This window comes from Littorina saxatilis, linkage group LG14 (genome assembly GCF_037325665.1).
Source record: "Littorina saxatilis isolate snail1 linkage group LG14, US_GU_Lsax_2.0, whole genome shotgun sequence".
In the NCBI taxonomy this organism is placed as follows: domain Eukaryota; kingdom Metazoa; phylum Mollusca; class Gastropoda; order Littorinimorpha; family Littorinidae; genus Littorina; species Littorina saxatilis.
The window spans coordinates 44,129,909-44,199,666 of record NC_090258.1 but is presented as its reverse complement, the minus strand read 5'-3'; the positions used below and the strand labels follow the sequence as shown (position 1 = coordinate 44,199,666).

The window sequence follows — 69,758 nt, the reverse complement described above, 5'->3', positions numbered from 1 at the left end:
TCCAGTTCTGTCAGATAGTGTTTTTGCAGTGAGATTCATGTTCAAAATTTTAGACAAGATAAAAAGAATGATCCTGTTTCTTAAATGCCTTCGTGTTCATTGGTTTGTAGACTATGTGCCACTTGCTGTCTACTTTTTCAGTGAAATTGTTTTGCTAACTAGCTGCAGTATCACACTTTGGTTTATGAGGATATGAAAAAGCTACATTTAAACCATTTCTTCCTCTCTGTGACTGAGAGACATCACATGACTGGTGACATAAGGTGTGCATGATTTGAGGACACTGAGCTGTGAAAGTAAAGTTACAGCTGTGGACTATCTGAATGTGTTTTTTAAACCTTTGTCCTCATACCCATCCTTATGTAAAAGCAAAAGATAATGGTTCTTTTGGTTTTGGTGCTATTAGCATTTGAAGTTGAGAAATTGCAACATGTCGGATGTTAGACCTTTCAAAAACCAAACACCAGAAAGGGCTGTTAGCATGAAAGCAAGTGCTTGATTTTTGGTGTACTGCATGAGATAGTGATGAACAACATGCCAAACAAGAGCAGTAACTGAATAGATGATATTTTAGGTGTTTTACACGGGTACATTTTTGAAAGGTCTAACATCCGACACAGATCAGTTTTTAAAGTTTGCACCAAGTGTGTTGCAGTTAGGGAAATAAAAGCATCATGGCCCAGTATCACATACAACCACATTATGTATCCATTGTATTTGTCATTTTCATAAAGATTTCTATTTTGTAGGCCACAGGACACCTTAAAAAAAGTGTCGGATGTTAGGATTTCAAAATGTGGAATTGCAGTGTCTGCGTGTATGGTAGTTTTTCATGCCAAATTCACTAAACAAACCTAAACAAACAAGAAATGTTTATAAGCAATATGTACTCCAAATATACCTAGCAAGCAAGTTATGCCTAGGTAAATGTTGAACGTGAAGATTTCAAAATGCTCATTATGAAAGGCTAACGTTCAACTTCACGAAACTGAGAAAGTTACCATCAGACAAAAAAATACATTACCGGTAAGAAATGTTCAAATGAAAACGCCAGAATAATTAATTTCCAAATCATACGATCATGATGAATCAGTCAAGAACGCCACAAATGGACCAACTCAAATAGAAAAGACTCTGTGACCGGTTGAACGTGAGACTTACCTGAACTTTTATGTTGAAAGAAAATGGCAAAAACTCTACAGAAGCAACAATTGCAAATTACTTTTCTCTCAAAAGTATGCGAACTCCAAAGACTTTTTGATCTGAATTATATTACCGATGGATTTTAATACAACAAAACAATGCATGCTAGAAAAAACACTCCGTGCAAAACACTCCACATGTATACCTTCAGATCTTCTGTCGAACGTGAGTTTTCGGAATTCGAAGTCGGACGTGACAAATGTGAAAAGCCTTTCAACAAACAAACGCAGATGTTTTTGTCTGAAAACACACGATTTCGGCGGGAAAGGAAGTAACCGGTCGCAAAAAATGTACGCATCCGGTTGCATTGATATTTTGGATTTGCAATAAATTATTAATTCACACTGCTTTTAGATCGTTTGAAAAGCGCACAGGTCGAACGTTATAGCTTTCATCAAATTTTACTATCGCAATTTTACCCCATAAAAACATTTAGTTGCCAAACATAACTCGGTTGGTCCGATCCAGTTTTTTGCAACGTCGTGTATACGTCACAACCGGATGTGTTTTTTCGAAGCTGAATGTTCGTCTGCTGCTTTGAAGATTCAATCTACCCCTTACAATCCGTCTCACGTTCGAATAGGAAAGTTTACCCCTCAATAATTTCGGCCAGTTAACGCTTTCATCGCTAATGATGCACTGGGCAACTAAAACGATCATCGGACTGCATGATAACACCAAAAATCCGGATTGTGAATGTGCTGCCGAGCTTTGCCGGCGATTTACTCGGACCGTTCTGAAAGTGTCCATTTTTCATGGTGGCTTTTCGCGTGAGCTAGTGGCATCAGAGGCTTGCCTCTTGAACATCGTTCAGCAGAGGTGCGTGGAATTATTTCAGTTATTAGAATACACATTCATCCACACATTTCACGCAAACTCAAACTCATTGTTTTGATCAGATCAATTTATTGAGCATCAGAACAAAGCACACATCATGCACACCTTTTGTCACCAAGTCACATAACTGTACAAGCTCACAAGAACTATTGGTTGTAATCATGAGTACGACTAGACTAAAATGATAAATAATGTGCATCACCGTACTATTGAAGCACTAAAAAGTGGCTCCCACTAGCTTGTCACCAAATAAACAAAGTAGGTTGTACCAAATTGCAGATAAATAAAAAAAATAGTTCAATCAATAGTATATTGTCACACCTGACATTAAACTTGTAATTTCCATCACTATCCTTTTCAGGCATTAAAAATAGTTCAAAGCAGCTAGCCCCACATAGAAGTAAGAGGGTCATTCTCAAGCTAGTTAAAAGCTTTTCATTTTGTTTTTCTCAAAAGAAAATTCATAGTATCACAACAGTATTCACAGCAGGCAGTTTTAAATCACGCAAGGGCATTCTCCAGGTGTGTTCACGAAATACATTGTAATTTTAAACAGAGACCAAGGACTACTACAAGAAAGGACATGCATTGCCTATGTTCAGCCTCTGCTAGCAAAGGCGATTGCCTACACTATGAAAGTGCTGTTGTTTTAGTGGAATCAACAAATGATATGCCCATAATTGTTTCATACAATAGTATTACAATGTAAAAAGTCATATTAAGGGAGTAAATATGTGATACCATGCCCACAGAGCAACCTGTGGGTGTTGTGCCTGTAATAACTAATATGCTATATAACATGACTAATAGTAATAACAATATGGGAGGAGCAGTTAACTAACCCAGAGGGGGGGGGGGGGGTTACAACCTGGGGTCCAGGGGGGTCTGGGGGGCAAAGCCCCCCTGAAGCTGAAGAATTTTAGCTATTTTACAAACAATTTGTGGCTTATCCTTGATTTTAAACATGATGAACTGGTGTCAGCAGCCACTTAATAATTCTATTAAAGTTAGTATTGAATAATGGCAATACAAAATTCAGACAGAATTTTTGTTGACAGCCAGTGGGGGGGGGGTCCGGAACGCCCCTGTAAACCCCCACCGCCCCTGAACAATTTCAACAAATACATGAATTTGTTGAAATATATATACCATCTTTTTTAAAGTTGATTTGGAATGCTTTCTGACAAGTTTTTGTGAGAAAAAAACAACAGAAACAAAACATAAGAAGTAAGAAAAGCATAGGCCTACCGAATACAGGTTAATCCGACAAGCGCGCCTTCTTGATCGACGTCTGAAGGAGTACCGCATTTTTTTGCTGATCCCTCTCCAAGTTATGCAAACCACTCAGCAGCACATTTGCCAGGTGTTTTCGAAGCTTGTCGCAGGTGTTCAGGTTTTTGTAGTCCTCCATCACTTGCAGAACCTTCATCAGTCTCCTGCTGCAGCAGGCTCTGTGCCTGGCCTTGGTGACGAAGGCCAGCCCACACCGCACAAGGTCAAAGGTGGTTTGATGGGGGATTTTGAGAGAGCCTCGTGAAACTTCCTTGATGAAGGCGCTTATTTCTGTGGGCACCTGTTCATCCTCCTCGTTGAAGTTTAGCTGTTCCGCGCACTTCATCTCCAACCACCCTGCCACATAGGCTGCACTGCTCTCCTCGTGTATAGAGAGTGAAGGCTCGGTGCAGTCCTCAATGAAGGCAGCGTCCTCAGCATCGATGGCGTTGGCAACACAGGTGTGGGGGGTGGTCTCCACAGTCACTTCCATGGCCTCCAGGTAGGATGCTGCATGCCTAGCCAGGCGTTTTTTGCAGGCAGTCAGGACATCCCCAGAAGTCATGAAAGCGTTCGCACCAGTCGATTGCCTGTACACTGAAAATTCACCCTCAATCCGGTCACTCTGAAGCTCCCGAAGCAGAACATACTGGAAGCCAGCATGGGTCAGCAGGTGTGCACAAATGGAGGCCAGGCCTTGCATAGTCTGCACAAGGGCTTTTTTGGTGTCATGGGTCACACACTGCTCTCTGCCTTTCCCATGCCCTGAAGGGGCTCGCTGGAAGATCTGGTGATCTGATCAGACCCACTGACAAGCCAAAAGGCAGACAGGAGACCCAGATGCAGAGTTGCGAGAGGATTGTTAACTGTGTGCATACCAGATAGTTGTAGGAACTGTGTGTACGATTGTGCGTTATGGTCGACATTGGGACCGATAAGCTGTTTGTGTTTTGGACTTGTAGATGGCAGCCACGTGCCATAGTTTTCATCTGATCCAGAGTCTGAATAGCAGTCATCTTCAGCTGCGTTGTAATCCGTAGTTCTAGTCATGGCGGACGCTTTAGAAATTCGCTCCTGATATCAAATTCAAGGGGGAAGGCAACAGTTGGGATGCACTACAGACGTCAATGCATGGTGAAGAAAAGTAATTAAGTCTGAAACTCTTTGAAGGCTTCATCGGTTAATGCTTGTTTCTTTGTGATGATGACCATGCATAAGGTGCAAGCATCAAGTGATCCTGGGGTGTAATATTGTGTTTCAGACATGGCCACTGATCAGGATTTCACTGCCAGTGTGAAGGAAGAGACATACTGATGGTGACGGCTACACATGTCGTTCACCTCAAACTGTGGCTGTGAAGGAAGAGACATACTGATGGTGATGGCAACTCTACCAGTTTCACCTGTGCCAGTGTTCCAGATACATTGTGCCCTTGTCACACACAAAAAAAAGGACGATTTTTTGGGTGTGCTTCCCCTTCAAGTTCGATTTCAGTGATGACAGCATAGTTCACGTGGGCATCTTTGAGGCTTCCCCTTTAGATTCTAGCTAGCTAGCCCTCCAACTTCACGATTGTGCGTTATTTTACTTGGATATTGTGCTGTGGTTGTACTTGAATCATTACATTTGGTGACCAGTACTTTCTGTACTCTTCGATCTGGAGCATCTCTTCGATTTGTTTAAGTTTGCTCATGATAAAACTGATTGGCAAACCAACAGTGGTAAATCGCGGAAATGCATAAAGCGATCTAGCAACGGCGCGTAGTCTACGCGCATGAACATCGGAATAGCCAGTTTTTTCTTCTAGCCATTGAGCCCACGTTTTTGTCATCTTTCCTTCTTTTCTTTGCTTCTCCTGCCATTGTTTGCACATAATCAAAAACTGTCCAAACTGAATGTAAATTAAGATTTGTTGTGCGTCCTGTCTTTTGAGATTTCTCATCCCTTTTTGCAGTCTTTCTACAATATCTTTTTCATTTACTGCTTGAGCAAAATAAGCATTTGTGAAAGCTTCTGTGGATATAGCATGGCTAACATCTGCTTGGTTTGAAACGAGATAGTGATGTAAATCACTTGGCGTTGTTGGTTCTACTCTCTTTTTCTTTCCGTCTTTTTCTTTGAACAAATCTTCTATCTTCCTTTTTGGTTTTTTGGGTAGTCTCATTAATCCTTCTGTTTTAGCCTTAACTGCTATTAAGGCCATCTGCTCAAAATATTTTCTATTCTCTTCTAGTACATGCTGTTCTTCTTCTGTCCAAAATTCTCTCTTTTCTGGTGTTGGCGCTGGTAGTGGGACATTACAAGCTTGTTCCATGTCAGGTAGAATTAAAGTTGTTGGCCGCCTAGAATAATCTAACAATTCTTGATGAACATTTTGCGATTCAAGAAGCTCTTTCTCTAATTCTGCAGAAATACTATCTTGCGACATTCACCTTGTTAAATTAAGCACTTTTTTCACTGAAACACATACACGTCTTCACAGAACAGCACCTCAATACGAAATGGCGAGACAGGTCTGCCTGGTTGCTAACAACACAAACTAGATCGGGTTGTTATCAACACACAGTGGTGGGCGGAAGTGACGTGAATGGTTACTATCACATGATTTAATCTTGTCTTGCCATTGGAGGAATATAGAAGACAAGCTTGCAGGCCTGGCTTGGATCAAAACACACGCTGGCTGTTTGTCTTTACCAGATCAATACGGTAGTGTTGGCCGGCTTGGCTACGACGGGCAGATTGGATTAATATTTCAATGGAAACTAAATTTAGCGTTGTATAAGAGAAAGGGGGAATGTACGTTCTGGGTTACTGATTCCGACAGACCCGGAATTGGTTCAAAACAACCTTACTTTACTGTATTTTTTTTTGTATGGATTTATGCAGTATTTTGTAACCTTAACAATACTACAAGAGTCGTATTGCCAGATCTCTGAGAGAATGGGTGAGGTAATGCGTTTACGAGTATTTAAAAACTTCAAAAAATAACAAACAAATCGTTCACAACTCACACAATATTGTAAAGCAAAAGAAAAGTGTTCCAATTTTATTTATCGGCGAAATCAAAAATAATATTCATCAATCCAAATCAATGTAAAGTACAAAACTCAAAAAATAGTCTTTCACAACTTCAATTTTAAACTTCTCTTTTACAGTCTACTAAAATCCATTTTTTAACCTCAAAACAAATTACGCAAACAGAGATGAAACCAAAGCTTTTTCAGTCAATGCCAGTTCAAGCATAATAAAAAAACGTTACCCCTCAGTGATTTTTCAGCAGTCAGTCAGTTACTCATCCGTAGGTCGCGACACAAACTGCGGACGCGCCTCAGTTCTATTGTCCGGTGAGTTGCTGGTGGGGGGAAAACATGTTTTCGGGAGCTAAATGACTCAATCGTTGAGGTACTGAATTCTGGCATGCCAGGAGGCTGAGTCATACTCAACAGAGTGGGAAACACAAACTTGACAAAATGTTATGATTATAATATGAAGTTACCACCCCAAGGTAAGATGTTATTCTTGCAACTAGTTTTCAATGTAAACTTTGTTCATGATCTCATCACAATCAAAGGCTTATTCCTTCCTGTCTTCAACTAACTTCTGCAAGTCATTTCCTGCAGTTCCTGTCCATCCCACATGGTAGTTCCTCATCTAATTTTTATATTTGGTTCAAATCAGACTCATCTTTGGTCCATATTAAACATTTCCTCAAATACATTTTACAAACCAACACACCCATCATTTATAAAACAATTGCATTAAATATTAAAACATTTCCATACCTAAATTAGGAATAACAGCTTGAAAAGGTCAGAGACTAAAAGTTGGCACGTCTGGAACCAGCTGAGTTCAGAGGGAGAGACCGGTTCCAGCCATGGGAACTCAAAAAGTTGGAAGGTGGTTTCATTATAAATAATATATCTTCATAGTTAAAAATATAATTTCAACATCTAAATATTCCTTAAATGTAACCAATGACTTTCAAATACTTCTGATAATTTTCTCATCGCTACTTCTATTTTATAACCTAATAATTGCAATTACCAGAACATGACAAAACGTAGTGTATTTAAATCAAGGGAAGTAACCAACTGAAATGCATGTCAAAATAATAAGCGCAGTTGTGTCCCTTTTACTTTAGTCACCTCTTAAATGGTAAGACAAATGCCTCCACAGACAGTCTGTGTAAAATAAGAAATAATCCTTGTTAGGAATTATTTCACATGTTTACAATTTTTCTGATTTTGTCGCATGTTTCATTTTAGTAAAAGTTTAGTCCAGAAGCCTATTTTTGGTTAATATTTAGGGTCTGTCGGAATCAGTGAGCCAGAACGTACATTCCCCCTTTCTCTCCTGTGGTGCTGTATCAACATAGCCTGTGGTGCTGTATCAACATAGCCTGTGGTGCTGTATCAACATAGCCTGTGGTGCTGTATCAACATAGCCTGTGGTGCTGTATCAACATAGCCTGTGGTGCTGTATCAACATAGCCTGTGGTGCTGTATCAACATAGCCTGTGGTGCTGTATCAACATAGCCTGTGGTGCTGTCGTTCCAGAGAGCAAGACCTCCGACGCCCTAGCAGCATACGCACGAATTTTGTTTTATCTGCGTCCGAAAAGGTCGTATATTTTGATTTTCTTTGCAGTCAGAGTGAAATAAAAACCGGCATGGTGGCCTAATGGTAAGGCATCCGCCCTGTGATCGGGAGGTCGTGGGTTCGAACCCCGGCCGGGTCATACCTAAGACTTTAAAATTGGCAATCAAGTGGCTGCTCCGCCTGGCGTCTGGCATTATGGGGTTAGTGCTAGGACTGGTTGGTCCGGTGTCAGAATAATGTGACTGGGTGAGACATGAAGCCTGTGCTGCGACTTCTGTCTTGTGTGTGGCGCACGTTATTATGTCAAAGCAGCACCGCCCTGATATGGCCCTTCGTGGTCGGCTGGGCGTTAAGCAAACACACAAACAAACACAACACTTTACGAGACGATAAGAAAACACTGCAAGCAAACTCTCACTGCCGCACGACACCCGCGTCACATCCGTACAATAGTTGATATGACAAAGTTTTTTTGTTTTTTAAACAAACATAAAACATAGTGCACAAAATAGACACATATTGCCTGGCGCGTGTGTGTTTATATGTATGTATAGCACGGTGGTTTTTTTTGTGTGTGCTGATATGTCACGCGCGTTGTGGTGCGTATCGCCATGGCTGATCCGCTGTGTCGTTGAGTTAGTGTGTGAATGTATGGTACATGAGTTGGTAGGTGTGGCGCCCCGGTCTAACAACACGAAGGGTTATTTCTGGAAGGGTGGGTGGGTGTAAATATTGATATTACGGCCCTTTAAAAAAAACCTACCCATTTAAGAATTAGACCCTTGACATCCCGCAGTAGGAGTAATCTGCCCCTTTTTTTTTTAGCTCTGCACTATAACAGGACTGACGGATCATAACGGAGCTAACCACGGAGATTTTGAAGTATCTAACGCATTCATGAGTAAAAAGGTATTCATGTGGGGAGTGTGATGCTAACGACACACGTTTATTCCCAGTCTGTTGATCCCCCAACCGAATTTGACTCTGTTCTCAAACAAACCCTCCACCTCGTACAACGAATGCTGAGGACCGTCAGCTAGCCTTCTGGAAGGGAAACAGGGTACTATCAAAGATTTTTCAAGTTTCAGGTCAGAGTCAGAATGGAAAAAAAAAGTACACAAATGTGAACTCCACTGTGATTCTGTGACCAGAAAATTTGTAGATATTTTGCTGTCCCAGTCCAACAACACGAAGGGTTATTTCTGGGCCGTGCTGCTCTGACATTTTAACGTGCGCTACACACGACAGAAGTCGCAGCACAAAAGGCTTCGAAACTGGAAGAGAATGTTCTGCACTGACGAGAGCAATTCCGATTTAGGCATTTACACTGAGCCGTCGCGATATAACCTTGAATGGTTGAAAACGACGTTAAACACCAAATAAAGAAAGAAAACTTACACTGAGGACGAGCGCTCCGACTTCATCGACCTCCAACTTTGTTATGGAAAAAATGATATAATATATGATAATGCCGCTCAGCAAAGAAAGAACGACAAACATTACAGGAGAGGAAGATGATGATACAAAAAAAGCAGAAGGTATGTGGTGGGTCTATTTGATAATAGTGCACAAAATAGACACATATTGCTAAACGGCGCCCCCACCCTGGTCCAACAACACGAAGGGTTATATCCGGAACGGGGACGGGCGTAAATATTGATATTATGAACTTTACATTAAAATTTGAAAATGTTTGTCCTACAGGACCTAGAGCCTATTAAGGATGAGGTGTTTATATGCTCGCTTAACGCCCAGTCCAACAACACGAAGGGTTATTTCTGGGCGGTGCTGCTATGTTACATACATGTTGTGTACGCTTTTCACTAATATGCAGCCTCCAAAACTGCAATGTGGATTCTGTGGCCATGGAAAGGAAGCAGAGTTGGTGTGTGGAAAACTTTACTCTACTATATTCAACAAAGAAAACCTTATTGCAAATCACAAATGCATGGTAAGACCTTTTCTTTATCTTGAAATAGAAGTGGACTCTGTGTGTGAGTGCATGCGTGTGCACCATGCAGTCGGTTGCTGGTTGTGTGTGTCTGTGTTATACTTGTAATAATAATAATAATAATAATAATAATAATGGCTGAATTGGGCAGATTTCCGATCAGCACAGAAATATTGGGACAGATCATAACATTTTGGTTACACATCATGAAATCTGACCAACATGGGCTTCTTTGGCAAACTTACTCAAGCCTTCTCTCACAAGAACATAAAGAGGAAAATAAATGGCTCTTGTAAATATTTGTACGCGAGTTCCTGACTTCCTCAGGCTTCAAACACAAGTGGCAAAAACCAAAGCACAATACACCCGGCAAGACTGAAACACGTGCTAACAAAACATGTAGAAACTCGATTTGTCAGGCCTGTGGTGCTGTATCAACATAGCCTGTGGTGCTGTATCAACATAGCCTGTGGTGCTGTATCAACATAGCCCGTGGTGCTGTATCAACATAGCCTGTGGTGCTGTATCAACATAGCCTGTGGTGCTGTATCAACATAGCCTGTGGTGCTGTATCAACATAGCCTGTGGTGCTGTATCAACATAGCCTGTGTTGCTGTATCAACATAGCCTGTGGTGCTGTATCAACATAGCCTGTGGTGCTGTATCAACATAGCCTGTGGTGCTGTATCAACATAGCCTGTGGTGCTGTATCAACATAGCCTGTGGTGCTGTATCAACATAGCCTGTGGTGCTGTATCAACATAGCCTGTGGTGCTGTCGTTCGAGAGAGCAAGACCTCCGACGCCCTAGCAGCATACGCACGAATTTTCTTTTAGCTGCGTCCGAAAAGGTCGACGTATATTTTGATTTTCTTTGCAGTCAGAGTGAAATAAAAACCGGCACGGTGGCCTAGTGGTAAGGCGTCCGCCCCGTGATCGGGAGGTCGTGGGTTCGAACCCCGGCCGGGTCATACCTAAGACTTTAAAATTGGCAATCTAGTGGCTGCTCCGCCTGGCGTCTGGCATTATGGGGTTAGTGCTAGGACTGGTTGGTCCGGTGTCAGAATAATGTGACTGGGTGAGACATGAAGCCTGTGCTGCGACTCCTGTCTTGTGTGTGGCGCACGTTATATGTCAAAGCAGCACCGCCCTGATATGGCCTTTAGTGGTCGGCTGGGCATTAAGCAAACAAATAACGCCCAGTCCAACAACACGAAGGGTTTTTTCTGGGCGGTGCTGCTCTGACGTTTAACGTGCGCCACACACGAGACAGTATAGGGCTCCATACTCTGATTAACTGAAGAAATTCTGTGCAGAGTGTTTCTGCTGGGCTGTAGCTGTGCCACAGTGAAGAGAGGGTGGTATAGTGAAAAGAGTGATACAATGGAACCTAACTTTTTAGACCTCCAAACATTTGAAAAAAATCAGGTATTAAAAAGGAGGAAGGCTTTACCGAGGTTATGGACAAGAAAATGTTAAAAGTCAAAATAGGGGGGGGGGGGGGGGGGTCTTCCAAGAGGAGGTTTCCCCTGTATAATGCGTGGTTTGTATTCAAAGAAGGGAATAAATAAAAAGCCTGATACTTGCAATGTGTTGACGGTACATGAGGTTTGACATCCTTTTGAAAGTTTCTATCGTCCAGCAGCATTTGCTGCACGTTTGAATGTGAGTGTGTGTGACTGTTTTTATACTGATGTGATGGAATGTGTGCATGTTTATAGGTACTTCTTTCCATGTGGTGTGTATCAGTGTATGGTTTTGAAGATAATGTGTATTGCCTGTAGTGTGCAAGGGAAAGAACAAAGGAGACTGCCTAAAAACCCCAAAATACTGTACTCATGATTTTACCAAAGAGACGAGGGGCAACCACATTGACTGTTAGCTGACTGGCTGTCTTTCAGGCTTGGTTGACGTAAAATATAAACACATTATAAGAAATTGCAAGTAAAACGTCACCGGCACGGTTGGCCTAGTGGTAAGGCGTCCGCCCCGTGATCGGGAGGTCGTGGGTTCGAACCCCGGCCGGGTCATACCTAAGACTTTAAAATTGGCAATCTAGTGGCTGCTCCGCCTGGCGTCTGGCATTATGGGGTTAGTGCTAGGACTGGTTGGTCCGGTGTCAGAATAATGTGACTGGGTGAGACATGAAGCCTGTGCTGCGACTTCTGTCTTGTGTGTGGCGCACGTTATATGTCAAAGCAGCACCGCCCTGATATGGCCCTTCGTGGTCGGCTGGGCGTTAAACAAACAAACAAACAAACGTAAAAGGTCATTAAAAATTAACCGTAAAAATGAGATATCTTACAAAGTTTTCTTAAAAATTTTAAGACAAGGCAATATACATCTCCCAACAAAAAGACAAATCGTCTCTCTCTCGCTCTCTCTCTCTCTTTCTCTCTCTCTCTTTCTCTTACCTTTTTGAGAACTTTAGCTGACTGGTTGTCTTGCAGGCTTGGTTGGCTGTCTGGCTTTGCCGGAAGGGGGGGGGTGGGGGGGGGGGCTCTCAGACTGTGGTCGAAAGGTCCGTTCTGTGTGTAAAATATAAACACATTCTAAGAAATTGCACGTAAAAGGGTAATTAACTGTCAGGCCTGGGAATGATACGCCTTTCGTCGTATTTACGACGAAGTCCTTTTCTAATTGTGTAAGAAAAGAGCCTCCGTGTGCCCTTAAAACGCAACATTTATGCTTAAAACACAACATTTTCCCGTCAGTACGCCCAAACCACTTTTACTCATTCCCAGGCCTGAACTGTAGAAATGTGATATCTTTCTAAGTCTTTTTAAAAATTTATTATTGTAGGTGTTTTTTCGACTTGCTTGGATTTGCAACTGAGTTCACAGCAACACATATAAGACTTTAAAGACTACACAACATAAAAGCTCTCACAGTCCACACATCACATCCGTACAATAATATCAACTCGAATATTTAAAAAATAACAAGGTTTTATTACATGACCATAAAACATAAATCAATTTATGTCAAGGCACTGCATACCCCCCCAAACAGCGAAAGATAATCTCTCTCTCTCTCAGGTACACACACTCCAAGTCGCGCGCACACATACAATGTATGCTGACGACATTGTTATTCTCTCAACTACAAAAAAAGGATTACAGGACAAACTCAACAGCCTCCATAAATACTGCTATAAATGGGGATTACAAATTAATTGCGAATAATCTCCTTGAAAAATGTATAACGACTGTCCTTCCGCATGAAAACGTACACATAAAATTTTGCAAGCAACTTTTAGGAGTACACAGAAAATCACCGGCACGGGTGACTGGGTGAGACATGAATGAAGCCTGTGCTGCGACTTCTGTCTTGTGTGTGGCGCACGTTATATGTCAAAGCAGCACCGCCCTGATATGGCCCTTCGTGGTCGGCTGGGCGTTAAGCAAACAAACAAACACAGAAAATCAATGAATTTCCCAGTAATGGCTGAATTGGGCAGATTTCCGATCAGCACAGAAATATTGGGACAGGTCATAACATTTTGGTTACACATCATGAAATCTGACCAACATGGGCTTCTTTGGCAAACTTACTCAAGCCTTCTCTCACAAGAACATAAAGAGGAAAATAAATGGGTCTTGTAAATATTTGTACGCGAGTTCCTGACTTCCTCAGGCTTCAAACACAAGTGGCAAAAACCAAAGCACAATACACCCGGCAAGACTGAAACACGTGTTAACAAAACATGTAGAAACTCAATTTGTCAGGTGCTGTATCAACATAGCCCGTGGTGCTGTATCAACATAGCCCGTGGTGCTGTATCAACATAGCCCGTGGTGCTGTATCAACATAGCCCGTGGTGCTGTATCAACATAGCCCGTGGTGCTGTATCAACATAGCCCGTGGTGCTGTATCAACATAGCCCGTGGTGCTGTATCAACATAGCCCGTGGTGCTGTATCAACATAGCCCGTGGTGCTGTATCAACATAGCCCGTGGTGCAGTATCAACATAGCCCGTGGTGCTGTATCAACATAGCCCGTGGTGCTGTATCAACATAGCCCGTGGTGCTGTATCAACATAGCCCGTGGTGCTGTATCAACATAGCCCGTGGTGCTGTATCAACATAGCCCGTGGTGCTGTATCAACATAGCCCGTGGTGCTGTATCAACATAGCCCGTGGTGCTGTATCAACATAGCCCGTGGTGCTGTATCAACATAGCCCGTGGTGCTGTATCAACATAGCCCGTGGTGCTGTATCAACATAGCCCGTGGTGCTGTATCAACATAGCCCGTGGTGCTGTATCAACATCGCCCGTGGTGCTGTATCAACATCGCCCGTGGTGCTGTATCAACATAGCCCGTGGTGCTGTATCAACATCGCCCGTGGTGCCTGTCCCTTTTCCTCATCCTTTTAAAGATTTTTCCTTGAGTTTCTCCTGCATCCTCGCTCATTTTTTTCCTCTTATTAAACGGATTATCTTATAAGTAGCATCAAATATTTATCTCTCAAAAAAAAAAACGACACGGATTTTCTTTCAATACTATTACAGACAAATAACCTTATTAAAATCTCGCAGTGATATTATAGTCAGTTCGTACAAGTTTTATCCGTTGGAAAAACAGGAGTGACTACATCGATCGCGTGATGTGAAAAAAACCCAGACAAGCTGTGAAAAGCATAGCTGGGACATATCAGGGACTACAAATAAAAGAACGAAAGTAGGAGTAAAAATAAATAAAAGGGCGGGCATCTGAAACAATACCGCTCCCAGTATAGCATGGACGCACCAATTTTTATTTTTTTTTACCCTTTTGAGATTGAGTACTGACTCTGAGAAAAGCCAAAAGTGTGTTTTTTAAAATTACATTTTGAATTTGTTGTGATGATCGTTAAAACAAAAAAGCCGCGTTTTATAACTAAGGTGGGAAAACCCAGATATGTTTTATGTCAGAAAATATGCTAAAAGCCACTGCTTACCCTAGAATATCGCCAATGCGTAAAACACACAGTGAAATCACAGCGATAATACTCCTACTTTCACTTTTTATAGATGTCATTCTCATAGCATTACCGTCATTACGCCAAAGACGCCGACCTTTTACGCTATAGACTCGTTTACTATTTTTTTTTTTTTTTGGAAGGGAAAAAAAAGGCTCAAAAAGAAGACAGTCATTCTGTTTTGTTTTTAACGTTTTAGGAAGAGTTGCTTCCGTGCACAATCAAGGACAAATCTATTTCCGATGTGTAGAATCTCAATTTGAAGACCCTGAGTCAACATTTTTTTTATCTAAAACGTTATGACTTATAACAAAAAAACACTAACAATGATAATGCACATACAAATTACCTCACAAAACACACACATTTTGTCCTTGACAGGATTCCAACCTGCGTCTGTAACCCCCCCCCCCCCCCCTTGGCGGGGGGGGGGGGGGGGGGGGGTACCGTGCTGGGCCACTACACCACAAGGACTTTTTTTTGTGTGCACATTTGCAAAATTTCTTTTTAAGTGCATTTTTTTTTTTTTTTTTTTTTTTTCACTGTTGCAATTGTCTTTAGTGCAAGTTTTGTTCTGAGCCTTTTTTTTGGCACTATTACAACTCTTTCTTTTGTGCAATTGTTTTCAACATTTTCTTTCCAATCATAATATAAAATGGACATGATCAAAAGGCGCAAACAACATTCAAGTTATACTTATGCAACATTACAATCAACCACTTTTGTGAAATATTATTTAATTTACACTTGTGAAACATTGAACTTAACCATTTGTATGTAAAAGTATTCAAATAATACTTGTAAAAGTTTTAAAAGTTTACGAATAACGCTACTATTAAGGCCAGCTTCCAAGGTGAAAATAACATTTTTTTAACATTTTTGGTTATTTGGGTTGTTTGCTGTGTTAAGTACATAAACCACTCAACTATCACGCTATGCAATAATTTTGCGGCAAAAAACAACCTAAATATTTTTATTTTAATTAAATGTGCATCAGGGGTGTGTCAAAAAATGCCTTGTGGCAGCTCATTAAATATTCATAAACTTTGAAACTACATTTCTTCGGTTTGGAATGTAGCAGACGATTCATTCAAAGACCACTGTGCTCAGCGAAACCAAATCTACAAGCTTGATTTGACAGCCGAACTCGTTAGAAAGACGTATTTTCATTGGTCGATGTTAAGCATGCCAAAGAACAGAGGGGTCTGGTTTCAGCCAATCAGAGAGCAGCTTTCAAACCGTGCTTGGCAAAGCCTTTCTGCTGTGCCATGTTTTGTTTTTTCACTTCCGTTCACAGCAACTGTAAACAAAACACGTGTTTCGAAGGGAAAACAATTTGTAAACACCAGAATGACGAAGAAAAGGAAGACCTACAAGAAGAAGAGTCGGACTGGGAACCCGACTGGCAGAAGAGGGACTTATCAGCAGCAAACTGAGCCCACATCGGCATCGAGAAGCAGTGACAGCGAAGCTGAAGGTGGCGATGTGCACGCTACCCCCTCCACCTCGTCTGAGCCTACGGCTGAGGAAAGCAAGCCTAAGTTGACTGCGTCCGAGTCAAAATTGAAAGAAGAAGAAGAAGAAATGGAGTTTGACAGTGACAGTGATCTGACTGGATTTCGTTTGATTGATTGTAAACTGTTGGTACAGTTTGTTTTTTCTTTTCTCTGCCCAGACTGTAAATGAGAACAGGCAATGGCAAAACAGTGAAAGGGGGGGGGGGGGGGGGGGGGTTTGACTAAAAAGGCAATTTTGAACATGCAGGGTCACTATGGAGCTGCTATAAGGAACAATGTTGGAAACATTAACCAGATGAGGCAGGATATCTGGGCTATGTGGCGTCACAGGCGACTGAAGAAACAGGCAAAGGAGACCCAGACAAGAATGCTCTTCCTGATTATGTGACTGATGCCATCCAGCCAGTGTTTGAAACTCTGTCACAGGATTCTCTGCTTAGAAAGTGTCTACAACTCTGTCACAGGATTCTCTGCTTAGAAAGTGTCTACATGGTGGCTCACAAAATACAAATGAGTCATTTCACAATGTGATATGGCAGCGGTGCCGCCCCAAGACCATCTTTGTCGGCAAGAAGAGGATTTGACTGGCTGTAAATGATGCCCCCATTGTTTTCAATGATGGAGAATGTGGACGCTTTGCTGTGTTTGAAAAACTTGGACTGGATGTAGGCAAATGGGCAAGACTGTGTTTCCAGCTAATTGACAGAAATTGTGTCAGAGGAGCACAGATTCAAGCATCTGACGCCGCAAAGTTTGCCAGGAAGATCCGCGCATATATGAGACAGTAGGACAAAATGAGAATCGGGGGGGAATTTTACCTTGCTGGGGCCCATGAGTAGATAAGGTGAGCATTTCTTTTGCCCCAAAGTGTATATTGGAACAAAAAAAAAATAGGCATTCTCATCTGACTCATGCACAACAGTCATATTAAAGTTATCTTAAACTTTAAACTCGTTTTTCTCTAAAACGCGTTTTACACACATACCGTCACTATTTCCCACACATCTCAAAAACTATTTAATGAAATCAAATAAAATTTTGTGTGCTGCATGATTGATAACAAAGGCACATTTTGCTATTTTATTGGAACATTAGAGCACATGTAAACATCCCTATGAGAGTCACATAAAAGTCATAATTTCAGAATATCAAAAAAAATTAAATTCTGCAAAATACACTCTTGTAAAAATAGCACACTGTTTAGTGCTCAATTTGTGGTAAGTGTGTAAAATTTCATGTCTGTATCTGTCTTGCATTAAGAGTTATTTGGGAAATGATTATCATACATTTTCGTCATGGTGTTTTTTTATATTTAATATATTTTTTTTTTTAGACATCAAAACTTTCTATTACACTTAACTGAATTATGTCTGAGCGCTCAGACACACTTGAAGAATATATGAACCAAAAATGGGAAAGATCAGCAGTGTTTCTGAAATGCTATGGCAGAAAGATTTGAACACGTTTTTTGTCGTTTTTCACCTTGGAAGCTGGCCTTAAACTTGTAAAAGTTAATGGACAACAATACTTCTAAAACTGTGATTTATGAATAAAAACAGCATACAGTGTTAGGATATGGTTAGAAAAAATGCAACAACGACAGGTCTCTGAAAAGACTGTTGGGTTTCCACCCCGTCACCTTATCACAGACCTGATGAGTCTTGAACGGCTTCGAAAATTTCACCCCAAAGGCTTCCAACACCGATCCCACCTGATGGTGGGTGGGCTTTGGCCTCTGGGGCGCCAAGTACCACCCAAAGTACTTGTAGAGTTGGATGGTGTCTGGGACGTTCCAAGTCATCCCCTTGCGGCCTTTGGTCGAGGGGATGTCGTCAAGGCGCAAGGGGCGCTTGGCACGCCTGTACCAGTCCTTGAGGCAGGTTCTGTTGTTCACTTGTTCCTTGGTGAGGAAGGTGAAGCGAGCTGTAATCAAACAGATGCACATACCAACCATAAGTTCAAAGCAACATGGGATTATAATATCTAACCCTATTGACATTATTGCCAGTGGCGAAAAAGGAAACATGATCACATACATTAGGAAGTACATATCTCAATGGTTTAATCTCAAACACACTAAGAAGACAACTGCGAAAACATGATACTTTGTTATCAGATGGTTCATTTTTACTTACCAAATTGGCTTGCATCTGCTTGCCCCTCGAAAGGTTCGGGTGATGGAGGCGTTGCCTGGGGCTCTGCTGCCTGGGGCTGTGGGTGCACCTCGATGAGGCGAGGTGCAGCAGGTTGCTGGTGTTGCTGGCGGGGACGTGCCGGTGCCGGTGCCGGTGCATTGTCTGATTGAATGAGAAGTTTGTTCATGATTGCACAATCAATCAAACAAACAAACAAACAAACATTTGTCAGGGAAGGGGATAACTAATGCACAATAACATTTCATACGAAATGAGGATGCACATACCTGCAAACTCAATGGTGTCGTCTGCCGGCACAGCGTTGGCAACAACCCGCTGCCAGTGTACACCCACAGCAGGGCGAGCAGCAGGGCGAGCAGCAGGGGCAGCAGCTTCAGCGGCAGCTCCAGCAGCAGCTTCAGCGGCAGCTCGAGCAGCAGCTTCAGCGGCAGCTCGAGCAGCAGCTTCAGCGGCAGCTCGAGCAGCAGCTTCAGCTTCAGCTCCAGCAAGAGGCGGTGGCGGTGGCTATAATGACACAGATTTTATTTCAACTAATTGGCAAATAGAATCATGTCCATGGAGAAACAGGTTTTAGCTAATTATAACAAGAAACTAACATTAAGAAATGTGTGGAAAAGCTTACAAAGTGCTCCCGTGCCAGCATGTTGAAGGCCTCTTGCCGGGACCGGCTGGAGGTTGGCGCTGTATAGTGCAGCTCGCTGACACTGTCCGAGTGGGACAACAGCGCGTTCACTTTTTGGCGGACCAATTCTGGCTTCTCCATTTGCTGCAACCAAAGAACAATAAATAATAATGACTGAAAAATATCATCATATTCAAAGATCTGTCACATCCATACAACACTAATAACATTATTCTTGTTAAAAACATTTTCATATTACTTACCGCTGTCGTCACCACCTTTCGGGCTTGTGTCAGCTTGCACTGCTGCAGTTTCTGGCTCACCCGCCCCACCTGGTAGGACGACAACCCATTCTGTCCTGATGTGATGAAGACGGGGTCATCGTCCCCTGTTCCAGCCTCAGGGCAGATTACTGGCCGCACAATTGAGATGTATCTGCAGCACATTTACAAAACAGGCCTAGTTAGTTGATTATTGCTTAGCGTAGTTAGTTAATTATTGCTTTTTGTCTATAACAACTTATCAGTTCATTAGACTTTAAACCAATAGACTCGTCATTATTGCTTATAGGGTCCCGTGGACCACAACACAGGTGTGGTTAAAATGTGTTCAACATTTTACTATGTTTACAATTCTTGCTCCCTTGCTTAGTTTACATAATTTAAACTCTCACTCCCACTTACTGCAAAATGCGGTCAGCATCCTCCCTGAAGAGGAACATCTCCAGGGGCCCCTTCTGTTTGGCCAGTTTGTGTTTTTTGACCTGTAAAATGAACAATGCGTATAATGGCACATAGCAATGCAGAAACATGACGGCCATGTTCTTGTCTACACACTGACTTTAACAAATTTACAAGGAATGGACAGAATATAATGAGAATATTGAGCCAAAAAAGACTCACCATCACTGCCACCTGGTCGGCTTCCACAGTGGCGACCCGCTGGTGAAACTCCCCCAGGGTGAAGCACCGTATCTCCATGACGCGCGAAAAGTTAAACACGGAGAACAGCATCATCGCGTGATCTCTGGCCTCCGTGCTCCACACCTGCCTCATGGGATGGTTCACCCAGGGGGAGTTTCTGTATTTGAGGCAGTGATCAAAACGCGACAGCCACAGTGTCGGATCTGCCTGTGGCTGTGCGTCGGTTCTGATCCTGCTAACCAGCTCTCTGGCCCGCGTCTTCTTTCGCTTCTCGAAATCGGCTCTGAAACACAATGTCAGACAGCGTTGTTAAATGCAAATGCTATTACTCTCCTGAACGGTTAACATTGTCAAATTTGTGTGAAGTCTGTTCCCTAAACAACCTAACAAAGTAATAGTCCATTGGCAGGGCCAAACAAAATGTACCTACTTCTGTTCGGTGAGGTTGGTGATGAGGGCAGTGAGCGACGAAAGAATGCCCATCCTCTCACACAGAGAGATTTCCCTCGTGAGGAGGAAGCGAAAGAAGATCTGCAAAAACACAGCAAGAGAATGTCATCGGATTGCAGTATACATAACACATTATCACAGTGCAATTATTAACACATTACTGTTCTCAGAACCAACCGCTGCTTGTCTGGAAATGGAAATTATCAAAATATTTAATTACAAACACACTTACAATCACGGACCGCATTTTGTTCACCACATTGGCAGCAGAGAAACCCTTCATCTGCTGCAACGTCTCTTGTTCAATGGAGCCAACAGGGTTGGGACGACTTGGAGTCTGAAACACAAATCATTCATGGCTTTCATTTTGTTGTAGCAAAACAAGTTAAAACCCAATCACTATAGGAAATGCAGCATGGAATTATAGGATCCTCTGCTATGTTGCAAACAGGCAGAATACATACCACAGTAAACATGCGCTGCACATCAGCTCTGGGTCCAGGCGAAGCAGCAGGCTCTTCGCCTGTTTGTACGCCGCCAGCGTGGACTTGCTGCACAAGTACTGTGAAAACCGGTCCCAGAGGCCACTGACACCTGCACACAACGGAAATAAAATGCATTCTGACACAAGTTCTAGACATCTCCAAATGCAGGTTTATGTGTGAAATCGTCAATCCGAAGAAAACCTTTCATTCAGCAGCAACTAGCACACAGATCTTATACATTTTGTACATACCCATAATGGTTGCCGCTGATACGGACTCCATCCTTCGGACGGTCGAAATGGCCTTCTGGGACCCAGTTTGGGCAAGGGCCCTCCAATAGTCGAGTCCGTAGAGCTTGTGGCTACCATCCATGCCCAAGTGCTGGGGAAGGTTCCGACGGACTTCCCCACACTGTGGGCACTTTCGATACTGTAACAAACAAACACATGTTTAAATATCTAATGTTAAATAGTTATTTAGAAAGTCTTTAATTCTTTACCACATCAGCTTTCAGCTTTCAACATGCTCCGTGGTTTGCAAATAATACTCACTTGGGTTTCATCCACGGGTGCCCCGTTTTTCATGGATGGGTTCCGGTGCCACACACGGGCTTTTCCGGAATCCCACCCATGAATTTTGCGCAGGTGGTCCGACATGCGCCAGGTGGCTCTCCCACAAAATGTGTAGACGTTCAAGAATTTCGAGACAAACACTACAATGCGGAAACACTGAAGGTTTTATTCCGGGATGTTCCCCCGGACAAGATTTTTAACTTTTTAAAAGAGATCAAGATTTTTTACAAGATTTAAAGTACCAGAAGTGAAAACTAATAATTTTTAGAACCTTCTTTTACAGTGATAGATTTGAATGTAAATAGTCTGAAACGTAGAACTTGCCATATGAAGGGAAAAGAAAATAACTGCATCGGTCTCGAATAGCAGCTAGCATCTGCTGAAGAGACATTAAACCCCAAAAACCAACCAACAAGTTACTTGTCATGTCAAAAACAACAAAAAGTGACTCCAAAGACACTCGAAATAAAGCATTGCAAAAAGTGAAGATTAAGAAACCCTAATGATTGCCAACTGAGGCTATCACATGCATGCACAAACACTCTCTCTCTCTCTCTCTCTCTCTCTCTCTCTCTCGCTCTCTCTCTCTCTCTCTCTCTCTCTCTCTCTCTCTCTTTCTCTCTCGCTTGCTCTCACCACACCAAAAATAAACAAAAAAGGATCCCGCAGTGGGGCACTGCGGTTATGAAATTAAAGGCCCCTCATGTATTTGGAACCGCAGGAGCTTTCTAGTTTGCTGTTAGGTAGATTTTTGGTTCCTCTTTCCTGTCATGCTCTTTTTCTTCATGAATTCTTTTCTTTTTTCTGCCTTCTTGCTCATTCTCCTGTATTTTTTCCAAAAATCTCTTCTATTGCCGCTTGTCTCGCGATTCATGTATAGTTTAATCTGTTAGTGTTCTGATGTAAGTCCAGCAGTAGATAGGTTAAGCCTATTTTAACATACTGGAAACTGGTAATCTTCCAGTAGGTATTAATTTAGTTTTACTAAAGCCTGCTGGGACACAAGTAATGGGTTAGTGCATTTGTAAACAGGAATCGCTTGACAAGTGGCCCCCTTCATCCCGGGGCCCCTTCCTCGTCCTGATATGGCTCTGCGTAGTCGGCTGGACGTTAAGCAACAAATAAACAAACAAACAAGTGTGATACTTCTGTTGTTGCGCACAAACAAGCACTGTAAGTCTAAGGCTAGGACTGTTGGCGCTCTGATGTGAGAGGAATATGCGGCGCTTCTTGTGGTAATATCGTACCGTCAGTCTTAGCAGACGACGTGTCCATGACCTTATACATGTACAGTCCAAGGGACATCACTCTGGCAGGTTAGCCTCGTTCTGGTTGTTTGATTAATCGGAATGAAATAATATAGATGTTGCTGCCATTGAGAGAAAAAGAATATGTTGCTGCCTGCTGCTGCTTCTAGCCACACCGACAATCACTCTGTCCGAAATTGGAGTTTCAAGTTGTTCAAATGACGGCTCTGGTCAAGATGCAAATTCCATTGATCGGCAGTCAGATCAATAGAGGTTCCCATCTTGATGCGGACGACCTGGAAGGAACTGGCCAGGTTGCTTTCACTCATCAACATGAGGATAGGACTTAGTCCGTCGGTGCCGGGCAGAAAGTGGACGAAGTACTTTTCTGCCGTGATGGTTGAAAAGACCGAGAAATTCGCAAAAAAATTCTCGAGCGACTCAACTGGTAGTCCTTCAAAGAAGCAGCTTATTGTATAATTTCTGGTCGGTCCAGGTAGCAAGGAAACCACACAGTTATGGCGACGCCGGTTCTCTTCGGTATTGTTGTAGTTGAGGACCGCAGGCGGCAGGCTCGGGTGCTCCTGAGTTTTGCGACAATCTAATCGAAAATTTGAGCGGATTGTCACCCATCCATTTTTGGGGATATTGACATAAAATGACTCGTTGGTGCGGACGTTGGTGAACTGCATATAACCATCTTTCGTCTCGAATTTAATAAGATCTACCGCCGGTTCTGAAGATCCTCCGTCGGGGCGGCACTTGTACCATGTTTCGCCGCATGTGTCGCCGGATGTGTCGCCGGAGGCGTCGGAAACTTTGCATTCTCCGTACAACTTCTCGTTGAAGTTGAATCTCACATCCACATCTTCCTGTGTGGTGGTAGTCGTATTCGTGTCGGGATTACCCAATTCTTCGTTGTCGGTTGTATTTGATTTCGAAGTCGGCCTGACATTCACACCGTCTCCGGTCTCGGTTGATTTATTCCCATCGCTGCTACCCATTCCATCGTTCGTCGTGGGGGTAGGGTTGATTGACGAGGTCATAGAGGTGGATTTCAAGTCTTCGAGGTAGTGGGTGGGGCTTGGAGGACCCTCCAAATCGTTCTTCGTGGATGACGGGTCAAGTTCGTCTACCGAAATCGTCCTGATGACTCCAGTCACGGTTGGTGAAACTTCTGGGACGGTGAATGACGTCATGATGTCTTCCGAAGTCGCCGAGGGGGAGGTGTTTGACGGGGTGCTCGCACCTTCGTCGTTGCTTTCGAACACTCCTGCGGCTAGAAGCATGAAGGCGATGACTGCGAGGAGTGCTAGCCCTAGCACACAGACCGCTAACCCGGTGAGCAGTTTTGTTGTTTTCGTCTTGTTTCTATTCCCGGTTTCTGCCATATTTTCCTTATGTTTCTATGTTTTGCTAGTGGTTTTTTGTGATATCTTTCTAAGTCTTTTTAAAAATTTATTATTGTAGGTGTTTTTTAGACTTGCTTGGATTTGCAACTGAGTTCACAGCAACACATATAAGACTTTAAAAGACTACACAACATAAAAGCTCTCACAGTCCACACATCACATCCGTACAATAATATCAACTCGAATATTTAAAAAATAACAAGGTTTTATTACATGACCATAAAACATAAATCAATTTATGTCAAGGCACTGCATACCCCCCCAAACAGCGAAAGATAATCTCTCTCTCTCTCAGGTACACACACACCAAGTCGCGCGCACACATACAATGTATGCTGACGACATTGTTATTCTCTCAACTACAAAGAAAGGATTACAGGACAAACTCAACAGCCTCCATAAATACTGCTATAAATGGGGATTACAAATTAATTGCGAATAATCTCCTTGAAAAATGTATAACGACTGTCCTTCCGCATGAAAACGTACACATAAAATTTTGCAAGCAACTTTTAGGAGTACACAGAAAATCACCGGCACGGGTGACTGGGTGAGACATGAATGAAGCCTGTGCTGCGACTTCTGTCTTGTGTGTGGCGCACGTTATATGTCAAAGCAGCACCGCCCTGATATGGCCCTTCGTGGTCGGCTGGGCGTTAAGCAAACAAACAAACACAGAAAATCAATGAATTTCCCAGTAATGGCTGAATTGGGCAGATTTCCGATCAGCACAGAAATATTGGGACAGGTCATAACATTTTGGTTACACATCATGAAATCTGACCAACATGGGCTTCTTTGGCAAACTTACTCAAGCCTTCTCTCACAAGAACATAAAGAGGAAAATAAATGTGTCTTGTAAATATTTGTACGCGAGTTCCTGACTTCCTCAGGCTTCAAACACAAGTGGCAAAAACCAAAGCACAATACACCCGGCAAGACTGAAACACGTGTTAACAAAACATGTAGAAACTCAATTTGTCAGGTGCTGTATCAACATAGCCTGTGGTGCTGTATCAACATAGCCCGTGGTGCTGTATCAACATAGCCCGTGGTGCTGTATCAACATAGCCCGTGGTGCTGTATCAACATAGCCTGTGGTGCTGTATCAACATAGCCCGTGGTGCTGTATCAACATAGCCCGTGGTGCTGTATCAACATAGCCCAACATAGCCCGTGGTGCTGTATCAACATAGCCCGTGGTGCTGTATCAACATAGCCCGTGGTGCTGTATCAACATAGCCCGTGGTGCTGTATCAACATAGCCCGTGGTGCTGTATCGACATAGCCCGTGGTGCTGTATCAACATAGCCCGTGGTGCTGTATCAACATAGCCCGTGGTGCTGTATCAACATAGCCCGTGGTGCTGTATCAACATAGCCCGTGGTGCTGTATCAACATAGCCCGTGGTGCTGTATCAACATAGCCCGTGGTGCTGTATCAACATAGCCCGTGGTGCTGTATCAACATAGCCCGTGGTGCTGTATCAACATAGCCCGTGGTGCTGTATCAACATAGCCCGTGGTGCTGTATCAACATAGCCCGTGGTGCTGTATCAACATAGCCCGTGGTGCTGTATCAACATAGCCCGTGGTGCTGTATCAACATAGCCCGTCCCTTTTCCTCATCCTTTTAAAGATTTTTCCTTGAGTTTCTCCTGCATCCTTGCTCATTTTTTTCCTCTTCCTTAAACAGTATATTTAAACGGATTATCTTATAAGTAGCATCAAATATTTATCTCTCAAAAAAAAAAACGACACGGATTTTCTTTCAATACTATTACAGACAAATAACCTTATTAAAATCTTGCGTGATATTATAGTCAGTTCATAAAAGTTTTATCCGTTGGACAAACAGGAGTGACTACATCGATCGCGTGATGTGAAAAAAAACCAGACAAGCTGTGAAAAGCATAGCTGGGACATATCAGGGACTACAAATAAAAGAACGAAAGTAGGAGTAAAAATAAATAAAAGGGCGGGCATCTGAAACAATACCGCTCCCAGTATAGCATGGACGCACCAATTTTTAATTTTTGTTACCCTTTTGAGATTGAGTACTGACTCTGAGAAAAGCCAAAAGTGTGTTTTTTAAAATTACATTTTGAATTTGTTGTGATGATCGTTAAAACAAAAAAGCCGCGTTTTATAACTAAGGTGGGAAAACCCAGATATGTTTTATGTCAGAAAATATGTCAAAAGTCACTGCTTACCCTAGAATATTGCCAATGCGTAAAACACGCAGTGAAATCACAGCAAGAATACTACTTTCACTTTTATAGTCCGACTATAGAAAGATGATGTCATTCTCATAGCATTACCGTCATTACGCCAAAGACGCCGACTTTTACGCTATAGACTCGTTTACTATTTTTTTTTTTTTGAAGGGAAAAAAAAGGCTCAAAAAGAAGACAGTCATTCTGTTTTGTTTTTAACGTTTTAGGAAGAGTTGCTTCCGTGCACAATCAAGGACAAATCTATTTCCGATGTGTAGAATCTCAATTTGAAGACCCTGAGTCAACATTTTTTTTATCTAAAACGTTATGACTTATAACAAAAAAACACTAACAATGATAATGCACATACAAATTACCTCACAAAACACACAAATTTTGTCCTTGACAGGATTCCAACCTGCGTCTGTAACCCCCCCCCCCCCCCCCCCCCCCCCCCCCCCGCCAAGGGGGAGGTACCGTGCTGGGCCACTACACCACAAGGACTTTTTTTTGTGTGCACATTTGCAAAATTTCTTTTTATGTGCATTTTTTTTTTTTTTTTTTTTCACTGTTGCAATTGTCTTTAGTGCAAGTTTTGTTCTGAGCCTTTTTTTTGGCACTATTACAACTCTTTCTTTTGTGCAATTGTTTTCAACATGTCTTTTTGTTTTTTATTGTTTGCACTGTTGCAATTTTCTCTTTTGTGCAAGTTTTTTATTGTTTGCACCATTGCAACTTTCTCTTTTGTGCAGGTTTTCTTTTGAACATTTTCTTTTTATGTGCACTATTTCAACTTTCTCTTTTGTGCAATCATTATTTAACATTTTCTTTCCAATCATAATATAAAATGGACATGATCAAAAGGCGCAAACAACATTCAAGTTATACTTATGCAACATTACAATCAACCACTTTTGTGAAATATTATTTAATTTACACTTGTGAAACATTGAACTTAACCATTTGTATGTAAAAGTATTCAAATAATACTTGTAAAAGTTTTAAAAGTTTACGAATAACGCTACTATTAAACTTGTAAAAGTGTATGGACAACAATACTTCTAAAACTGTGATTTATGAATAAAAACAGCATACAGTGTTAGGATATGGTTAGAAAAAATGCAACAACGGCTAAAACCAAACCCCAATTGGGCCCACCCCTTGAGCGAAACATTTAAGGAGTGGTAAGAGGTTTGGAAAGCATAAAAACAACGAAAACCAAACCCCAATTGGGCCCACCCCTTGAGCGAAAAACGAAAGATTCAAGGAGTGGTAAGAGGGTTGGAAAGCATAAAAACAAGGTGTTGTGACAATTTCACTGTACTGATGGAGCTGAACATTAAGTGTCATCAAGAGACAGCATAATCATTACTAGGTAAAATAAGAAAATAGTTTTCTTTACGGTAACTCAACCGACCCTGCTTTTTATTTGTCCATGTTGCCCAAACAGATATGTTTTTTTTGTGTTTTTTTTTCTTTTTCTTTTTTTTTGACTTACTAAGTGTCATCAAGAGACAGCAAAATCATTACTTACTTCTCTTGCTTCAGATTGAACACAACCGACCGCAGCGCCTGGGCCCTTGCTGGTGCCCAGTGTTGCGGCGGATTTGCCTGTGTGAACTTGAAGAAGTCCTACACAAACACATGCACACAAGTACAAGTTACTTGTACATAAAGTACCTATGGCAGAGTGAATGGGACGAATGTGAAGAAAATAAACTTCATAAGATCGTCCCCCAGCTGTCGGACAGCCTACCCCAATGTCGCCTCAACAGGAAAGAAGAGACAGTTCTCTGTCGCTTACACATTGGGCACAGTCACATTACACATTCGTATCTGCTGAAAGGTGAAGATCCACCATACTGTTTTGGATGTGACGAACCATGGACATTAGAACATGTTCTCACAAAATGTGTAGACGTTCAAGAATTTCGAGACAAACACTACAATGCGGAAACACTGAAGGTTTTATTCCGGGATGTTCCCCCGGACAAGATTTTTAACTTTTTAAAAGAGATCAAGATTTTTTACAAGATTTAAAGTACCAGAAGTGAAAACTAATAATTTTTAGAACCTTCTTTTACAGTGATAGATTTGAATGTAAATAGTCTGAAACGTAGAACTTGCCATATGAAGGGAAAAGAAAATAACTGCATCGGTCTCGAATAGCAGCTAGCATCTGCTGAAGAGACATTAAACCCCAAAAACCAACCAACAAGTTACTTGTCATGTCAAAAACAACAAAAAGTGACTCCAAAGACACTCGAAATAAAGCATTGCAAAAAGTGAAGATTAAGAAACCCTAATGATTGCCAACTGAGGCTATCACATGCATGCACAAACACTCTCTCTCTCTCTCTCTCTCTCTCTCTCTCTCTCTCTCTCTCTCTCTCTCTCTCTCTTTCTCTCTCGCTTGCTCTCACCACACCAAAAATAAACAAAAAAGGATCCCGCAGTGGGGCACTGCGGTTATGAAATTAAAGGCCCCTCCTGTTTTTGGAACCGCAGGAGCTTTCTAGTTTGCTGTTAGGTAGATTTTTGGTTCCTCTTTCCTGTCATGCTCTTTTTCTTCATGAATTCTTTTCTTTTTTCTGCCTTCTTGCTCATTCACCTGTATTTTTTCCAAAAATCTCTTCTATTGCCGCTTGTCTCGCGATTCATGTATAGTTTAATCTGTTAGTGTTCTGATGTAAGTCCAGCAGTAGATAGGTTAAGCCTATTTTAACATACTGGAAACTGGTAATCTTCCAGTAGGTATTAATTTAGTTTTACTAAAGCCTGCTGGGACACAAGTAATGGGTTAGTGCATTTGTAAACAGGAATCGCTTGACAAGTGGCCCCCTTCATCCCCCCCTTCCTCGTCCTGATATGGCTCTGCGTAGTCGGCTGGACGTTAAGCAACAAATAAACAAACAAACAAGTGTGATACTTCTGTTGTTGCGCACAAACAAGCACTGTAAGTCTAAGGCTAGGACTGTTGGCGCTCTGATGTGAGAGGAATATGCGGCGCTTCTTGTGGTAATATCGTACCGTCAGTCTTAGCAGACGACGTGTCCATGACCTTATACATGTACAGTCCAAGGGACATCACTCTGGCAGGTTAGCCTCGTTCTGGTTGTTTGATTAATCGGAATGAAATAATATAGATGTTGCTGCCATTGAGAGAAAAAGAATATGTTGCTGCCTGCTGCTGCTTCTAGCCACACCGACAATCACTCTGTCCGAAATTGGAGTTTCAAGTTGTTCAAATGACGGCTCTGGTCAAGATGCAAATTCCATTGATCGGCAGTCAGATCAATAGAGGTTCCCATCTTGATGCGGACGACCTGGAAGGAACTGGCCAGGTTGCTTTCACTCATCAACATGAGGATAGGACTTAGTCCGTCGGTGCCGGGCAGAAAGTGGACGAAGTACTTTTCTGCCGTGATGGTTGAAAAGACCGAGAAATTCGCAAAAAAATTCTCGAGCGACTCAACTGGTAGTCCTTCAAAGAAGCAGCTTATTGTATAATTTCTGGTCGGTCCAGGTAGCAAGGAAACCACACAGTTATGGCGACGCCGGTTCTCTTCGGTATTGTTGTAGTTGAGGACCGCAGGCGGCAGGCTCGGGTGCTCCTGAGTTTTGCGACAATCTAATCGAAAATTTGAGCGGATTGTCACCCATCCATTTTTGGGGATATTGACATAAAATGACTCGTTGGTGCGGACGTTGGTGAACTGCATATAACCATCTTTCGTCTCGAATTTAATAAGATCTACCGCCGGTTCTGAAGATCCTCCGTCGGGGCGGCACTTGTACCATGTTTCGCCGCATGTGTCGCCGGAGGCGTCGGAAACTTTGCATTCTCTGTACAACTTCTCGTTGAAGTTGAATCTCACATCCACATCTTCCTGTGTGGTGGTAGTCGTATTCGTGTCGGGATTACCCAATTCTTCGTTGTCGGTTGTATTTGATTTCGAAGTCGGCCTGACATTCACACCGTCTCCGGTCTCGGTTGATTTATTCCCATCGCTGCTACCCATTCCATCGTTCGTCGTGGGGGTAGGGTTGATTGACGAGGTCATAGAGGTGGATTTCAAGTCTTCGAGGTAGTGGGTGGGGCTTGGAGGACCCTCCAAATCGTTCTTCGTGGATGACGGGTCGAGTTCGTCTACCGAAATCGTCCTGACGACTCCAGTCACGGTTGGTGAAACTTCTGGGACGGTGAATGACGTCATGATGTCTTCCGAAGTCGCCGAGGGGGAGGTGTTTGACGGGGTGCTCGCACCTTCGTCGTTGCTTTCGAACACTCCTGCGGCTAGAAGCATGAAGGCGATGACTGCGAGGAGTGCTAGCCCTAGCACACAGACCGCTAACCCGGTGAGCAGTTTTGTTGTTTTCGTCTTGTTTCTATTCCCGGTTTCTGCCATATTTTCCTTATGTTTCTATGTTTTGCTAGTGGTTTTGCTAGTGGAGTGTATTTCTACAAACGCAAGCTGTGGTCGAAAGGTCCGTTCTGTGTGTAAAATATAAACACATTCTAAGAAATTGCACGTAAAAGGGTAATTAACTGTAGAAATGTGATATCTTACTAAGTCTTTTTAAACATTTATTATTGTAGGTGTTTTTTCGACTTGCTTGGATTTGCAACTGAGTTCACAGCAACACATATAAGACTTTAAAGACTACACAACATAAAAGCTCTCACACTCCACACATCACATCCGTACAATAATATCAACTCGAATATTTAAAAAATAACAAGGTTTTATTACATGACCATAAAACATAAATCAATTTATGTCAAGGCACTGCATACCCCCCCAAACAGCGAAAGATAATCTCTCTCTCTCTCAGGTACACACACTCCAAGTCGCGCGCACACATACAATGTATGCTGACGACATTGTTATTCTCTCAACTACAAAGAAAGGATTACAGGACAAACTCAACAGCCTCCATAAATACTGCTATAAATGGGGATTACAAATTAATTGCGAATAATCTCCTTGAAAAATGTATAACGACTGTCCTTCCGCATGAAAACGTACACATAAAATTTTGCAAGCAACTTTTAGGAGTACACAGAAAATCACCGGCACGGGTGACTGGGTGAGACATGAATGAAGCCTGTGCTGCGACTTCTGTCTTGTGTGTGGCGCACGTTATATGTCAAAGCAGCACCGCCCTGATATGGCCCTTCGTGGTCGGCTGGGCGTTAAGCAAACAAACAAACACAGAAAATCAATGAATTTCCCAGTAATGGCTGAATTGGGCAGATTTCCGATCAGCACAGAAATATTGGGACAGGTCATAACATTTTGGTTACACATCATGAAATCTGACCAACATGGGCTTCTTTGGCAAACTTACTCAAGCCTTCTCTCACAAGAACATAAAGAGGAAAATAAATGTGTCTTGTAAATATTTGTACGCGAGTTCCTGACTTCCTCAGGCTTCAAACACAAGTGGCAAAAACCAAAGCACAATACACCCGGCAAGACTGAAACACGTGTTAACAAAACATGTAGAAACTCAATTTGTCAGGTGCTGTATCAACATAGCCTGTGGTGCTGTATCAACATAGCCCGTGGTGCTGTATCAACATAGCCCGTGGTGCTGTATCAACATAGCCCGTGGTGCTGTATCAACATAGCCCGTGGTGCTGTATCAACATAGCCCGTGGTGCTGTATCAACATAGCCCAACATAGCCCGTGGTGCTGTATCAACATAGCCCGTGGTGCTGTATCAACATAGCCCGTGGTGCTGTATCAACATAGCCCGTGGTGCTGTATCAACATAGCCCGTGGTGCTGTATCAACATAGCCCGTGGTGCTGTATCAACATAGCCCGTGGTGCTGTATCAACATAGCCCGTGGTGCTGTATCAACATAGCCCGTCCCTTTTCCTCATCCTTTTAAAGATTTTTCCTTGAGTTTCTCCTGCATCCTTGCTCATTTTTTTCCTCTTCCTTAAACAGTATATTTAAACGGATTATCTTATAAGTAGCATCAAATATTTATCTCTCAAAAAAAAAAACGACACGGATTTTCTTTCAATACTATTACAGACAAATAACCTTATTAAAATCTTGCGTGATATTATAGTCAGTTCATAAAAGTTTTATCCGTTGGACAAACAGGAGTGACTACATCGATCGCGTGATGTGAAAAAAAACCAGACAAGCTGTGAAAAGCATAGCTGGGACATATCAGGGACTACAAATAAAAGAACGAAAGTAGGAGTAAAAATAAATAAAAGGGCGGGCATCTGAAACAATACCGCTCCCAGTATAGCATGGACGCACCAATTTTTAATTTTTTTTACCCTTTTGAGATTGAGTACTGACTCTGAGAAAAGCCAAAAGTGTGTTTTTTAAAATTACATTTTGAATTTGTTGTGATGATCGTTAAAACAAAAAAGCCGCGTTTTATAACTAAGGTGGGAAAACCCAGATATGTTTTATGTCAGAAAATATGTCAAAAGTCACTGCTTACCCTAGAATATTGCCAATGCGTAAAACACGCAGTGAAATCACAGCAAGAATACTACTTTCACTTTTATAGTCCGACTATAGAAAGATGATGTCATTCTCATAGCATTACCGTCATTACGCCAAAGGCGCCGACTTTTACGCTATAGACTCGTTACTATTTTTTTTTTTTTGAAGGGAAAAAAAAGGCTCAAAAAGAAGACAGTCATTCTGTTTTGTTTTTAACGTTTTAGGAAGAGTTGCTTCCGTGCACAACCAAGGACAAACCTATTTCCGATGTGTAGAATCTGATTTTGAAGACCCTGAGTTATCTAAAACGTTATGACTTATAACAAAAAAACACTCTAAAAATGATAATGCACATAAAAATTACCTCACAAAACACACATTTTGTCCCGGGCCCCCCCCGCCAAGGGGGAGGTACCGTGCTGGGCCACTACACCACAAGGACTTTCTTTTGTGTGCACATTTGCAAAATTTCTTTTTATGTGCATTTTTTTTTTTTTTTTTTTTTCACTGTTGCAATTGTCTTTAGTGCAAGTTTTGTTCTGAGCCTTTTTTTTGGCACTATTACAACTCTTTCTTTTGTGCAATTGTTTTCAACATGTCTTTTTGTTTTTTATTGTTTGCACTGTTGCAATTTTCTCTTTTGTGCAAGTTTTTTATTGTTTGCACCATTGCAACTTTCTCTTTTGTGCAGGTTTTCTTTTGAACATTTTCTTTTTATGTGCACTATTTCAACTTTCTCTTTTGTGCAATCATTATTTAACATTTTCTTTCCAATCATAATATAAAATGGACATGATCAAAAGGCGCAAACAACATTCAAGTTATACTTATGCAACATTACAATCAACCACTTTTGTGAAATATTATTTAATTTACACTTGTGAAACATTGAACTTAACCATTTGTATGTAAAAGTATTCAAATAATACTTGTAAAAGTTTTAAAAGTTTACGAATAACGCTACTATTAAACTTGTAAAAGTGTATGGACAACAATACTTCTAAAACTGTGATTTATGAATAAAAACAGCATACAGTGTTAGGATATGGTTAGAAAAAATGCAACAACGGCTAAAACCAAACCCCAATTGGGCCCACCCCTTGAGCAAAAAACGAAAGATTCAAGGAGTGGTAAGAGGGTTGGAAAGCATAAAAACAACGAAAACCAAACCCCAATTGGGCCCACCCCTTGAGCAAAAAACGAAAGATTCAAGGAGTGGTAAGAGGGTTGGAAAGCATAAAAACAACGAAAACGAAAATGCAATGGCAGTTAGGGTGAAAGAGAACTCACAGGTCTCTGAAAAGACTGTTGGGTTTCCACCCCTTCACCTTATCACAGACCTGATGAGTCTTGAACGGCTTCGAAAATTTCACCCCAAAGGCTTCCAACACCGATCCCACCTGATGGTGGGTGGGCTTTGGCCTCTGGGGCGCCAAGTACCACCCAAAGTACTTGTAGACTTGAATTGAGTCTGGGACGTTCCAAGTCATCCCCTTGCGGCCTTTGGTCGAGGGGATGTCATCAAGGCGCAAGGGACGCTTGGCACGCCTGTACCAGTCTTTGATGCAGGTCCGGTTCACTTGTTCCTTGGTGAGGAAGGTGAAGCGAGCTGTAATCAAACAGATGCACATACCAACCATAAGTTCAAAGCAACATGGGATTATAATATCTAACCCTATTGACATTATTGCCAGTGGCGAAAAAGGAAACATGATCACATACATTAGGAAGTACATATCTCAATGGTTTAATCTCAAACACACTAAGAAGACAACTGCGAAAACATGATACTTTGTTATCAGATGGTTCATTTTTACTTACCAAATTGGCTTGCATCTGCTTGCCCCTCGAAAGGTTCGGGTGATGGAGGCGTTGCCTGGGGCTCTGCTGCCTGGGGCTGTGGGTGCACTTCGATGAGGCGAGGTGCAGCAGGTTGCTGGTGTTGCTGGCGGGGACGTGCCGGTGCCGGTGCCGGTGCATTGTCTGATTGAATGAGAAGTTTGTTCATGATTGCACAATCAAACAAACAAACAAACAAACATTTGTCAGGGAAGGGGATAACTAATGCACAATAACATTTCATACGAAATGAGGATGCACATACCTGCAAACTCAATGCTGTCGTCTGCCAGCACAGCGTTGGCAACAACCCGCTGCCAGTGTACACCCACAGCAGGGCGAGCAGCAGGGCGAGCAGCAGGGGCAGCAGCTTCAGCGGCAGCTCGAGCAGCAGCTTCAGCGGCAGCTCGAGCAGCAGCTTCAGCTCCAGCAAGAGGCGGTGGCGGTGGCTATAATGACACAGATTTTATTTCAACTAATTGGCAAATAGAATCATGTCCATGGAGAAACAGGTTTTAGCTAATTATAACAAGAAACTAACATTAAGAAATGTGTGGAAAAGCTTACAAAGTGCTCCCGTGCCAGCATGTTGAAGGCCTCTTGCCGGGACCGGCTGGAGGTTGGCGCTGTATAGTGCAGCTCGCTGACACTGTCCGAGTGGGACAACAGCGCGTTCACTTTTTGGCGGACCAATTCTGGCTTCTCCATTTGCTGCAACCAAAGAACAATAAATAATAATGACTGAAAAATATCATCATATTCAAAGATCTGTCACATCCATACAACACTAATAACATTATTCTTGTTAAAAACATTTTCATATTACTTACCGCTGTCGTCACCACCTTTCGGGCTTGTGTCAGCTTGCACTGCTGCAGTTTCTGGCTCACCCGCCCCACCTGGTAGGACGACAACCCCTTCTGTCCTGATGTGATGAAGACGGGGTCATCGTCCCCTGTTCCAGCCTCAGGGCAGATGACTGGCCGCACACATGAGATGTATCTGCAGCACATTTACAAAACAGGCCTAGTTAGTTAATTATTGCTTAGCGTAGTTAGTTAATTACAGTATTGCTTTTTGTCTATAACAACTTATCAGTTCATTAGACTTTAAACCAATAGACTCGTCATTATTGCTTATAGGGTCCCGTGGACCACAACACAGGTGTGGTTAAAATGTGTTCAACATTTTACTATGTTTACAATTCTTGCTCCCTTGCTTAGTTTACATAATTTAAACTCTCACTCCCACTTACTGCAAAATGCGGTCAGCATCCTCCCTGAAGAGGAACATCTCCAGGGGCCCCTTCTGTTTGGCCAGTTTGTGTTTTTTGACCTGTAAAATGAACAATGCGTATAATGGCACATAGCAATGCAGAAACATGACGGCCATGTTCTTGTCTACACACTGACTTTAACAAATTTACAAGGAATGGACAGAATATAATGAGAATATTGAGCCAAAAAAGACTCACCATCACTGCCACCTGGTCGGCTTCCACAGTGGCGACCCGCTGGCGAAACTCCCCCAGGGTGAAGCACCGTATCTCCATGACGCGCGAAAAGTTAAACACGGAGAACAGCATCATCGCGTGATCTCTGGCCTCCGTGCTCCACACCTGCCTCATGGGATGGTTCACCCAGGGGGAGTTTCTGTATTTGAGGCAGTGATCAAAACGCGACCGCCACAGTGTCGGATCTGCCTGTGGCTGTGCGTCGGTTCTGATCCTGCTAACCAGCTCTCTGGCCCGCGTCTTCTTTCGCTTCTCGAAATCGGCTCTGAAACACAATGTCAGACAGCGTTGTTAAATGCAAATGCTATTACTCTCCTGAACGGTTAACATTGTCAAATTTGTGTGAAGTCTGTTCCCTAAACAACCTAACAAAGTAATAGTCCATTGGCAGGGCCAAACAAAATGTACCTACTTCTGTTCGGTGAGGTTGGTGATGAGGGCAGTGAGCGACGAAAGAATGCCCATCCTCTCACACAGTGAGACTTCCCTCGTGAGGAGGAAGCGAAAGAAGATCTGCAAAAACACAGCAAGAGAATGTCATCGGATTGCAGTATACATAACACATTATCACAGTGCAATTATTAACACATTACTGTTCTCAGAACCAAACGCTGCTTGTCTGGAAATGGAAATTATCAAAATATTTAATTACAAACACACTTACAATCACGGACCGCATTTTGTTCACCACATTTGCAGCAGAGAAACCCTTCATCTGCTGCAACGTCTCCTGTTCTATGGCAGCAACAGGGTTCGGACGACTTGGAGTCTGAAACACAAATCATTCATGGCTTTCATTTTGTTGTAGCAAAACAAGTTAAAACCCAATCACTATAGGAAATGCAGCATGGAATTATAGGATCCTCTGCTATGTTGCAAACAGGCAGAATACATACCACAGTAAACATGCGCTGCACATCCAGCTCTGGGTCCAGGCGAAGCAGCAGGCTCTTCGCCTGTTTGTACGCCGCCAGCGTGGACCCGCTGTACTTGCTGCACAAGTACTGTGAAAACCGGTCCCAGAGGCCACTGACACCTGCACACAACGGAAATAAAATGCATTCTGACACAAGTTCTAGACATCTCCTAATGCAGGTTTATGTGTGAAATCGTCAATCCGAAGAAAACCTTTCATTCAGCAGCAACTAGCACACAGATCTTATACATTTTGTACATACCCATAATGGTTGCCGCTGATACTGACTCCATCCTTCGGACGGTCGAAATGGCCTTCTGGGACCCAGTTTGGGCAAGGGCCCTCCAATAGTCGAGTCCGTAGAGCTTGTGGCTACCGTCCATGCCCAAGTGCTGGGGAAGGTTCCGACGGACTTCCCCACACTGTGGGCACTTTCGATACTGTAACAAACAAACACATGTTTAAATATCTAATGTTAAATAGTTATTTAGAAAGTCTTTAATTCTTTACCACATCAGCTTTCAGCTTTCAACATGCTCCGTGGTTTGCAAATAATACTCACTTGGGTTTCAGCCACGGGTGCCCCGCTCTTCATGGATGGGTTCCGGTGCCACACACGGGCTTTTGCGGAATCCCACCCATGAATTTTACGGAGGTGGTCCGACATGCGCCAGGTGGCTCTGCCACACAGTTGGCAGGTGTGCTTGAACCGCGGTTTCCTTGGCTGAGGCTGACGCTGAGGCTGAGGGTGAGGACGCTCAACATCCTCCTCCTCCGCCTCCACCGGCTCCTCCCCATGGGGATCCAGGGCTTGGAGACCAGCTAGGGCCTCCTGCTCCTCCTCCTCCTCCTCCTCCTCGTCCGCCTGAGGGTCCTCGATGATAAATCTGAATAACAAATTAAATCAAAGTTTACATCACTACCATGTAACTTCCCACCCCCCCCCCCCCCAACTTAGGGATTGATTAGAAAATATAATAGCGTGTTCACAGGCTTATCAAGACAAGAGTACTTTTAAATTACCTTGCACAAGAGACATTAATTACCAACAAAACAAAACAAATAAAAACTAAAATGTAATCTTTCACTTAATTTCAAAGATACCTTTTCCGCTTGGGGTTGAGGAGCCTGTTCACCTGCCACACTCTCTCCGCTTCCGAAAGTTTGCGCTTTTTTTCGTCGACTAGCTTTTGGATGGTCCACTCTTCGTCTGAAAACAATATCACAAAGACAATGGGAGAAACTCTTTGCAACACACTAAGGCTCACATGTTCATGTTTACACAAAGATACATAAATAATATCATTTACATTTGGGTAAAACTTACCACCACTGTCATCTCCAAGATCCTCGTCCTCCTGCTCCTCCGACTCCTCCTCTTGCTTGTCCTTCTCCTCCTCTTCCGCTTCCTCAAAAGCCAAGTTGTGGCTTAGCTTTTGGGGGCTGGCAGGGAACACCTTGCTATAGCAAGGGTCCTGGCAATCTGGTAAACAAACAAAAAACACACATTGTACCTTGTTAGGTAATTTGACCATTGTTGGCTCACGTAAGTGTAGCCTGTGCGATCGTAACTTTGTCTGTCTGTCTGTCTGTGCGTTTGTGCGTGTGTTTGTGCGTGCGTGTGTTTGTGCGTGTGTGTCTGTGGTAGAAACTTTAACATTTCGTCATTTGAAGACGTCACATTATGGCGTAAGAGGGTTAGACGTCACGCGAAGGAATTACTCAAAGTCTCGGTCATGCCATGCCATGCCATGCCAAGAAAAGTAATCCCCACTCTTCATTCGGCTTTCCTTCGTCCTTAGCCGGACGAGCAGCTCCAGGAGAGCCGCGTCGAGGACCATTGGACTTTGGTCCTGGAATGTTAACAAAAAGGGAAGATGAAAACAGTGCACGTAGCTCATGAATTTCATCATCTGTTTATGCATACACTTCATCAACATGAAATTCATCATGCATACTAACCCGACTTCCTTTCTTTGCCATGGCTTCGACGGCTTTGCGGGCCGTCTTCACAGTCTCGGCCGTGAATTCGTTGCGGATGTCCATGTACGCAGGCACTGCACACACAATAATCATAACATTGCATGTGGGAACTGACAGTTTGAGTTGAATAACACGGAAAATAGAGTTCATTCATAATATTTGAAAAAACAAAACATGTAGTGAATATTTAATTGGATTTATCAAATACTTACTTGTAAGCTTCTTGCGGGCAAACGTCTGGTATTGGCCAGAGCTCTTGAAGAGCTGGTTGGCCAATCGGGTCGCGGCGTTATAGAGCGCCCTTCGGGAAATGTCCCAGGGCCCAGACGCCGTCAGGCCGCTGTTGCACGGGGCCTCCTTGTAGACGTATGGTGTCGTTGCCATCTTGATGCTGGGTAAATCACAAACAAAACTACTTTTAACTAACATTATTTATTTGGGAGGGGGAGGGGGAGGGGGAGGGGGTACTCATCACAGCAATTTCAGTGCTACCTAGATGCATCTACTAGTGTTTCACAAATGGCCGAGATATAAGGTGTCAAAGTGTGGTAACAACAAAGTGTTGCCAAGCAAAAACTGTGCTCATTATAGCAAAAACTGCCCTCAATACAGCACTTTCACACCTGCCATGATGAAGCGCCTTGTCACGTCAATGACCTCAGCAAATTTCGTCCAATTTGGGTTACAAACGGCCGAGATATCAGACGTCAAAGTGTGGTAACCATACATGTGACCTTGACCCAAGGTCAAGGTCGTCCAAGGTCATGCAACACAAAGCTGTTAATTCAAGACATAGGAAGTACAATGGTGCTAATTGGCTCTTTCTACCATGAGATATGGTCACTTTTAGTGGTTCACTACCGGCTTATTTTGGTCACATTTCACAAGGGTCAAAGTGACCTTGACCTTGATCATATGTGACCAAATGTGTCTCATGATGAAAGCATAACATGTCCCCCACATAATGTTTAAGTTTGAAACAGTTATCTTCCATAGTTCAGGATCAAGGTCACTTCAAAATATGTATACAATGCAACCTTGAAGAGCTCCTGTACACGTGTACTCACTTTGGCTTCGCATGTGAGTCAAAAAAGGGATGATCAAGCAATAAATCCTAACTAAAGTTATGTTTTTCAGAAAGCTTAGAACCTTAGATTCTATATTAAAAAAAAAAATGTCTCACCTAGAGTCAATAGCAGGGTCACGGCGCGGAAATAAACTGAAAGTAAACACAATTTGGCACAGCCTCTCCTGCTCGGCCGGCGTCATAGGATCCTCCGGTGTCGGACACGGTTTGACGGCTACGCTTAGGAGCATGCTGTCATCTCTCCAGTAAGCACGCTCTTTGCTGTGTTTAGCAGAAAGAACGTGACAGGGTGATGTTGTAATCTCTTGCCTTTCAATATGACGTCATGAGAGAGAGAGAGATAAACCTAATCTAATCTAATTCTCCATGACACGCTCGCCCCCTGGTTCTCTTTACCCTAAATCTATACGGGCCTGTGACACAATATTGGTGTCGGACATAAAACCACTGTGACGCTTAGAAGTAAGCTGTCGTCTCTCCACGGCGTTATGGCGATGATCGCCTCTCTCTTTTCACTCATGCGGACAGTTTTTACCTGTTCGGCCATGGTCACTAAGCAACATCGGACAAATAACCTATTATTAAAATCTTGCGTGATATAGTCAGTTCATAAAAGTTTTATTCGTTGGAAAAACGGGAGTAACTACATTGATCGTGCGATGTGAAAAAACCCCAGACAAGCTGCGAAAGGATAGCTGGGACATATCGGGGACCACAAAAATAAGAACGATAGTAGGAGTAAAAATAAATAAAAGGGCGGGCATCTGAAACAGTACCGCACCACCCAGTATAGCATGGACCAACCCATTCTTTTTATTTTTTATTTTTTTTACCCTTTTGAGAGTACGGACTCTGAGGAAAGCCAAAAGTGCTTGTTTTTGTTTTGTTTTGTTTTGTATCAACATAGCCTTTGGTGCTGTATGACCATAGCCTTTGGTGCTGTATGAACATAGCCTGTGGTGCTGTATGAACATAGCCTTTGGTGCTGTATCAACATAGCCTTTGGTGCTGTATGAACATAGCCTGTGGTGCTGTATGAACATAGCCTTTGGTGCTGTATGACCATAGCCTTTGGTGCTGTATGAACATAGCCTTTGGTGCTGTATGACCATAGCCTGTGGTGCTTCCCATCTCACCCCTTTCCCTCGTCGCGATATAACCTCCGTGGTTGAAAACGACGTTAAACACCAAATAAAGAAAGAAAGCCTTTGGTGCTGTGTTGCAAGGGCCTCCAGGGGCCCCTTCTGCTTGGCCAGTTTGTGTCTTTTTACCTGTAAAATGAACAATGCGTATAATGGCACATAGCAATGCAGAAACATGACGGCCATGTTCTTGTCTACACACTGACTTTAACAAATTTACAAGGAATGGACAGAATATAATGAGAATATTGAGCCAAAAAAGACTCACCTTCACTGCCACCTGGTCAGCTTCCGCTGAAACTGACTCCATCCTACGGACGGTCGAAATGGCCTTCTGGGATCCAGTTTGCGCAAGGGCCTTCCAGTAGTCAAGTCCGGGTGCCTTGCCCAAGATGCTGTCCAACTCAGCCCTGAAGTTGTTGGTGTTTATTTTTTTGGTGGGCAGGCGTTGGCGGAGGGTGGCCTTGGCTTTCCTCGCGGCTCTCTTCTTTTCTTTTTCGAATCCGTCTCTGCACAAAGACATGCAATGAAGATAAATAACTCTGACAAATACTGTAAACCAAAAGCAAGTGCAAAGTTTGGCATATGTAATGGTGCATGGTCAGTGTAAGGCAGAATATGAACATGAAATTAGCCAATCCATGTATTAAAATGTATGTATTTTACACTTTCCTTGCTGTACTTTGCAGTCAAACTTGGATTGTTAATCTCGTTACATCGCTGACTTGTTTCACATTGTTGTGACAATTTCACTGTACTGATGGAGCTGAACATTAAGTGTCATCAAGAGACAGCAAAATCATTACTTACTTCTCTTGCTTCAGATTGAACAGAACCGACCGCAGCGCCTGTTCCCTTGCTGGTGCCCAGTGTTGCGGCGGGTTTGCTTGGGTGAACTTGAAGAAGTCCTACACAAACACATGCACACAAGTACAAGTTACTTGTCATGTCAAAAACAACAAAAAGTGACTCCAAAGACACTCGAAATAAAGCATTGCAAAAAGTGAAGATTAAGAAACCCTAATGATTGCCAACTGAGGCTATCACATGCATGCACAAACACTCTCTCTCTCTCTCTCTCTCTCTCTCTCTCTCTCTCTCGCTTGCTCTCACCACACCAAAAATAAACAAAAAAGGACAATCCCGTACCACAAGAGCTCTGACGTAATTGCACATAGTGCTGGCGGTCAATGTGTTGGCGGCGAAAAAGGCCCGAAGGTCATGAATGACCTTCAACGCCGGGGTGGGGTTTTGTTCAGTGACCTACACAGTAACACAAAATATAATCTACATTTCAGAATGGTATACTTTGTAAGTTCATAATGAAACAAGCGCAAACCCTCTATACATGTGGAACACTGCACTTAATTCAATAGGCATCATCAACACTATCTGCTTGAGTGGCCACAATCATCCACTTGATCACTCTGCCTTTTTAAAATAACCACAAAAAAAAAAAGGGGGGGTTAGGGTTAGGTACTTACCGTCAGCATGGCTTCAGTTCCATTAGGAGCCAGCTTCGAAATGAGTGTACCGGAATAGTTCCGGTACTGCTCCAGTGTCGCCTCCTTCCTTGAGGTTCCACACTTGAAGGTGTGGTAAGCCTCAAGGAGAGGACACGTCACTGCACCTTGCTGGCTGGTCTCCTCGGTTTTTTTTAGCCCCAGCCCCAGTGCTTGTTTGTATTCATCACTTTGGGGGTGCAACTTGTGGAACTTGCGAAGGTGGGAAGGGAGGTGGAGGGTCTCGTGGCAGATGGGGCACGGCCTTCTCCTGTTCTGTACACACAAGATTAGAAACTGTTGGTTAGAAATATCAAAACGACATTGTTAATTTTTCGAATGAAGTTCATATGTTTACAACACACAGACACGGACACACACCCACACTTTTCTCACCTCAGGGTCTGCACACGGTTTTTGAACCCACCACCTCTTCGCTGTGTGCTCAGGGTAGTTGTGTTTTGACACAAAATGGATCTTCATCTTGTGCCGAAACTCCCCGCACACTGGGCACACGGGCTTCCGTGATCTGAGAAAAAAAGATGAAAATAGGAATATCATACGTGTTTACAGATGTTCTTTCAGGTGTTCACTCTCTGCTTCCCAGACATTAACTGTGTGGTCCTTGTTTGCGTTTAATTCGGTACTATTTACCTTGATAAATAACTTGTGGCTCTATCCTCAATGTGGTCAATAAAGTCTGTTGGACCCGGAAAGCACATAATCTTATTTATTTGTTTGACATTTGCTTAACGCCCAGCTAATCGCAAAGAAGTTAATCACTGTCTTATTTGTGAATACTTACTTTTTACCCTCCCCCTTGGGTGCCGGTGGTGCTGCTGCTGGTGGTGCTGCTGCTGTCGGTGGTGCTGCTGCCGGTGGTGCTGCTGCTGTCGCCGATGGTGTTGGTGGTGCTGCAGCCGGTGGTGTTGGTGGTGCACTCACGCTGTCCGACGCGGACTGGTCAGTGTCAGTGTCACTGTCATCGCCGTCACCGGCTGAAAATGCAAATGTATTATGTAAGAAGAATAAGGCTATGAATGAATATGAATATGACATTTCAAACGCGCGATATCTCATGCAAGCGCATGAGCACAAAGCGCGGCAAGAAAGAAAACAACAAACAAAACATCCACAACAAAAAAAACCAAAAAAGAAACAATAAAAACAGTTGTCATATTGGTCAAACAATAAATCTCAAGAGGTTTTACGATTTTCCTTGCCTTAGTTACCTAACCAGGGTTAGGAAAATAAAAATCAATTAAAAAAATCTATGGAATGTCCAATTTATGTGAAAAAGGTTTTAATAAGTTGAGGATCAAAGTTTTGATTGTTTTTTTTTCTTCATTGGCATGCAAAGTCGTATAGTAAAAAAGATAAAGTTAGCCGTAAAATTGTTTGAATATTTCTTATCGCATGTGATGTTTTTATCCCTTCACTTCTGTTTGAAATGTGACACTGTGTGTACAAAAATTGTGCCCTTTGGTCCAAAGGCAAAATCTTTGTCATTAGTAGCTCTACAAAAAGGAAAAAAAAAACACACAAAAAACAAACTGATACACCATTTAACTCAACGTTAACCCAAACAACGCTATTTACTACATACCATGATACCACCACCTCTCCACCCGGTCCCAGTGGCGCCTCCTCTTCCTTCGTTCTTTGAGGATGACCTCACCATCGTAGGTAGTGTCTAAATAGACAAACATAATGACAAGTGAAAATGTGTGATCATACAACTGTAGATTAATCACAAATTTATGTGGACGAAAGTCAGGTTTGAATATACAGCTAGATCAACAGGAAAAATGCTTAAAAGTTTCACAAATCCCTGCACAAAAAAAGGAAGCACTATGGTTGAAATCAGTTTTTTTTCCTTGCACAAGCTTTACAGAGAAAATGCCTATTTGATGAATTCAGTGTGTTTTGAAAATAAGCAAGCGTGCATTGCATACTTAACAGTTTATTACACACATCTTTCAATCATAATCCAATAGTTACCCTTGGCATCATCATCATCTTCTTCGTCGGACCGCATGAAGGCTTCCTCCACCTCCTCCTCCATCTCGGATCTATCTTCCTCCACCTCCATCATTCTCGGCCTCTGTACTAACCCCACCGCCCTAAAAAAAACTCCCTCCTCCTCCTCCACCTTCTTCTCGCCCAAGTCTGGCTCTAACCCCCCCGCCCTAAAAAAACCTCCCTCCTCCTCCTCCTTCTCGCCCAAGTCTGGCTCTGACCCCCCCGCCCTAAAAAAACCTCCCTCCTCCTCCTCCACCTTCTTCTCGCCCAAGTCTGGCTCTGACCTCCCTCCTCCTCCACCGTCTCCTCGCTAAAATCTAGTTGTAACCACCCCGCCCTAACAAAATCTTCCTCCTCCTCCTCCTCCTTCTCGGCCTCGGTGACATGAGCTTGTTGGAGTTCTGTATCTGCTGAATGAGGAAGTCGTGTCAAAGTCAGGTTTCAATATACAACTATACTGGCAGAAAAGACTAACTTTACACATTGTAATAAGCAGAACTCTGAAAGATTACACAAATAATTACACGATCAAAAAGCCCATTCAATATGCAATCTATGGCGGCAAACAGATTTGCAATCTGTTAACATTTAGTGAATTTATGCCAGTTTGAACGAGCATACCCCCCCCCCCCCCCCCTTGACCCTGGAAAGGTAACTTAGCTTTAGACTAGTCAACTGTGCTTCACTGAGCACAAGTAGGAAATGTTTTAACTCTTTGCGGTCGGCTAAACCATATGTGGTTTAGGCACATGAGCTAGTGACGTCACAATTTAAAAGAATGCACGTGCTTATTCCCTCGTTTTAGGCACATGAGCTAGTGACGTCACAATTTAAAAGAATGCACGTGCTTATTCCCTCGTTTTCAACAGAAACCACTCAATAATCAACCACATTTGATTACACACATTTTTCATAATGCAATAGTTACCTCCTTCGGTGTCAGTGCCACACCAGGCCTCCGGTGGTGCTGCCGGTGGTGCTGCTGCCGGTGGTGATTCCAGCGGTGCTTTTGCTGCTGCTGCAGCCGGTGGTGCTCCCTCCAGAGTGGTGGTGGCACATTTTAGGAACACGTGTATTTGTTCCTCTGAAATGCAGAAGAAAAGAATATACAGCAAAACTTGTGAATACTAAACACCCGATCAGAGACATTTATTTACTATATGCAGGTGTCCCTTGTTCGAAGGGAAGGGTTTACATTATAGACTAAAATACAAAACTGACGCTCTCAATGTTTATATGTCTCTTTATTGCAAAAAATTACTTAATTTACACAACAACAAAAATCACAATAAAATGAGTCAAAATCACACTTCACATGCATCACAAAATGAATCTGACCTTTCATCAACTCCTCCTGCGTCATCCCGGTCTTCTTTCCTTGCGGATGCATAGGGACTGCCACATCCCCTAAAAAGAAAAAAAAACCACATAAAAAATACATTATTGCATTCAGGGTTATTTATCATTATTTATCATTGATTCTTTTGTACATCAAATAATTGAAGGTGGGCAGAATAATGTCGTTTCAGTTCGCTTCTCACGTTCAGGAGGGGTTAAACCACTCGATATTTTAAAAATAAATATTCCTGTGGTTTAGTCACTAATAAACGAACAGATAACTCATAACAATTCATTTACTTACACTTCCGCCGATTCTGCTTGTGAAGCAGGCACATACGCAGGAATCGATGTGCCGCTTCAACTTCTGCTGGAAGTGGGTTGCAGGTGGGGATCAGGATGGTGCTCCCAATCCTGACGACTTCCTCTATAGTGTCATTGGTTTTCTTGGAGAACATTCGTCTGAGCTTGTCCTCTAGTACTGCACACACAGTAATTCATAACATTACATTCCAGCAAAAGATTGTCCATGTTGTCGTCACTGTCCGACACTAACCGTGTAACTACACTTCGATTTGGCCTGCATAAAATGTCATTTTTCCACAAAAAATAAAGCCTTCCAGAAGGTAAAATGTAAATCGAACGAAAAATCATTGAACCAGCACTGCTATAAAAATTGTATACGATTTGTAACTAACAAAACAAGACAGCCACTTCACTTTCATTCGGGTCCCGGGAGTGCACCATGGCGGCCTACCGGAATTTCCCCTTAGTGGTCTGTGGCGGGGAAAGGGTTAAGGCAACAAAGTACTTACGTGGTTTACCCTTCCGCACTAACCCCCAAAAGGGGTTGTTGTTGGTGAACAGTTGGTCCCATAGTGAGGTTGTTGCGTTGATCAGCACCCATTTTGGGATGTCCGGGTTTAGTGATTTCCAGCTGGAACGATATGAACAATACAGTCATGTGGCCCAAAGCGGTAACCATGCAACATAGACGAGTATAGAGTAAGCCAAAACAACGGGGGCTGCATCAAGCTCGCGTTTGACCCACCTTGCTGTGACCTTGACATTCGGACTAGCTCTAAAAATACCAATGATGAGAAACAGATTATTACTATATAGTATCAACTATCATGGTATTTATAAACAAAACATATTGATAAAATCACCAGGGATTAAGTTGCCACTTCTCGGCAAGTTGAACACGCTATTTCAGTATACCCCCTATAATTCAAGACGGGGGTATACTAATGGATGTAACAAAACGGTTTTAGAACGAGGCTTTCGGTAGCTTTCCAATGACATAAAAACATATGCTGTACCTACTTTATTATTGACACTATGACAAATTTACATATCCTACCCTAAAAACTCAAATATTTGACCTTGCTGTGACCTTGACCTTCGGACTGGTTCTTAAAATATCGATCATCAGAGACATATTATCACTATATAGTATTATGAACAATGCGTATAATGGCACATAGCAATGCAGAAACATGACGGCCATGTTCTTGTCTACACACTGACTTTAACACATTTACAAGGAATGGACAGAATATAATGAGAATATTGAGCCAAAAAAGACTCACCTTCACTGCCACCTGGTCAGCTTCCAGAGTGGCGACCCGCTGGCGAAACTCCCCCAGGGTGAAGCACCGTAATTCCATTACGCGGGAAAAATTGAACACGGAGAACAGCATCATCGCGTGATCTCTGGCCTCCGTGCTCCACACCTGCCTCATGGGATGGTTCACCCAGGGGGAGTTTCGGAATTTGAGGCAGTGGTCAAAACGTGTCCGCCACAGTGTCGGGTCTGCCTGTGGCTGTGTATCGGTTCTGATGTGACAAACCAGCTCTCTGGCCCGACTCTTCTTTTGCTTCTCGTATTCGCCTCTGAAACACAATGTCAGACAGCGTTGCTAAATGCAAATGGTATTACTCTCCTGAACGGTTAACAGTGTCAAATTTGTGTGAAGTTTGTTCCCTAAACAACCTAACAAAGTAATAGTCCATTGGCAGGGCCAAACAAAATGTACCTACTTCTGTTCGGTGAGGTTGCTGATGAGCGCATTCAGGGACGGAAGGATGCCCATCCTCTCACACAGTGAGATTTCCCTGGTGACGAGGAAGCGAAAGGTCTGCAAAAACACAGCAAGAGAATGTCATCTGATTGCAGTATACATAACACATTATCACAGTGCAATTATTAACACATTACTGTTCTCAGAACCAACCGCTGCTTGTCTGGAAATGGAAATTATCAAAATATTTAATTACAAACACACTTACAATGCAGGACCGCATTTTGTTGACCACATGGGCAGCAGAGAAACCCTTCATCTGCTGCAACGTCTCCTGTTCAATGGAGCCAACAGGGTTGGGACGACTTGGAGTCTGAAACACAAATCATTCATGGCTTTCATTTTGTTGTAGCAAAACAAGTTAAAACCCAATCACTATAGGAAATGCAGCATGGAATTATAGGATCCTCTGCTATGTTGCAAACAGGCAGAATACATACCACAGTAAACATGCGCTGGACATCCAGGTCCGGGTCCAGGCGAAGCAGCAGGCTCTTCGCCTGTCTGTACGACGACAGCGTGGACCCGCTGTACCTGCTGCCAAGGTACTGTGAAAACCGGTCCCAGAGGCCACTGACACCTGCACACAACGGAAATAAAATGCATTCTGACACAAGTTCTAGACATCTCCTAATGCAGGTTTATGTGTGAAATCGTCAATCCGAAGAAAACCTTTCATTCAGCAGCAACTAGCACACAGATCTTATACATTTTGTACATACCCATAATGGTTGCCGCTGATACTGACTCCATCCTTCGGACGGTCGAAATGGCCTTCTGGGACCCAGTTTGGGCAAGGGCCCTCCAATAGTCGAGTCCGTAGAGCTTGTGGCTACCGTCCATGCCCAAGTGCTGGGGAAGGTTCCGACGGACTTCCCCACACTGTGGGCACTTTCGATACTGTAACAAACAAACACATGTTTAAATATCTAATGTTAAATAGTTATTTAGAAAGTCTTTAATTCTTTACCACATCAGCTTTCAGCTTTCAACATGCTCCGTGGTTTGCAAATAATACTCACTTGGGTTTCATCCACGGGTGCCCCGCTCTTCATGGATGGGTTCCGGTGCCACACACGGGCTTTTGCGGAATCCCACCCATGAATTTTACGCAGGTGGTCCGACATGCGCCAGGTGGATCTCCCACACAGTTGGCAGGTGTGCTTGCACCGCGGTTTCCTTGGCTGAGGCTGACGCTGAGGCTGAGGCTGAGGCTGAGGACGCTCAACATCCTCCTCCTCCTCCGCCTCCACCGGCTCCTCCCCATGGGGATCCAGGGCTTGGAGACCAGCTAGGGCCTCCTGCTCCTCCTCCTCCTCCTCCTCCTCCTCCTCCTCCTCCTCCTCGTCCGCCTGAGGGTCCTCGATGATAAATCTGAATAACAAATTAAGAGACATTAATTACCAACAAAACAAAACAGAAATAAAAACTAAAATGTAATCTTTCACTTAATTTCAAAGATACCTTTTCCGCTTGGGGTTGAGGAGCCTGTTCAACTGCCACACCTTCTCGGATTCCGAAAGTTTTCGTTTTTTTTCCTCTATTAACTTTTGGATGGTCCACTCTTCGTCTGAAAACAATATCACAAACACAATGGGAGAAACTCTTTGCAACACACTAAGGCTCACATGTTCATGTTTACACAAAGATACATAAATAATATCATTTACATTTGGGTACAACTTACCACCACTGTCATCCAAAAGTTCCTCGTCCTCCTCGTCCTCCTGCTCCTCCGACTCCTCCTTCTCCTCCTCTTGCTTCTCCTTCTCCTCCTCTTCCGCTTCCTCAAAAGCCAAGTTGTGGCTTAACTTTTGGGGGCTGACAGGGAACACCTTGCTGTAGCAAGGGTCCTGGCAATCTGGTAAACAAACAAAAAACACACATTGTACCTTGTTAGGTAATTTGACCATTGTTGGCTCACGTAAGTGTAGCCTGTGCGATCGTAACTTTGTCTGTCTGTCTGTGCGTTTGTGCGTGTGTTTGTGCGTGCGTGTGTTTGTGCGTGTGTATGTCTGTGGTAGAAACTTTAACATTTCGTCATTTGAAGACGTCACATTATGGCGTAAGAGGGTTAGACGTCACGCGAAGGAATTACTCAAAGTCTCGATCATTATTATTTTGAGCGGGCCGAGACTAGTTGGCAGTGGTGTCTGTAAGTAGGCCGCTATATGGTAACATGCAGACAGACAGATCTAGATCTAGTGTCTCGCTTTCTTGCACAGTGTCACCTATGCTTACTGTGTGTGTGTGTGTGTGTGTGTGTGTGTGTGTGTGTATGTGTGACGGAGTGATTGAGTTTGTGTTACTGTCTGTCGATTTCTTACGTGAGCCTTGAAGGCTTCGCCTCTTGTTTTTCTCTTACACTCCTGCATGCCAAAGTATGCTGCTTTCTGCACGCCAAAGTATATCCAATCTTGCATGCCATGCTGAAGAATATGATTGTTTGCATGCCATGCCATGCCAAGAAAAGTAATCCCCACTCTTCATTCGGTTTTCCTTCGTTCTTAGCCGGACGAGCAGTTCCAGGAGTGCCGCTTCTAGGACCATTGGACTTCGGTCCTGGAATGTTAACAAAAAGGGAAGATGAAAACAGTGCACCTAGCTCATGAATTTCATCATCTGTTTATGCATACACTTCATCAACATGAAATTCATCATCTGTTTATGCATACACTTCATCAACATGAAATTCATCATGCATACTAACCCGACTTCCTTTCTTGGCCAGGCTTTCGACGGCTTTGCGGGCCGTCTTCACAGTCTCCGCACTGAATTCCTTGCGAATGTCCATGTACGCAGGCACTGCACACACAATAATCATAACATTGCATGTGGGAACTGACAGTTTGAGTTGAATAACACAGAAAATAGAGTTCATTCATAATATTTGAAAAACAAAACATGTAGTGAATATTTAATTGGATTTATCAAAAACTTACTTGTAACCTTCTTCCGTGCAAATGTCTGGTATTGGCCAGAGCTCTTGAAGAGCTGGTTGCACAATCTTGTTGCTGCGTTGTACAACGCCCTACGGGAAATTTCCCAGGGCCCAGACTGCGTCAGGCCGCTGTTGCATGGGGCCTCCTTGTAAACGTATGGTGTTGCCATCTTGATGCTGGGTAAATCACAAACAAAACTACTTTTAACTAACATTATTTATTTGGGAGGGGGAGGGGGAGGGGGTACTCATCACAGCAATTTCAGTGCTACCTTGATGCATCTACTAGTGTTTCACAAATGGCCGAGATATAAGGTGTCAAAGTGTGGTAACAACAAAGTGTTGCCAAGCAAAAACTGTGCTCATTATAGCAAAAACTGCCCTCAATACAGCACTTTCACACCTGCCATGATGAAGCGCCTTGTCACGTCAATGACCTCAGCAAATCAGCACACATCACCACCAACAGCCAAGGGTTAATCGGAATGATTTCAATGAGTTCAAATAACATTCCTTCACTTACCTCTTTGCTCACATGCCTGGAGGAAGAATGAGAACTCCAGCATGATGATCTCCTCGTCAGCCCTGGAGTTGCTGCCCTCAATGCTAAAATCAATGACGAAAAGGTCGTAGACAGCGCCTGCAGTCAGGGGGCGGATGCCAGATCCGCTGAGGAGCTGAACTGCAGCGGCTAATAAAGGAACATAATAAGGAGAAAATCAGCAACCATGTTAATAAACACAAAAAGTCAAACTGGCTTATGTGCTTTTAATATCCCCAAACAAGACACACGTTTCCACAATTTGTATGTGTGGGGAATTTGGAAATTTGCCCTGGTCCCAGCTGAAAAGGAACGATGAGTGTAGTAGCTTAGTGTTCTCTGTTCTCATTATGCTTTCCGCAAAATAGGGTAATCCGCTTGTCACACACATATATAAAAGACAAAATAATGAATATCAAATGATTATGTTTACCTGACTGTCCACGCAGCACAGACAGGACACCTGTCTCATCCAGGCCTTTCATAAAAGCCTGGATCTGGGCACGGTTGGAGACCGATGTCCTGTAGGCAATGCTGGCTTCTAGCAGGACATCCTTGTTTGTTGGGGTGAGGAGACCATGAAAGCCCACAGCTTCAGCAAGATCCTGAGCCTCGTTCGACGGGAAGGTCCTAGGATCCTGGTCCTTGACCTGAAACAACATAACAAGCTCTGTTATGAACAACCTAAATGGAAGTAAATGTGATAGAATATTTATTTTTTCACAAACTGAAAACAAAATTACATAAAAGGACAATAGATGATAAAACAAAACAAATGTACAGTAGAACCCCTCTACTGTATAACAACCTTGAAAATGTTGCCCAAAAGTCACCCCTCTGTAATGACCCCAACTCTACAAAGACTGAGTCTTTACAGAGGGGTAACAGCAATGTCATTATGAAGGAAACGTTTCCAGAAATCACGTCTTTGTTCTGAGGGAATTCTTACACTGAGGGTCTTTGTTCAGGGGTTCCACTGTATTCCCAGTGTCACGTCAAGGCGTGAAATGTAAGTTACTTGCGTTGTTGGCGTTAATAAAAGAAATAACCAAGCCCGTTTTGCATCCTTTTCCAAGTTATTATTCACATTTGTATTCACTCTGTTTCCAACTTCAAGCACACTTATAACACATGCACACGCACTCAACTATTAAGCGGTTAGTAAGGGTTAATGGGAATAGTTACTCAGCACCCACCCCTGTGCTAGATCACGACAATATACAAGTATAAACAAGGCAAGGCAGACGTCCGGCTGCAGCCTTAGGCAATCAAACACACGGGAAAAAGGACCTGCGATAGATTGCGATCATTCAAGGTTCTTCGCCACAGTAATCGTTCATGAAATTCACAAGAAACAGGAAAAATTGATTGAAGATTTAAGAGAACAAAGACTGACCCTGTACATTTAATAGGGAAAACGCAGGAAACAAATATTCAAAGAAAGTCTAGGGACTACTCCCTGATGCATATCTTGGGACTCCTCCCGAAGATCAAGAGTTATTGAGACGAGCCTGCGTTGTCTCAATATTTACAAGTTTTTCCTCTCTGTGGGGTAAACACAAAAAAATGACTGACACCGTCGGGCCGGGAACAAGAGAGGGGAAAAGATGGAAGACTTAGCTCTTTGTCGGCGAAGATAAGTGTTCCTTGACGGTGACGTCACGTCGACTATAGACTGCCTGCAATTAAGCAGGTAAGCTGGTCCTCCCCGAAAGCGTCGACGGGGTAACTTGAAGCTCGGCTCATGCAGCGCGGGCTTCCTGAAGGTGGGGAACCAGGGTCTCGGCGTCAGTTCATGCGAGAGCGTAGTTGTAGCCCCCTACGTCACCACCATCAGCGCCGGCGACAACGAGGACGGACGGCGGTGGAGACGAAGCATGGTGGAGGCGAACCCACACGGCCTCGACGGTGCACAAATCAAGCTCCGAAGGCGGGCGAACATCCCAAGCTGAGAGTGGGACACAGTAGCGCTGCAGGATACTGCCACGGTGACAACACCGGTGACAAGGTCGAGGCAACAGGTGGGTTGATGAAGAAAATCAAGAAAAAAAGAAGCTGCAACACATTCGATAACCAATGAGTCCCAGAGTCGGCGAAGCATATCCTTTCCCTCACTGCCCCCAGCCCTAGGTGTGTACAATAATATTACCCCCAGGAAATATTGTCTTGCGAACTGTCAATCACCCGGCAACAATACTTAACAACAACCATAAATCTTTACAATAGCCATGAATGCTATAATCAATTTCCAAAGAACGGAAAGCAGCCCAGGCTTGGCATTCTTGATTGTAATACACGTTAACGTCCCTTGATAAAATAACAGTCGTCAAACAAAGCAAAAGCTGGAGTTGTTTTGAACTTGGTTTAAACGTCACCTTGACCACTAATCGTTCTGTCCACTGACAACTAGTGTTAGTTCACACAAAATTTCACACGACAACTGAGACAACGACACCACAGTAGACGACAATAATTACAACCAATAAACAAACGAAACAAGACACATTCCAACACACAATTACCCCAGCGGCTCTTGGTAGTTGCCAACAAAACCCCAACACCGCCACACAGTCCAGACTCTGTCCAGCTTCTCTGCCATCCAACGCGTGAACTCTCGCAGTTCTGTCGTACTCATACGCACGAGACAGAACCCAAGGCCTGCGCAAAAATGCTGCAACGCGAGGTCTGCAGCTAGCGCACGAGATACGCCATCTAAGCGTGCATAATTCGCTGACAGTGTTATAGCAACTGGCAAAGGGAAATCACAAGGAATGCACCCATCAACAAACACACAATGATACATCGCGCCGAAAATAACGCAACATTGCCACCAAGGACAACAGTCGTCAAACACTTGCCACCACTACGTGACACCCGGCACAGAGAAGTGAAGACATTCTGTATGTAATAATATAAGGACTCCTGTGACCTTGATATTGAAGCAAGGTCAAGTCACTGTGTGTATTTTTTTTAGGCTTTGTCATTATACACCATCACGACACATCAGGTTTTGATAGAATTGGTAGTGTCCCAAAAAATTCAACCACCCGAAAAAGTTTGTCCACAACAGGGGTGTCTAAAGGGAGATGCTGAAAGATTCTCATTCCACACACTAAATACAAAAACACTAAAATAGCTGCAAACTCATACTCAAATGATTACTTCAATAACAATAATTATCATGAAATGAATGTTGCTAGGCAGTGGAACGCAACTGAGGGTACACAGGGGTGGGGGTAGGGGGAAAGGTGATTATATATATAGGTAATTCACTTACTTGAAGATCTGGAAGGGTGTCCCCATTATATGGGTGGGAGGTCATCCTCACTGTCGGACACGAGCACAGCCTGAAAATGAAATACAGTTCATGTAAATGTCCTTGGGGGTTAGCAAAAGTGTCTTCTCAAGAGAACTGTCCTCTCCTCAAAAACGTCACAGCGGGTGTACGACACGCTAAAATTCGGTCAAATCGGGTGCACGACACACAAATCTGCAGGAATGATCACATTCTTCTTACGATTACAGCTGTTTGCGGGGGACTACAACTACGACACTTGGCAGGATTGGTGCAGACATGTTTAGGTTTTGGTAGAATGTATTAGCATTACTTACAAGACGCGTTTTCCTCACGATTTTGCGCTCGAAGCGACAAACTTTGCAGCTGTGCAGCGACGGGTCCGTCATTCGGCCGATTCACGGGTAAAATACGCGAAATACAAACCCGAAAAACCCATTGGCATTAAGTATAGACACTAACAGAACTAACCTGACCTATCTCGATGTGCAACACTTCGTAATACTTCATTTATAGAGATAAATAGCTTCAATTCACCAACCTCTTTGAATTTCCCCTGAAGCAGATGACGGAAGCGTCGGGAAGAAAATTTTCTTAACACAGTGTGGGAAGAGAGTCAGGGCAGTGGTCCTGTTGGCTTGTTCATCGCTGCCAAGGGCAAGTTCATCTTCCAACTCTGGATCTGTTTGAACAAACGTCAAAATTAGACTAGAGCATTCTTAGATGATTCTACATGAAGTCGTGGACACATTTTGCTTAGCCATGGGTCATTGCACCCATGATAAATAAAAACAATATGATGCTCTGATGTACACGTATGTGTGTAATGTGTATTTGCATGTTCTTGTAGAGAGACTGTTATGTTGACTTCGGTTGGTATTTACATCTCCTTATGATGTCACCTCTCATTATGATGACGTCAACTTCTTCATGTATGTATGTATGTTTGTATGAATACATGTCCGCCCAGACACCTTACCTTGCGCTTCTTCATCACTGCTGCAATTTTCTTCATCTGCAACATCAATGTCATCCAAATTACTGTATCTTGTCAGATTTCCTTTTTCCAATGCCAACAAGACTTTGGAGACTTTGGTGACCTGCAGAATCTGTGATGGAAGCCTGTAATGTTCACGGTGAATTCGGACATCATGCCCCATGTACTGCGCCAACATGTCAAGCTCATTGTCTTTCAAGTTCAACACTTGAGACATGGTAGCAACGTGCTTCCGCAAGTTGGTTGAAGTGATGAACTCGGGATGTACAAGCCCAGCAGCAGCAACATGTTTCCTTAGTGCATCACTTCCCTGGATGTGCTCATCACTATTGCATCTTGAGATCGCAAAGATGTACTTGTTGCTTCTGCTCACTCCTGCTTCCTCTTTGAATTTGATCAAGATGTCAATGGAATGCTTCATACTGGCTGTGAGAAGCACTGGAACAATCCTTCCTCTTTTACCAAAGATTTCAACCCGTGTCAAAATGCCGCAAAGGTTTTGTTCAAGTTTGCTCAGTGACTTCAATACATCTGGGTCCAGAGGGTGCTGCTCACATGTGTAGTCTTCGATTTTCATCTTTGATGCTTCGCCCTGGCGACGCCTGTTAAACAAGATGATCTGACATAGGGTTAGTTCCGCAAGGTGTATCCAATCATCCTTGGTCTTCTCTGGATTTCTGTTCTTTTCCAGTTCCTCAGCAGCCTTTTTTGCACCAGCAACCAAGAAATCTGTGAAAGTGCTCACATCTTGTGACAGTGGTAGGCGCTTGACTTTTCCTTTTTTGGCTCTGTACATACTTTTGTATGCTGGTGCGGACACTTCGTCGTTCCATCTCAGTCTGTGCAGCTTCAAGTATCCCTTTGCATTTGACCTGCAAGTTTCATCCTCACTTTCTATTCCTTTTGCTTCTAGTATGTCTGCACAAAGCTTCAGACTGTGACCCAGCTTGATAGCTAAAGTAGGCGTGTCGATTGTGCCACAATCCTTGAAACCTGCCACACTCTTTGTAGCCTCTACGATCATTGGAAACTTCTGTGGTGTGATGAAATCAGATAGTTGAGCATTTTCTTGACCAGACAATGCTCGCAGTTTCAAGAGAAGTCTTCCCAGCTCCCTCATCTTGGATCTGATTTGGTTGAACTTTTCTTTGTCTCCACTTTTTCCTTTTTTCTCTCCAATACATCTGATCAGGGGATCGCTTTTTGCTGCCATTCCAACTTCATCCACAGCCATTCCACTAATCACAGGCAGCACTTTTTCTTTCTGAGTAGTATCCTCTTCTGCAGTCACGGGCATTAGAATTGTTCCCAAGTTGCAGATCCAGTAGAGTTCTTTCCTTGGCAGATCATCTTTCTTAGCCACCTGATCAATAGCCATGATCCTAAGGAAACCACACTGAGAGTCTTCAGGATGGGGAACTGTACTTACATATATACATATACTGTGAAAATAGCAGATAAAAGGATTTTATTCACGTTTTCTTCTGTTTAGCATTATATGAACATTCTGCGGGATTCACATTTGGTCCTTCTCTCCCAGTCACATTCAACTGATAAAACCAACAAGTTGTGCGTCCAACCTCAAAATGTCAGGTATATATATATATGACAAGGCAGTTCCTACATAGCCATAGTGAAAAGACATTAATGATGTCTCAAAGTTACTCTAGTATCAAAAAATTAGGTGACACTCGTACCGAGGACATTGGCTGTGGTCAAAGTAGACCCTCTCCTTGTACCCCCACTTTACTAAAATGGGGTCCTCTGGCTTGACCAGCATGACGCTGCTGGACGTCTCGGCTGGCCTGCAGCATGCGGGGTGTCCGAGGAGTTCAATTATCTGTGTACAAACAACATTTTATTGTAATTGTAGGTGCATTACAACATTACAGACGTAAATGTGGCATTGGGGCTCCATGTCACATGGAAGGAATCCGATTAATTCCGTTTGAATAATACCCACTTTTTAAATAATTGTGTAGTGATCTACACGATTCACAAAAGTTCACGGTCGCTTGAAGCTGATATGGGTTAAAATTTCACATCACATTTCACTGACTTTCTCAATACAGTTGGGAATATAACAACAAAGGATTGTTCCTTGAAGGTCACACAGGTAGGATTACAATAATTGATCAGAACACTCCACGAGCAACGAGCATGAAGTCGCCTCCGGCATATCTAAGCTGATAACCGTCTTATCGCAATATTCATATCTCGCAAGCTCGGGGCCAGGTTGTTTCTATTATTAACGCATGAGTTTATTGGACAAATAAATCGTGCGTCACACTCCTAAAATGGCACACAGTATTGCCACCTTCACCTTGGCTTGGGCAGCCACAGCACTGTGTCCTTCACAAGTCCAAAATGATTCAGTGTTGCTATGTTTATTCAGCTTCACCTGTCCAGTATTGCTCGCTGCGATTTGGGCAACCCACTGTGGTACTCTAAGGGTGAAGAAGGTCATAGATGAGAAGCTATGCAGCCTAAACTAATTGTCATTGATACCTCTTGCAAAGACTCCCATTAGGTTATCAGGAAATGTGAACTTCCGCTTATAGGGAAAAATAGTCGAGATATCTCACGCCTCAATATGCAAAATGTAAATTGTTGGGTGTAATTAATGCTGTGAATTTTTTTCACAGAACAACAACCTTTTTACATGGTTCATTGTTTCAGATGCACATGGCAAGGAGATGACAGCAAAAGACCCTCTCAGTGTGTGTCCACGAAGCGAGGGATGTCCTCCGAGGCAATGCTGTCCATAACATTCACGAAAATCATGGTCAATACTCTGGCCATGATTAAAAGATGAGGTAAGTATGTACAGGAAGAAGACGCATCTCTTCTTCTTCTTCTTCTTCTTCTTCCCTTGTTCTCGGGTCGGAAGGTTGGTAGAACTCATTCGTCTTCCTCAGAGTCGCTTGGAAAATCATACGGATCTTCTTCCTCAGACGACATCATTCTCCTCTTCATTTTCGTTTTCTGTATCCGTATCAGTTTCATCTGAAACAAAATGCAAGTCGTTTAATGGCTTGTTTAAGGCCAAAATCTGAAAGCCAGAATAAAAATGAAGTCTTGTTTACTTTTGGAGTGCATGTTGGTAAAACAGTTTAGAAAGGCCTTCAAATGTTTCAATTTTACAAGAAACTACATTAATTTTACTGTAGTAGTTATTAATAGAGTGTTTTCAAAATAATACATCGCCATCTGAGGACGAAAACGGAGATGGCGTTCAGACATCGGCTGACACGGCACGGCTCAAAACAGCTAATGAGCGAAATATAACTTGTTCAGACTATCTCTAACGGGTGGGTAAGAACAATTCTTGATCCTGCTTCTCGTAGATAAACGGTAATCAAAGTATTGTCAACTGGTAAGTATTATTTAGAAAACAATGAAATTAGGTAAAATTTCTGCGGATTCACATGTGGTTGATTTAGTTACTTACTGATGACCTTGCACTTGCGGAAATGCATTCGCCTGTTTTCCATCTCCATTACCTGCAAAGCATTTACATACATAAACAATATTAGTCGAAATACCTAAGACTTTAAAATTGGCAATCTAGTGGCTGCTCCGCCTGTCGTCTGGCATTATGGGGTTAGTGCTAGGACTGGTTGGTCCGGTGTCAGAATAATGTGACTGGGTAAGACACGAAGCCTGTGCTGCGACTTCTGTCTTGTGTGTGGCGCACGTATATATGTCAAAGCAGCACCGCCCTGATATGGCCCTTCGTGGTCGGCTGGGCGTTAAGCAAACAAACAAACAAACAAACAAAGTTACATGAGCGGATAGAAGGAAATGTTCACATTTCTTTTGTCTGGCATTATATATATGGTATAAATGGATTTCTTTCGATTATAAGTAATATAAAAGTTGCATATTTAAGAAATTAAAAAGTACAGAATACAATGTTACATGAAACTAAAAATAATTAATTTTCATTTACAAACAAAGTTTACCTGGAGAGTTGCCATTTTTCTTTGTTTGCCTCCCTGTCGACTGGTCGCCTGGAAGTAATGGAGGTGATGATCGTAGCCCTGTGGACTGGAAGTAATGGAGGTGATGATCGTAGCCCTGTCGACTGGAAGTAATGGAGGTGATGATCGTAGCCCTGTCGACTGGAAGTAATGGAGGTGATGATCGTAGCCCTGTGGACTGGAAGTAATGGAGGGGATGATCGTAGCCCTGTCGACTGGTCGCCTGGAAGTAATGGGGGTGATGATCGTAGCCCTGTGGACTGGAAGTAATGGAGGTGATGATCGTAGCCCTGTCGACTGGAAGTAATGGAGGTGATGATCGTAGCCCTGTGGACTGGAAGTAATGGAGGTGATGATCGTAGCCCTGTCGACTGGTCGCCTGGAAGTAATGGAGGTGATGATCGTAGCCCTGTGGACTGGAAGTAATGGAGGTGATGATCGTAGCCCTGTCGACTGGTCGCCTGGAAGTAATGGAGGTGATGATCGTAGCCCTGTCGACTGGTCGCCTGGAAGTAATGGAGGTGATGATCGTAGCCCTGTGGACTGGACGTAATGGAGGTGATGATCGTAGCCCTGTCGACTGGAAGTAATGGAGGTGATGATCGTAGCCCTGTGGACTGGAAGTAATGGAGGTGATGATCTTAGTTTTTCCTCTCCAGCTGAGTGACCCCAATGTCAGGCAGGAACTTGAACTTCTCCAAGGCTTCAGGCACGTGGTAGACCAGGGCTAAAAACAAGGGATAGTAATAAATTGAAATATTCAATGTGTGATAACAAATGTTTAACGGGTTTATTTGGGTACAAAGATACAAAAGGTTAAGAAAACAAGTCACACTTTGACATGCAGACACGCAAAGTGAAAGTGATATAATCTCCCTGGAATACATCCATTAGCACCAAATTAGGAAAATTACTTGGTCAGTAACAATAGATTCTTTGTTATTTAAATGAAAAGTTAAAGGCTATTTTTTTACCATGGATGTATGGAATGACGTCTTCGTCAAATGTGGCCTTTCTGAATTTTTCAGACCATTCCTTGGCTGCAGTGTGGAAGGAGCGTGCTTCTTCTGGTGAATGACGCTGCTTGAGGCGTTGCATCAAATCCCCGAAGTCGTCCCAAACTTCCTTGATGGCAGCAGGGTCTATCCTTTTGGTTGTGGCAGCTCTTTCAGGACCAGGACCAGCACCACCAAAACGACTTCTCGGCTTGTAGTTTCTGGTGTAGAATTCTTCCTGTAAAATACAGCCCATTTTTACAATCTGATATCATTTTATTGTTATTTCATGGTGCTTAACGCCCAGTCAATCACGTAGGATCTTCTCAGGGCGTCTCTGATATCATTTCGTGCAATGCTTTTATTAGTTTTGAAGTGTAAGATAGTGCATTTTGATTTGTGAAAAGAGGTTCACAAAACAAATTATTCCAAATTGTTATTAATGTTACATTGGCACATGAGACTTGAAGAACTAAACTATATGAATGTTTAAAAAACGAGGGATCATGCGTTGAGAAACCAATCTTTTTTACTTGTAATATATGTACTCATTTGTATTTACGGTTTACACGTGCGGTGATGTTGGGTATCTGCTGATCATTAGACAAATAAATATACAACAAAATCTAGTATTACAATGGGAATTTTTCTCACAGTTGAGGTATTTTTCTTACTGTTGAGGTCATTTCTTGCACAGATGTAAGTCAGGCAGTGCGTAATAGTGCACTGGAACCCTGCCATCTTCCAGTACGGTAATATAGTGTACTACGTTGCAAGCCACCTGGAGCAATTTTGTTTGACTAGTGATTTTGTAAACAAGAAACACTTGACAAGTGGCTCTATCCCATCTCCCCCCTTCCCTCCTCCCATCTCCCCCCTTCCCTCCTCCCATCTCCCCCCTTCCCTCCTCCCATCTCCCCCCTTCCCTCCTCCCATCTCCCCCCTTCCCTTCTCCCATCTCCCCCCTTCCCTCCTCCCATCTCCCCCCTTCCCTCCTCCCATCTCCCCCCTTCCCTCCTCCAATCTCCCCCCTTCCCTCCTCCCATCTCCCCCCTTCCCTCCTCCCATCTCCCCCCTTCCCTTCTCCCATCTCCCCCCTTCCCTCCTCCCATCTCCCCCCTTCCCTTCTCCCATCTCCCCCCTTCCCTCCTCCCATCTCCCCCCTTCCCTTCTCCCATCTCCCCCCTTCCCTCCTCCCATCTCCCCCCTTCCCTCCTCCCATCTCCCCCTTCCCTCCTCCCATCTCCCCCCTTCCCTCCTCCCATCTCCCCCCTTCCCTTCTCCCATCTCCCCCCTTCCCTCCTCCCATCTCCCCCCTTCCCTTCTCCCATCTCCCCCCTTCCCTCCTCCCATCTCCCCCCTTCCCTTCTCCCATCTCCCCCCTTCCCTCCTCCCATCTCCCCCTTCCCTCCTCCCATCTCCCCCCTTCCCTCCTCCCATCTCCCCCCTTCCCTCCTCCCATCTCCCCCCTTCCCTCCTCCCATCTCCCCCCTTCCCTCCTCCCATCTCCCCCCTTCCCTCCTCCCATCTCCCCCCTTCCCTCCTCCCATCTCCCCCCTTCCCTCCTCCCATCTCCCCCCTTCCCTCCTCCCATCTCCCCCCTTCCCTCCTCCCATCTCCCCCCTTCCCTCCTCCCATCTCCCCCCTTCCCTCCTCCCATCTCCCCCCTTCCCTCCTCCCATCTCCCCCTTCCCTCCTCCCATCTCCCCCCTTCCCTCCTCCCATCTCCCCCCTTCCCTCCTCCCATCTCCCCCCTTCCCTCCTCCCATCTCCCCCCTTCCCTCCTCCCATCTCCCCCCTTCCCTTCTCCCATCTCCCCCCTTCCCTCCTCCCACCTCCCCCCTTCCCTCCTCCCACCTCCCCCCTTCCCTCCTCCCATCTCCCCCTTCCCTCCTCCCATCTCCCCCCTTCCCTCCTCCCACCTCCCCCCTTCCCTCCTCCCATCTCCCCCCTTCCCTCCTCCCATCTCCCCCCTTCCCTCCTCCCATCTCCCCCCTTCCCTCCTCCCATCTCCCCCCTTCCCTCCTCCCACCTCCCCCCTTCCCTCCTCCCATCTCCCCCCTTCCCTCCTCCCATCTCCCCCCTTCCCTCCTCCCATCTTCCCCCTTCCCTCCTCCCACCTCCCCCCTTCCCTCCTCCCACCTCCCCCCTTCCCTCCTCCCACCTCCCCCCTTCCCTCCTCCCACCTCCCCCCTTCCCTCCTCCCATCTCCCCCCTTCCCTCCTCCCATCTCCCCCCTTCCCTCCTCCCATCTCCCCCTTCCCTCCTCCCATCTCCCCCTTCCCTCCTCCCATCTCCCCCCTTCCCCCTGTCGCGCGATGACCTTCGTGGTTAAAAACGACGTTAAACACCAAACAAACAAACTTACAGTTGAGGTCTAAAATAATGGATGAAATGAAATGACTTTTTTTTTATGAAATAACCTTTTCTTCAGGAGACAGTAGTTGTGCGAGCTCATACACAACAAACTCCTTCGTTTTTGCTGGAATGGTTCTGCCCGATTTCTCCTCCAGTTTAGTGACCAGAATTGCCTTGTTGAGACTCATGAGGTCCACCAGATCCATCTCCTGGTTGTCCAGGATGTTGAAGATGTCAAATCTGGACAAACACCCAAACACACAAACACATCGAAAGAAACCTATACACACCCCTATACCGGGGGTGTAAAAATACCCACCCCAAAAGCATACTATAAACTGCTTAGCATGAAACAAACAATAAGGAAATTAAAAAAGAACCCAACAGCATCGTTTTGTATGTGTAGGTAGAAAACGCGTTTTATTCGTAAAATGTTGCACAGTCACTTTTCTTAAACCAAGGCCAGTACTGTCATACATGACAAAGAAAAGCAAATGAGGCCCGAATAATAAAGTTATAGCGTTCCTTTGTGCGTTTGAATGATACACTGCTTTGACTAACTATCTTCTAAAAAAAAAAAAACACGTACCGTAAAGTACCTTGTAAGCGCCCACCCCCCCTGTGCACCAATTCCGATCCAAAGTAGGGGGTGGGCGCTTACTAGGTACTACACCCTATGCATGAGCAGTTTTTTCTTCGTAATCATATCTTGTTGCTTTTTTCATCTTCCATTGTTTTTCTTGGGGAGACAAATGTCGTCGCATCCTTTTCTTGTCTGCAGAGGTGCCGCTGTCGGCCGCACTGTGTCTCTGTTTCCCTTGAACAAGGGGTACGTCTTCTGGATATGGGCAGCAGTCTATTTTACTTGGCCAAAGACTGTTTTTGGCAGAGAGAGAGAGAGAGAGAGAGAGAGAGAGAGAGAGAGAGAGAACTCAGAACTTTATTACATAAGGATAAAGGTTTTAGGCTTAGCCTAATCTTCCAACCTGTCCTTGTAACATATACAGAGAATAATTGTAAACAAAAGCAAATACTGCGCACATACCTCATCAAAGTATTAAACTAATAAAACATCAGAATAATGGTCGAGTATAAACATAAAAAAATATTGGACTCACAAAGTCATATAAAACAAAACCAGACTCAAACAAAAGTAAATGTTTTTTTTAAAATTTCTTTAAAAAGTACAGCAATGTATTGCCGAACAGGGCCATATACAGGCAGCTAAAGTTTCAAGAAGAAGGGGGAGGGGGACGAGGGATTACACATTCAGAGTAACTACATATACAATATTTAAAAAAACAAACAAACACTTAAGAGCATTGCATACATTATCCGAGTACACAATGGAAACTAAACATCAGGGGCAGTTTATAGTGTGATCAAATGTGTGTGCAACTGCCTTTTAAGAGAGAGAGAAAGAGAGAGAGAGAGAGAGAAATCAGAGAGAGAGAGATCAGAGGGAGAGAGAGAGATCAGAGAGAGAGAGAGCTTCTTCGGCTTTTTCTTTCCGGCCTGGTGACGTAACAGGGTATCGCGATTCTCTCGCCATTCTCGTATCCTTTTTCTATCTACCCCAAACTCACTTGCTGTTTGCGACACATTTCCATTGGCGTTATTATCCAAATAGTCAAGAGCTGACAGCTTAAATGCAACGGTGTACGATTTGATCCGCGGCATCTTGTAATCATTGACTTGCAGGCGTTTGATAGGGTTTGCAAGAAAGGGAAATCATTCACAAAACTATAGCAGATCAAGTGCGGATTTTTTTTATTTCCCCTTATTTCAATGGTGTAAAGTGGGGGGTGGGCGCTTACAAGGTACTATACCCTATGCACGGTTTTGGACTAAAAGTTGGGGGTGTGCGCCTACTCGATAATGGGCGCTTACTAGGTACTTTACGGTAATTGCACTCAGTAAATTTTTCTTCCGCTCAGAACTTTCGTATCACGTGGTCTTTGCGGTGACAAAGGAGGTAGATGACATTCCCACAAAACAGCCTGCGGTGCTGTATCAACATAGCTTGTGGTGCTGTATCAACATAGCCTGTGGTGCTGTATCAACATAGCTTGTGCTGCTGTATCAACATAGCCTGTGGTGCTGAATCACCATAGCATGTGGTGCTGTATCAACATAGCTTGTGGTGCTGTATCAACATAGCTTGTGCTGCTGTATTAACATAGCCTGTGGTGCTGAATCAACATAGCATGTGGTGCTGTATCAACATAGCATGTGGTGCTGTATCAACATAGCCTGTGGTGCTGTATCAACATAGCTTGTGGTGCTGTATCAACATAGCCTGTGGTGCTGTATCAACATAGCCTGTGGTGCTGTATCAACATAGCATGTGATTCTGAATCAACATAGCCTGTGGTGCTGTATCAACATAGCCTGTGGTGCTGTATCAACATAGCATGTGGTGCTGTATCAACATAGCCTGTGGTGCTGTATCAACATAGCCTGTGGTGCTGTATCAACATAGCCTGTGGTGCTGTTTCAACATAGCCTGTGGTGCTGTATCAACATAGCATGTGATTCTGAATCAACATAGCCTGTGGTGCTGTATCAACATAGCATGTGGTGCTGTATCAACATAGCCTGTGGTGCTGTATCAACATAGCCTGTGGTGCTGTATCAACATAGCTTGTGGTGCTGTATCAACATAGCATGTGGTGCTGTATCAACATAGCTTGTGGTGCTGTATCAACATAGCCTGTGGTGCTGTATCAACATAGCCTGGGGTGCCGTATCAACATAGCCTGTGGTGCTGTATCAACATAGCCTGTGGTGCTGTATTAACATAGCCTGTGGTGCTGCCTTACCTTTTTTGAATTTGAAGATTTGACTGGCTGGAGGACTTAGCTGTCAGTGACTTTTGCAAGTTCGATGTGTCAGCTTTGTCCTTCCTTTTCTTTGTTGTTGCGTGGGTCGGTCGAAAGTTCCTTTTCTGCCTGTAAATTTTAATTTTTTTTAAATGTTGTAAAAAAACTGCGCGTAGAGAGGTAATTAACCGTAAAATTGTGACTAAGTATAAGTTTAATGCCAAGTCTCTCTTTCTCCCTCTCTCTCTCTCTCTTTCTCCCTCTCTCTCTCTCCCTCTCTCTCCCTCTCTCCCTCTCTCTCTCCCTCTCTCTCTCTCTCTTTCTCTCTCTCTCTCTCTCTCTCTCTCTCTCTCTCTCTCTTTTATACACACGCACATTTCCTCCTATTAGTTAAATAAATCGTCGAAAGTAAAAATTCCGGCCGCGTCAATCGTACTCATCTCCCAGGGTCAACCAAGGTGGTCAGAGCTGGAACCTGGAGCAGATGGCTGGTCTTCTGCACAGCACAAGACTTGTTAAACAAGGTAGGTTTTTTTATCATGAGTCTTCGTTTGCTGGCAGGAACATTTATCTTGGTACACACACAAATTAGTTTTCCTTTTATGTGATCATAGTATTAGAGTAGACGTGTAATTAACTACAACAAAATGTCTTTATTCTTACCATCCTTCTCGTCAGTGTCGGATGGCTCAGGATAACTCTCCAGCTCACCCCGAATCCTCATCAGTTCTTTCTCCTTGTCAGCTTCCGCAGCTGATATGCCAGGGCCTTGGCCTGAAGAGATAAAGAGGCAGACTTAAAAGATAAAAGATAAAGCAGGAAAATAGATTTCGTTTTAATTGAAATAAACAGAGAGGCAGACATAAGAACACCTGGCGCTTTGACCTTGAAGCCAACATGATGTAGATTTGAAACACTGGAGAAAATGGTCCTCAAACAAGGCTATGAGACACTTGTTGTCTATGTCACAGGCATAAGTACATAAGTCCTAAACAAGCAAGCAAATAGATTTCTTCCTACCTACAGCAACCTTGACAACTTCAAGGTAGGTGTCCTTGGCGGCCACTCCCCCGTACCACTGGCGATGAGTATCGCCGGTGTGGTTCATCTTAGAGATGACGCTTTCCCGAAATTGTTCTGTCTTGTGACGGTTCTGTAAACATATTGACACGTGACGACTTAACTCCACAAGATTGAGCAATCTTGGGATCACACGCAAACATACACCTCACTCACTAACGCACACCCAAGAAAGTTTACAAGTGGAGACAGACATCACTATGTATAAAAAGACTAAAGGAACCACATGTAACTTGCAAGCTTTATATAATAAACACAAATTTATGCACGAAACATCCACACATTTAACGTGTACACTCTACAAATACTACGAGAAATGACAACACATGAATTCACATGAAATTATCCTGGAACTCCAGTCCTAAGCACCCCCCCTATGGTTAAATAGCCTGTTAGTATACGGCGCTCAATAAGGTCGCATCACCAAATTACACAAACACAGACACATGCTTTAACCACGACAGAGTACTTAGCTTTTTCGGGATACACAACGCCCACCAAGGCCTCACATGTCCTTCCCTCCTCAGAAGGCCGCAGCTTCCTGATTCTGACCCCCTAGAAAGGTCCCCGACTGCCTACCCGTACGAAATGAACATGTATGGACATATAAGAGACATATAAGAAACCTATAAGTTTCTTATAAGAAACATATAAGTTTCATATATGACAAGTAAAAAGCTATGTATGTCAGTTGTAGGAATGGGAGGTTTCTTATAAGTCTCTTATATGAAAAAGACCCCAATTCATATAAGAATCATATATGAATCATATATGAGAACCTGCACTTCCTGAAACCTATAGTTCTCTTATATGTTTCTTATATGAATCTTATATGACTCTTATATGAATCATCACTTAGTTTCTGCATAGGAGAATTCAGGACTTAGAAAAAATATTGGACAATGCTGAATTACTGGCAATACTGGCTTTCATATATATATGTTTCATATATGAACAGGAAGTGGATGGTTTGCCTTGAGCATTATCTCCCCCTGACTGAACGGCCATCTTTGTGACAGCAGCTCTGTGAGGATGTTTAGCAGAAAATCAGTGAAAGAGCAGGACTAAAATGCAAAGTTCTTACAGAAATAATTGGACTTGATGTATGAATATGTGAAGAGAATGTTTATGTCATGCTGATGTTTGTGGGTGGCTGGCAGCCCAACCAACCCAACAGCTTGACACTGACAGGTTTGTGTTTTTATTCAAAATCCAGAATTTCCCTCCATTATTTGTTTTACTTTACAGTTCTGGTTCTGCATCAGGTGATCAAATCATGTTTACCAGCACTACTTTGGTTCAAGCAACAAGAAACTGTGACAGCTGTGCATATTCAAGAAAATTATTTGTGGCTGTAACTTGTTTGTTGTTTCTTGTTCATAATTTCAAGTTTCAAAGTATTGGATTTGAAGAGGACAATGCATGTCTTACTCCTCTTCTTGTGACCAGTGATTTAGAGATCTGTTTGTTTTTGCCCTCAAAATAAACACAACTTCAGTAAAGATATGTATATATACTAAACCAAAAGGTATTTTGCAGTTGGATTCATTATAATTCAAAGTCAAGACAGTTAAATTGGGTTAAGCAGGTGTTATTTCCCTTGTAAACACAAATGTAGGTCAAGGTCGTGTGTCTAGTATGAGACATATAAATATCATATATGAGACATATAAGAATCCTATAAGGGAGATGTAGGTTTCATATAAGATTCTTATAAGTCTCATATATGAACATTTCATATAAGAGACCTATAGCTTTCTTATAAGAGAATATAAGATTCATATAAGAGACATATATGAGCTCAGGTTATAGGTTCATATATGATTCATATAAGTTTCTTATAAGAATTTACCTCATTTGCATTTAAAATACCTATAAGCCACATATATGAAATTGTCATACAAGACTCTTATAAGAATCTTATATGAAATTGGGTCCAATTTCTTATAAGAACGTTTCGTACGGGTAAGCACGTCGAACCCAGCTCCAGTCCTTCGGAGCTGTTCCCCAGATTCCTAGGCATGTAGAGTTGACCAGACTCCTTCCTCATGCTGTCTTCTGGTGGTCCTGCGTACACTCTGGGTGGAATCTACTGGTCGGAGTAACCCACGCCGCTCTTCTTGCGTAGCTGTGAGCCGTAGTCGCCTCCTGACAGCGTCCCATCTGTCCAGATCCCAACGCCTTCACGTAAACATACGTCCCTCCTCCGTTCTCTCTCCGGCCAACTGCATGTAAATAAAACAGCAACTTAATACTGAACAATAACATCCCTAGCTACCTGGCGTGTATCGATGGTTGTGTTAGTGTTCATCGGTGATGCAAACCTTTAGCGCATCATACCGATGGACATCAAGATCGAAACTTTACACCAAGTAACCATGTATGGAAAAGGATAATTATTTAATACATTAGCTAT

The 69,758-nt window shown here is 43.3% G+C and overlaps 7 protein-coding genes and 1 long non-coding RNA gene across 8 annotated transcripts; all 8 read right to left on the bottom strand.

The window, feature by feature from the left end:
- Positions 1–17,842: 17,842 nt before the first annotated feature.
- LOC138947841 (uncharacterized) lies at positions 17,843–20,621 on the bottom strand. The gene is made up of 7 exons (XM_070319395.1): positions 20,472–20,621; positions 20,021–20,324; positions 19,802–19,881; positions 19,382–19,553; positions 19,119–19,262; positions 18,763–19,000; positions 17,843–18,637 (listed from the first exon to the last, which is right to left on the bottom strand). Exons 1-7 carry the CDS (start codon positions 20,522–20,524, stop codon positions 18,468–18,470), a joined length of 1,161 nt encoding a protein of 386 aa, XP_070175496.1. The 5' UTR covers positions 20,525–20,621; the 3' UTR covers positions 17,843–18,467.
- A 7,331-nt stretch (positions 20,622–27,952) lies between these two features.
- On the bottom strand, positions 27,953–30,729 carry LOC138946619 (uncharacterized). The gene is made up of 2 exons (XM_070318063.1): positions 30,181–30,729; positions 27,953–28,054 (listed from the first exon to the last, which is right to left on the bottom strand). The coding sequence occupies exons 1-2, from the start codon at positions 30,727–30,729 to the stop codon at positions 27,953–27,955; spliced, it is 651 nt and encodes a 216-aa protein (XP_070174164.1).
- Positions 30,730–34,479: 3,750 nt separating this feature from the next.
- Positions 34,480–35,756, bottom strand: LOC138946617 (uncharacterized). The gene is made up of 3 exons (XM_070318062.1): positions 35,574–35,756; positions 35,311–35,454; positions 34,480–35,192 (listed from the first exon to the last, which is right to left on the bottom strand). Exons 1-3 carry the CDS (start codon positions 35,754–35,756, stop codon positions 34,950–34,952), a joined length of 570 nt encoding a protein of 189 aa, XP_070174163.1. The 3' UTR covers positions 34,480–34,949.
- Positions 35,757–35,865: 109 nt separating this feature from the next.
- Positions 35,866–39,442, bottom strand: LOC138947839 (uncharacterized). The gene is made up of 11 exons (XM_070319394.1): positions 39,368–39,442; positions 39,135–39,229; positions 38,500–38,655; positions 38,277–38,382; positions 37,735–38,059; positions 37,435–37,612; positions 37,153–37,292; positions 36,921–37,025; positions 36,669–36,769; positions 36,218–36,521; positions 35,866–36,078 (listed from the first exon to the last, which is right to left on the bottom strand). Exons 5-11 carry the CDS (start codon positions 37,837–37,839, stop codon positions 35,995–35,997), a joined length of 1,017 nt encoding a protein of 338 aa, XP_070175495.1. The 5' UTR covers positions 37,840–38,059; positions 38,277–38,382; positions 38,500–38,655; positions 39,135–39,229; positions 39,368–39,442; the 3' UTR covers positions 35,866–35,994.
- A 2-nt stretch (positions 39,443–39,444) lies between these two features.
- Positions 39,445–45,144, bottom strand: LOC138946616 (uncharacterized). The gene is made up of 11 exons (XM_070318061.1): positions 44,888–45,144; positions 44,493–44,579; positions 43,692–43,884; positions 43,283–43,415; positions 42,869–43,162; positions 42,534–42,647; positions 42,195–42,292; positions 41,653–41,893; positions 41,215–41,513; positions 40,389–40,503; positions 39,445–39,546 (listed from the first exon to the last, which is right to left on the bottom strand). The coding sequence occupies exons 1-11, from the start codon at positions 44,979–44,981 to the stop codon at positions 39,445–39,447; spliced, it is 1,770 nt and encodes a 589-aa protein (XP_070174162.1). The 5' UTR covers positions 44,982–45,144.
- A 1,012-nt stretch (positions 45,145–46,156) lies between these two features.
- LOC138947840 (uncharacterized) lies at positions 46,157–49,666 on the bottom strand. Its single transcript, XR_011449838.1, has 5 exons — positions 49,053–49,666; positions 47,839–48,910; positions 47,062–47,183; positions 46,551–46,727; positions 46,157–46,315 (listed from the first exon to the last, which is right to left on the bottom strand). It is a non-coding gene; the product is annotated as an uncharacterized lncRNA (long non-coding RNA).
- A 5,589-nt stretch (positions 49,667–55,255) lies between these two features.
- On the bottom strand, positions 55,256–57,346 carry LOC138946711 (uncharacterized). Its single transcript, XM_070318118.1, has 2 exons — positions 56,087–57,346; positions 55,256–55,789 (listed from the first exon to the last, which is right to left on the bottom strand). The coding sequence occupies exons 1-2, from the start codon at positions 57,336–57,338 to the stop codon at positions 55,641–55,643; spliced, it is 1,401 nt and encodes a 466-aa protein (XP_070174219.1). The 5' UTR covers positions 57,339–57,346; the 3' UTR covers positions 55,256–55,640.
- Positions 57,347–60,699: 3,353 nt separating this feature from the next.
- LOC138946710 (uncharacterized) lies at positions 60,700–61,338 on the bottom strand. The gene is made up of 2 exons (XM_070318117.1): positions 61,062–61,338; positions 60,700–60,814 (listed from the first exon to the last, which is right to left on the bottom strand). Exons 1-2 carry the CDS (start codon positions 61,336–61,338, stop codon positions 60,729–60,731), a joined length of 363 nt encoding a protein of 120 aa, XP_070174218.1. The 3' UTR covers positions 60,700–60,728.
- Between the last annotated feature and the right edge of the window lie 8,420 nt (positions 61,339–69,758).

Bases quoted from the DNA above. Each gene is read 5' to 3' on its own strand.
- LOC138946616 (XM_070318061.1), bottom strand. From the start codon at position 44,981: ATGATGGAGGTGGAGGAAGATAGATCCGAGATGGAGGAGGAGGTGGAG. The intron at 43,416-43,691 runs GTAAGTATTCAC...TTTTTTTCTCAG, and splicing joins CCCAAGGGGGAGGGTAAAAA to ATCACGGAAGCCCGTGTGCC. The intron at 42,293-42,533 runs GTACGGGATTGT...GTGTTTGTGTAG, and splicing joins ATTACGTCAGAGCTCTTGTG to GACTTCTTCAAGTTCACCCA.
- LOC138946617 (XM_070318062.1), bottom strand. From the start codon at position 35,756: ATGTGCTGCAGATACATCTCATGTGTGCGGCCAGTCATCTGCCCTGAG. The intron at 35,455-35,573 runs GTAAGTAATATG...CTTTGGTTGCAG, and splicing joins GAAAGGTGGTGACGACAGCG to CAAATGGAGAAGCCAGAATT. The intron at 35,193-35,310 runs GTAAGCTTTTCC...GTGTCATTATAG, and splicing joins TGCTGGCACGGGAGCACTTT to CCACCGCCACCGCCTCTTGC.
- LOC138946711 (XM_070318118.1), bottom strand. From the start codon at position 57,338: ATGGCTGTGGATGAAGTTGGAATGGCAGCAAAAAGCGATCCCCTGATC. The intron at 55,790-56,086 runs GTAAGGTGTCTG...TTGTTCAAACAG, and splicing joins CAGTGATGAAGAAGCGCAAG to ATCCAGAGTTGGAAGATGAA.
- LOC138946710 (XM_070318117.1), bottom strand. From the start codon at position 61,338: ATGGGCTGTATTTTACAGGAAGAATTCTACACCAGAAACTACAAGCCG. The intron at 60,815-61,061 runs GTAAAAAAATAG...CCTTGTTTTTAG, and splicing joins CGTCATTCCATACATCCATG to CCCTGGTCTACCACGTGCCT.
- LOC138947839 (XM_070319394.1), bottom strand. From the start codon at position 37,839: ATGTCGGACCACCTCCGTAAAATTCATGGGTGGGATTCCGCAAAAGCC. The intron at 36,770-36,920 runs GTAAGTGTGTTT...GTGTTTTTGCAG, and splicing joins ACAAAATGCGGTCCGTGATT to ATCTTCTTTCGCTTCCTCCT. The intron at 36,079-36,217 runs GTGAGTCTTTTT...TTCATTTTACAG, and splicing joins CCGACCAGGTGGCAGTGATG to GTCAAAAAACACAAACTGGC.
- LOC138946619 (XM_070318063.1), bottom strand. From the start codon at position 30,729: ATGCTTCTAGCCGCAGGAGTGTTCGAAAGCAACGACGAAGGTGCGAGC. The intron at 28,055-30,180 runs GTAGATCTTATT...GTGTTTGTGTAG, and splicing joins GAGGATCTTCAGAACCGGCG to GACTTCTTCAAGTTCACACA.
- LOC138947841 (XM_070319395.1), bottom strand. From the start codon at position 20,524: ATGGGCATTCTTTCGTCGCTCACTGCCCTCATCACCAACCTCACCGAA. The intron at 19,882-20,020 runs GTGAGTCTTTTT...TTCATTTTACAG, and splicing joins CCGACCAGGTGGCAGTGATG to GTCAAAAAACACAAACTGGC. The intron at 18,638-18,762 runs GTATGTGCATCC...TCATTCAATCAG, and splicing joins CGACACCATTGAGTTTGCAG to ACAATGCACCGGCACCGGCA.